At 50.6% G+C, this 62964-nt stretch overlaps 1 protein-coding gene across 1 annotated transcript; it reads right to left on the bottom strand.

Annotated features, from left to right (window-relative positions):
- Positions 1-4349: 4349 nt before the first annotated feature.
- On the bottom strand, positions 4350-60622 carry LOC140424657 (fucolectin-like). Its single transcript, XM_072507902.1, has 5 exons — positions 60545-60622; positions 48613-48791; positions 29670-29731; positions 18176-18455; positions 4350-4493 (listed from the first exon to the last, which is right to left on the bottom strand). The coding sequence occupies exons 2-5, from the start codon at positions 48666-48668 to the stop codon at positions 4352-4354; spliced, it is 540 nt and encodes a 179-aa protein (XP_072364003.1). The 5' UTR covers positions 48669-48791; positions 60545-60622; the 3' UTR covers positions 4350-4351.
- Between the last annotated feature and the right edge of the window lie 2342 nt (positions 60623-62964).

Consider the following 62964-nt stretch of genomic DNA (forward strand, 5'->3'; position numbering starts at 1 on the left):
GTGGAGACAGAGTCACACAGCGAGTGGTTAGGATCCGGAATGTACTGTCTGTGAGTGTGGTGGAGGCAGATTCACACAGCGAGTGGTTAGGATCCGGAATGTTCTGTCTGAGAGTGAGAGAGACAGATTCACACAGCGAGTGGTTAGGATCCGGAATGTTCTGTCTGAGAGTGAGAGAGACAGATTCACACAGCGAGTGGTTAGGATCCGGAATGTTCTGTCTGAGAGTGAGAGACAGATTCACACAGTGAGTGGTTAGGATCCGGAATGTTCTGTCTGAGAGTGAGAGAGACAGATTCACACAGTAAGTGGTTAGGATCCGGAATGTTCTGTCTGAGAGTGAGAGAGACAGATTAACACAGCGAGTGGTTAGGATCTGGAATGTTCTGTCTGAGAGTGAGAGAGACAGATTCACACAGTAAGTGGTTAGGATCCGGAATGTTCTGTCTGAGAGTGAGAGAGACAGATTCACACAGCGAGTGGTTAGGATCTGGAATGTACTGTCTGTGAGTGAGAGAGTCAGATTCACACAGCGAGTGGTTTGGATCCGGAATGTTCTGTCTGAGAGTGAGAGAGACAGATTCACACAGCGAGTGGTTTGGATCCGGAATGTTCTATCTGAGAGTGAGAGAGACAGATTCACACAGCGAGTGGTTAGGATCTGGAATGTACTGTCTGTGAGTGAGAGAGACAGATTCACACAGCGAGTGGTTAGGATCCGGAATGCACTGTCTGAGAGTGTGGTGGAGACAGATTCACACAGCGAGTGGTTAGGATCTGGAATGTTCTGTCTGAGAGAGAGACAGATTCACACAGCGAGTGGTTAGGATCCGGAATGTTCTGTCTGTGAGTGTGGTGGAGACAGATTCACACAGCGAGTGGTTAGGATCTGGAATGTCCTGTCTGTGAGTGTGGTGGAGACAGATTCACACAGCGAGTGGTTAGGATCCGGAATGTTCTGTCTGAGAGTGAGAGAGACAGATTCACACAGCGAGTGGTTCGGATCCGGAATGTACTGTCTGAGAGTGTGGTGGAGACAGATTCACACAGCCAGTGGTTTGGATCCGGAATGTTCTATCTGAGAGTAAGAGAGACAGATTCACACAGCGAGTGGTTAGGATCTGGAATGTACTGTCTGTGAGTGTGGTGGAGGCAGATTCACACAGCGAGTGGTTAGGATCCGGAATGTTCTGTCTGAGAGTGAGACAGATTCACACAGCGAGTGGTTAGGATCTGGAATGTACTGTCTGTGAGTGTGGTGGAGACAGATTCACACAGCGAGTGGTTAGGATCTGGAATGTACTGTCTGAGAGTGTGGTGGAGACGGATTCACACAGCGAGTGGTTAGGATCCGGAATGTACTGTCTGTGAGTGTGGTGGAGACAGATTCACACAGCGAGTGGTTTGGATCCGGAATGTTCTATCTGAGAGTGAGAGAGACAGATTCACACAGCGAGTGGTTAGGATCTGGAATGTACTGTCTGTGAGTGTGGTGGAGACAGATTCACACAGCGAGTGGTTAAGATCCGGAATGTACTGTCTGTGAGTGAGAGAGACAGATTCACACAGCGAGTGGTTAGGATCCGGAATGCACTGTCTGAGAGTGTGGTGGAGACAGATTCACACAGCGAGTGGTTAGGATCTGGAATGCACTGTCTGAGAGTGTGGTGGAGGCAGATTCACACAGCGAGTGGTTAGGATCTGGAATGTTCTGTCTGTGAGTGAGAGAGACAGATTCACACAGCGAGTGGTTAGGATCCGGAATATTCTGTCTGAGAGTGTGGTGGAGACAGATTCACACAGCGAGTGGTTAGGATCCGGAATGTACTGTGTGTGAGTGTGGTGGAGACAGATTCACACAGCGAGTGGTTTGGATCCGGAATGTTCTATCTGAGAGTGAGAGAGACAGATTCACACAGCGAGTGGTTAGGATCTGGAATGTACTGTCTGTGAGTGTGGTGGAGACAGATTCACACAGCGAGTGGTTAGGATCCGGAATGTACTGTCTGTGAGTGTGGTGGAGACAGATTCACACAGCGAGTGGTTTGGATCCGGAATGTTCTATCTGAGAGTGAGAGAGACAGATTCACACAGCGAGTGGTTAGGATCTGGAATGTACTGTCTGTGAGTGTGGTGGAGACAGATTCACACAGCGAGGGGTTAGGATCCGGAATGTTCTGTCTGAGAGTGAGAGAGACAGATCCACACAGCGAGTGGTTGGGATCCGGAATGTACTGTCTGAGAGTGAGAGAGACAGATTCACACAGCGAGTGGTTAGGATCTGGAATGTTCTGTCTGAGAGTGTGGTGGAGACAGATTCACACAGCGAGTGGTTAGGATCTGGAATGTACTGTCTGTGAGTGTGGTGGAGACAGATTCACACAGCGAGTGGTTAGGATCTGGAATGTACTGTCTGAGAGTGTGGCGGAGACAGATTCACACAGCGAGTGGTTAGGATCCGGAATGCACTGTCTGAGAGTGTGGTGGAGGCATATTCACACAGCGAGTGGTTAGGATCCGGAATGTACTGTCTGTGAGTGTGGTGGAGACAGATTCACACAGCGAGTGGTTTGGATCCGGAATGTTCTATCTGAGAGTGAGAGAGACAGATTCACACAGCGAGTGGTTAGGATCTGGAATGTACTGTCTGTGAGTGTGGTGGAGACAGATTCACACAGCGAGTGGTTAAGATCCGGAATGTACTGTCTGTGAGTGTGGTGGAGGCAGATTCACACAGCGAGTGGTTAGGATCTGGAATGTACTGTCTGTGAGTGTGGTGGAGACAGATTCACACAGCGAGTGGTTTGGATCCGGAATGTTCTATCTGAGAGTGAGAGAGACAGATTCACACAGCGAGTGGTTAGGATCTGGAATGTACTGTCTGTGAGTGTGGTGGAGACAGATTCACACAGCGAGGGGTTAGGATCCGGAATGTTCTGTCTGAGAGTGAGAGAGACAGATTCACACAGCGAGTGGTTGGGATCCGGAATGTACTGTCTGTGAGTGTGGTGGAGGCAGATTCACACAGCGAGTGGTTTGGATCCGGAATGTTCTATCTGAGAGTGAGAGAGACAGATTCACACAGCGAGTGGTTAGGATCTGGAATGTCCTGTCTGTGAGTGTGGTGGAGGCAGATTCACACAGCGAGTGGTTAGGATCCGGAATGTACTGTCTGAGAGTGTGGTGGAGACAGATTCACACAGTGAGTGGTTAGGATCCGGAATGTTCTGTCTGAGAGTGAGAGAGACAGATTCACACAGCGAGTGGTTAGGATCTGGAATGTTCTGTCTGTGAGTGTGGTGGAGGCATATTCACACAGCGAGTGGTTAGGATCCGGAATGTTCTGTCTGAGAGTGAGAGAGACAGATTCGCACAGCGAGTGGTTAGGATCCGGAATGTACTGTCTGAGAGTGTGGTGGAGACAGATTCACACAGCGAGTGGTTAGGATCCGGAATGTACTGTCTGAGAGTGTGGTGGAGACAGATTCACACAGCGAGTGGTTAGGATCCGGAATGTTCTGTCTGTGAGTGTGGTGGAGGCAGATTCACACAGCGAGTGGTTAGGATCCGGAATGTTCTGTCTGTGAGTGTGGTGGAGACAGATTCACACAGCGAGTGGTTAGGATCCGGAATGTTCTGTCTGTGAGTGTGGTGGAGGCAGATTCACACAGCGAGTGGTTAGGATCTGGAATGTTCTGTCTGTGAGTGTGGTGGAGGCAGGTTCACACAGCGAGTGGTTAGGATCCGGAATGTTCTGTCTGTGAGTGTGGTGGAGGCAGATTCACACAGCGAGTGGTTAGGATCCGGAATGTTCTGTCTGTGAGTGTGGTGGAGACAGATTCACACAGCGAGTGGTTAGGATCCGGAATGTTCTGTCTGTGAGTGTGGTGGAGGCAGATTCACACAGCGAGTGGTTAGGATCTGGAATGTTCTGTCTGTGAGTGTGGTGGAGGCAGGTTCACACAGCGAGTGGTTAGGATCCGGAATGTTCTGTCTGTGAGTGTGGTGGAGGCAGATTCACACAGCGAGTGGTTAGGATCTGGAATGTACTGTCTGTGAGTGTAGTGGAGACAGGTTCACACAGCGAGTGGTTAGGATCCGGAATGTTCTGTCTGTGAGTGTAGTGGAGACAGATTCACACAGCGAGTGGTTCTGGGTGTTGGAGAGAAGGTGGGATTGCCACTAAGTGAATTGCTGAAAACCATCACAGAAGCGATGGGTGAATGGCCTCCTTCCGATGAGCTTTTGATCAGATTTCTGTCTCTTTAAGTCGCAATTACCACTGCTTCCAATAAGGACCAGGAAGTGAGATCATTGATGCTGATAGTAATTTATTGAAGGTCACAGAATCTCAGAATTTTACATAAACCTCGCACTCGCAGATAGTTAGAATGCCACGGTTCTTCCGCACAATGTTGATGAACCGACCAGTCATTCCGTGACAGTTGAAGATTTTTGTTGCTCCAGCAGCGAGGGATTGAATGGTACCACATCTGGAAGACACAGACATTGTTGTAATAATTAGAAAATTGGATGTAAACAGGAGACAGCTCCCATTGTCTGCACTCCAACTGAGTCAATCTGTCTCCAGGTGATGATGGTGTTGAGATTCAGTCTTGATGAGATTCACAAGTACAATCCTCACCCCTCCCTCCTCCACCTCTTTCTTATTTCATGGGAGACATTTGCCGTACAAACTCATATCCCTTCATATCCCTCACTGATCAAACCACATTTCCACTCACCATGTGTTTGTCCTGCTCCTGTGTCTGTCGACTTTCTCCTGCTGTTTCCTGCCGCTGACTGTGCTCCTTGTTTGCTCAGTAATTGACAATCCCATCAGTATCTTTGCGCTGATGATCCTGGCTTCAATGTTTCGCTTATTTTAATATCTGATTTTTGACTCCTCGCCCCAGGAAGGAGTTGGATTGATTTATATGAAGATCTTTTTTTGGTTGAATGTGTGAAACCGATCCTGTTTTATTGGAATGCAGATTGATATTCAGTCTAGATACTTTCCCAGGCGGCGGTTTATGCATTCAATCAGTGTAGGACCAGCCGGTGTATTGGCTGGCCACCAGGGGTCTTGACTTAATATCCATGGCCTTGACTGACCACCAGGGGCCTTGGCTGACCATCAGGGGCCTTGGCTGACCATCAGGGGCCTTGGCTGACCACCAGGGGTCTTGGCTCACCACCAGGGGTCTTGACTTAATATCCATGGCCTTGACTGACCACCAGGGGCCTTGACTGACCATCAGGGGCCTTGGCTGACCATCAGGGGCCTTGGCTGACCACCAGGGGTCTTGGCTGACCACCAGGGGTCTTGACTTAATATCCATGGCCTTGACTGACCACCAGGGGCCTTGACTGACCACCAGGGGCCTTGGCTGACCATCAGGGGCCTTGGCTGACCATCAGGGGCCTTGGCTGACCATCAGGGGCCTTGACTGACCACCAGGGGCCTTGGCTGACCATCAGGGGCCTTGGCTGACAATCAAGGGCCTTGGCTGCAAATCAGGGACATTGGCTGAATGTCAGGGGCCTTGGCTGACCATCAGAGGCCTTGGTTGACCATCATCATAATAATAATAATGATAACAGTTTCGCTTATTGTCACAAGTAGGCTTCAATGAAGTTACTGAGAAAAGCCCCTATGGGCTTTGGCATTGGGCATCATGGCCATTGGCTGGCTGCCAGGGGCCTTGGCTGAATATTAGGGTCCTTGACTGACCATCAGAGGCCTTGGCCGAACATCATGGGTATTGGTTGGCCGTCAGGGGCCTTGGCAGAATATTAGGAGCCTTGGCTGAATATTAGGAGCCTTGGCTGAATATCATATAGCCTTGGATAAATATTAGGGATTTGGCTGATCATTATGGGCCTTGGCTGAGTATCCGGGCCTTGGCTGACCATCAGGCCTTGGTTAAACAGCAAGGGCCTTGCCCGAAAAGGCCACCTAGGCACCAGGTCGAAGAATTCTGATTCAAGGTGGAGGTTTGACTGGCAGCTCAACAGGCCAATCCAGAGACATGAGAGTGTTACAATCCCAGCTGATGTTAATATTGGACCAATCAGATTCCATTTTTGAAGACATTGTAAATGTAAATTACTGAACAAATTCACAGGAGTCTGCTGGTGAACTTTTCACGCAAAGACCAAAACATTCATTAAAAACAAGAAAAATGACAGACAAGAGATTGGAAAACTCTCAATACAAACACGAGAAAATGATTCCGATGTTTACTATTCTTTCACCCCAGACACTGTGAAAAGCCCCTAGTCGCCACATTCCGGCGCCTGTTCCCGTACCAGCCTCCCCGAACAGGCGCCGGAATGTGGCGACTAGGGGCTTTTCACAGTAACTTCATTTGAAGCCTACTTGTGACAATAAGCGATTTTCATTTCATTTCTAAGCCAGTGAAGAGTTACCACAATCCTGACACAGATTCTTCTCATTCGGAGCTGGCACAATTGGAAAACATTCTCTTCCGGTAAATTCCTGAGCATTCACGTGACATTTTTCACAAAACCAGTATCTCTCCCTGAAACACTCCAACGCACCCTCGAAACACCCTATAGCTTCAACCAGAGAGCAATGAAATTTGTTCCCGAAATTCAGTCTCCCAGTTGCCTTGTAGTATTTCACAAAACCTACATACAGACAAACGTAACAGACTGATCTTTCAGTCAGGAGTCCACCCAGACATCCTGGCACCAAGATTCACAAACAAAACCTAAATGAACTGAACCCATTTTCCCTTTCTTGACACACAACTACACAGATTCAACTGGAAAATTATACGAACAAGCGTGTGGGTCAAAGTTCAGGATACAAATCCGGGAAGTTGGAGAGGAGGCAGGAAGTTGCAGTCGGGAAAGTGAATTGGGTGAAAATCAGAAGCTGGTGCATTTGGTTATTTTTGATGTGATGAGGAGTGATCACAACGTGATTAAATCTCACTGAAAACCATGTTGATTTCAATGGTGTAAAATGAAACACCATGGTTAGGACTTCCTGTCCCTCCCATTGGTCTGACTTTCCAGTGCCCCCCCCCCCCCCCCACCCCACCCCCACCCTCCCAGTATTATTCACCTTCAGCCGGACAGTCTGGAGTTTTGTGGACATTCCGATGTGTATCCACACCGACACTGCATCAGAAAGTTCTCCTGTATCCAATAATTTCACTCGGGGTTGGGGCGGGGGAAGTGGGGGCGGTTGCAAGGCTGCCTGGGGGAGGTGGGGGGTGCGAGGTGGTCTGGGGGGGGGGGGGGGTGCGAGATGGTATGGGGGGTGGGGGGAGATGGGAAGTGTCTTTCCCAGAAATGAGAGAAACCCGAACTTCGCAGGGTGATTTGAATTCCGTGCTGTGTTCAAACAGAGGCAATTTTTAAGAGTGTCGTCCTTTTCCCAAAGTCAGTGGGAATCGGGAAACTCTCCGCTGGTTGGAGTCAGACCCGGCACAAAGGAAGATGGTTGTGGTGGTTGGAGGTCAATCATCTCAGCTCCAGGACATCACTGCAGGAGTTCCTCAGGGTCGTGTCCTCGGCCCAACCATCTTCAGCTGCTTCATCAATGACCTCCCTTCATCAGAAGGTCAGACGTGGGGGTGTTTGCGGATGACTGCACAATGTTCAGCACCATTCGTGACTCCTCAGATAATGAAGCAGACCCTGTCCAAACCAGCAAGACCTGGACAATATCCAGGCTCAGGGCTGACAAGTTGCAAGTTACACTCGCACCACACAAGTGCCAGGCAATGACCATCTCCGACAAGAGAGGATCGAACCACCGCCCCGTGACATTCGATGGCATTACCATCGCTGAATCCCCCACAATCAACATCCTGGGGGTTACCATTGATCAGAAACTGAACTGGACCCAGCCACATTAATACTGTGGCTACCAGGACAGGTCAGAGGCTGGGAATCCTACAGCGAGTAACTCACCTCCTGACCCCCCAAAGCCTGTCCACCATCGACAAGGCACAAGTCAGGAGCGAGGGACCACTCTCCACTTGCCTGGATGAGCAGCTCCAACAACACAAGAAACTCAACACCATCCAGGACAAAGCAGCCGCTTGATTGCTCCCCTTCCACAAACATTCACTCCCTCCCCCACCGACGCACAGTGACAGCCGTGTGTACCATCTACAAGATGCACTGCAGTAACTCACCAAGGCTCCTCAGACAGCACCTTCCAAACCCACGACAACTACCATCCAGAAGGACAAGAGCAGCAGATACCTGGGAACCCCACCACCTGGAGGCTCTCCTCCAAGTCACCCTTCTTCTAAATAATCTCTTAATCTTTTAATTATCTTTATTGTCACAAGTAGGTTTACATTAACACTGCAGTGAAGTTACTGAGAAAAGCCCCTAGTCGCCACATTCCGGCGCCTGTTCGGTACACTGAGGGAGAATTCAGAATGTCCAATTCACCTAACTGTACCAGCCTCCTGGAACAGGTGCCGGAATGTGGCGACGAGGGGCTTTTCACAGTAACTTCATTTGAAGCCTACTTGTGACAATCAGTGATTTTCACAGTATATCTTTCGGGACTTGTGGGAGGAAACCAGAGCACCCGGAGGAAACCCACGCAGACACGGGGAGGATGTGCAGACTCCGCACAGACAGTGACCCAAGCCGGAATCGAACCTGGGACCCTGGAGCTGTGAAGCAACTGTGCTAACCACTGTGCTACCGTGCTGCCGGTAGCACTCACCACCCCGACTTGGAAATACATCGCTGCTCATTCACGGTCTCTGGGACAACATCCTGGAGCTCCCTCCCTAACAGCACAGTGGGTATGCCTACACCTCGGGGACTGCAGCGGTTTAAGAAGGCAGCTCACCCCCACCCTCTGGAGGGCAACAAGGGATGGGCAATAAATGCTGGCCTGACCACCTCCCGTAAATTAATTTTAAAATTCCGATTTCCATATGTGCATCCCTGTTCCTGTGTTGCTCCCGCTGTGAATGGGGATGGATGGGGGGGCTGAGGGGGTGTGAAGGGTGACACCTAGAGGCCTGATCATGAATTGTGGTGGTATTGTGTTATTGTCACTGTCGCTGGATGAGTAATCCCGAGAGCCAGGGTAATGCTCTGGGGACCTGGGTTCCAATCCCACAACTGCAGACGGTGAAATTTGATTTCTTTTAAAAATTGGAATTAAAATTCTGATGATGACCATGAAACCACTGTCGACTGTTGTAAAACCCCACCTGGTTCACTAATTTCCTTCAGGGAAGGAAATCTGCCGTCCTTACCCGGTCTGGCCTACATGGGCAGCACGGTAGCATTGTGGATAGCACAATTGCTTCACAGCTCCAGGGTCCCAGGTTCGATCCCGGCTTGGGTCACTGTCTGTGCGGAGTCTGCACGTCCTCCCCGTGTCTGCGTGGGTTTCCTCCGGGTGCTCCGGTTTCCTCCCACAGTCCAAAGATGTGCAGGTTGGGTGGATTGGCCAATGATAAATTGCCCTTAGTGTCCAAAAATTGCCCTTAGTGTTGGGTGGGGTTACTGGGTTATGGGGCTAGAATGGAGGTGTGGGCTTGGATAGGGTGCTCTTTCCAAGAGCCGGTGCAGACTCGACGGGCCGAATGGCCTCCTTCTGCGCTGTAAATTCTATGAAATGCTCTGTGACTCCAGCAATGTGGTTGACCCCAGCAAAGCCAGTCAGTCCAAGGACAATTAGGGATGGCCATAAATCCTGGCCCTGGTCACAGAAAATAAATATTGTCCCAGGACACACTAAGCATTGGGCAATAGAAGCAAACTCCTGGTTGTAAGGAGTAACTGATGTTACTGAACTTGGAAAATATCTAGAATAATTGCTAGAATGCCTCAGCATTCCCAGGATCTCTCTCATTTCGCATGTTCCTCTGAAATGCCCAGGCTTGCTCATTTTAATCCCATCCTCGCTGTTCATTTTGCCCTCAGTGGCCTGACTGACTGCATCATCTCCTTCCCTCACTTGTCCTTGTACATCCTGTCCCTGTCAAATGTCATAGAATCATAGAATTTACAGTGAAGAAAGAGGCCATTTGGCCCATCGATTCTGCACCGGCCCTTGGAAAGAGCATCCTACTTAAACCCACGCCTCCACCCTATCCCCGGAACACCTAACCTTTTAGGACACCAAGGACAATTTAGCCTGGCCATTCCACCCAACCCAGTGGTTTTCAAACTCTTTTTCCGGGGACCCATTTTTACCAACTAGCCAACCTTAGGAACCCGTACTGGCCGACCTTCGCGACCCACGCCGGCCGACCTTCGCGACCCACGCTGGCCGACCTTCGGGACCCACGCTGGCCGACCTTCGGGAACCTCGCTGGCCGACCTTCGCGACCCACGCCGGCCGACCTTCGCGACCCACGCTGGCCGACCTTCGCGACCCACGCCGGCCGACCTTCGCGACCCACGCTGGCCGACCTTCGGGACCCACGCTGGCCGACCTTCGGGAACCTCGCTGGCCGACCTTCGCGACCCACGCCGGCCGACATTCGCGACCCACGCCGGCCGACCTTCGGAACCCACGCTGGCCGACCTTAAGGACCCACGCTGGCCGACCTTCGGGACCCACGCTGGCCGACTTAGGGGACCCACGCTGGCCGACCTTCGGAACCCACGCCGGCCGACCTTAAGGACCCACGCTGGCCGACCTTCGGGACCCACGCCGGCCGACCTTCCGGATCCACGCTGGCCGACCTTCGGGACCCACGCTGGCCGACTTTGGGGACCCACGCTGGCCGACCTTCGGAACCCACGCCGGCCGACCTTAAGGACCCACGCTGGCTGACCTTCGGGACCCACGCTGGACGACCTTCGGGACCCACGCTGGCCGACCTTCGGAACCCACGCCGGCCGACCTTCCGGATCCGTACTGGCCGACCTTCAGGACCCACGCTGGCCGACCTTCGGGACCCACGCTGGCCGACCTTAAGGACCCACGCTGGCCGACCTTCGGGACCTACGCTGGCCGACCTTCGGGACCCACGCCGGCCGACCTTCGGGACCCACGCTGGCCGACCTTCGGGACCCACGCCGGCCGACCTTCGGGACCCACGCCGGCCGACCTTCGGGACCCACGCTGGCCGACCTTAAGGACCCACGCTGGCCGACCTTCGGGACCCACGCTGGCCGACCTTCGGGACCCACGCTGGCCGACCTTCGGGACTCACGCTGGCCGACCTTCGGGACCCACGCTGGCCGACCACCGGGACCCACGCCGGCCGACCTTCGGGACCCATGCTGGCCGACCTTAAGGACCCACGCTGGCCGACCTTCGGGACCCACGCTGGCCGACCTTCGGGACACACGCTGGCCGACCTTCGGGACCCACGCCGGCCGACCTTCGGGACTCACGCTGGCCGACCTTCGGGACCCACGCTGGCCGACATTCGGGACACACGCCGGCCGACCTTCGGGACTCACGCTGGCCGACCTTCGGGACCCACGCTGGCCGACTTTTGGGACCCACGCTGGCCGACCTTCGGGACCCACGCTGGCCGACCTTCGGGACCCAAGCCGGCCGACCTTCGGGACCCACGCCGGCCGACCTTCGGGACCCACGCTGGCCGACCTTCGGGACCCACGCCGGCCGACCTTCGGGACCCACGCTGGCCGACATTCGCGGCCCACGCCGGCCGACCTTCGGGACCCATGCTGGCCGACTTTTGGGACCCACGCTGGCTGACCTTCGGGACCCACGCTGGCCGACCTTCGGGACCCTCGCTGGCCGACCTTCGGGACCCACGCCGGCCGACCTTCGGGACCCAAGCCGGCCGACCTTCGGGACCCACGCCGGCCGACCTTCGGGACCCTCGCTGGCCGACCTTCGGGACCCACGCCGGCCGACCTTCGGGACCCAAGCCGGCCGACCTTCGGGACCCACGCCGGCCGACCTTCGGGACCCTCGCTGGCCGACCTTCGGGACCCACGCCGGCCGACCTTCGGGACCCAAGCCGGCCGACCTTCGGGACCCACGCCGGCCGACCTTCGGGACCCTCGCTGGCCGACCTTCGGGACCCACGCCGGCCGACCTTCGGGACCCACGCCGGCCGACCTTCGGGACCCACGCCGGCCGACCTTCGGGACCCACGCCGGCCGACCTTCGGGACCCAAGCCGGCCGACCTTCGGGACACACGCCGGCCGACCTTCGGGACCCACGCTGGCCGACTTTTGGGACCCACGCTGGCTGACCTTCGGGACCCACGCAGGCCGAACTTCGGGACCCACGCTGGCCGACCTTCGGGACCCTCGCTGGCCGACCTTCGGGACCCACGCTGGCCGACCTTCGGGACCCACGCCGGCCGAACTTCGGGACTCACGCAGGCCGACCTTCGGGACCCACGCTGGCCGACCTTCGCGGCCCACGCTGGCCGACCTTCGGGACCCACGCTAGCCGACCTTCGCGGCCCACGCTGGCCGACATTCGGGACCCACGCTGGCCGACCTTCGGGACCCACGCTGGCCGACCCTCGGGACCCACGCTGGCCGACCTTCGGGACCCAGGCCGGCCGACCTTCGGGACCCACGCCGGCCGACATTCGGGACCCACGCAGGCCGACCCTCGGGACCCAACCCGACCGACCTTCGGGACCCACGCCGGCCGACCTTCGGGACTCACGCTGGCCGAACTTCGGGACCCACGCTGGCCGACATTCGGGACCCACGCTGGCCGACCCTCGGGACCCAACCCGGCCGACCTTCGGGACCCACGCCGGCCGACCTTCGCGACCCACGCCGGCCGACCTTCGGGACCCACGCCGGCCGACCTTCGGGACCCACGCCGGCCGACCTTCGGGACCCACGCTGGCCGACCTTCGGGACTCACGCTGGCCGACCTTCGGGACTCACGCTGGCCGACCTTCGGGACTCACGCTGGCCGACCTTCGGGACCCACGCTGGCCGACCTTCGGGACCCACGCTGGCCGACCTTCGGGACCCACGCTGGCCGACCTTCGGGACCCAAGCTGGCCGACATTCGGGACCCACGCTGGCCGACCTTCGGGACCCACGCCGGCCGACCTTCGGGACCCACGCTGGCCGACCTTCGGGACCCAAGCTGGCCGACATTCGGGACCCACGCCGGCCGACCTTCGGGACCCACGCTGGCCGACCTTCGGGACCCATGCTGGCCGACCTTCGGGACCCACGCTGGCCGACCTTCGGGACTCACGCTGGCCGACATTCGGGACTCACGCCGGCCGACCTTCACGACCCACGCTGGCTGACATTCGGGACTCACGCTGGCCGACATTCGGGACTCACGCTGGCCGACCTTCGGGACCCACGCTGGCCGACCTTCGGGACCCACGCTGGCCGACCTTCGGGACCCATGCTGGCCGACATTCGGGACCCACGCCGGCCGACCTTCGGGACCCACGCTGGCCGACCTTCGGGACCCACGCTGGCCGACCTTCGGGACCCAACCCGGCCGACCTTCGGGACCCACGCTGGCCGACCTTCGGGACCCATGCTGGCCGACCTTCGGGACCCACGCTGGCCGACATTCGGGACTCACGCTGGCCGACATTCGGGACTCACGCTGGCCGACATTCGGGACTCACGCTGGCCGACCTTCGGGACCCACGCTGGCCGACATTCGGGACTCACGCTGGCCGACATTTGGGACCCACGCTGGCCGACCTTCGGGACCCACGCTGGCCGACATTCGGGACTCACGCTGGCCGACATTCGGGATACACGCTGGCCGACATTCGGGATTCACGCTGGCCGACCTTCGGGACTCACGCTGGCCGACATTCGGGACTCACGCTGGCCGACATTTGGGACTCACGCTGGCCGACATTCGGGATACACGCTGGCCGACATTCGGGACTCACGCTGGCCGACCTTCGGGACTCACGCTGGCCGACCTTCGGGACCCACGCTGGCCGACATTCGGGACTCACGCTGGCCGACCTTCGCGACACACGCTGGCCGACATTCGGGATACACGCTGGCCGACATTCGGGACTCACGCTGGCCGACCTTCGGGACTCACGCTGGCCGACATTCGGGACTCACGCTGGCCGACATTCGGGACTCACGCTGGCCGACATTCGGGACTCACGCTGGCCGACATTCGGGATACACGCTGGCCGACATTCGGGACTCACGCTGGCCGACCTTCGGGACTCACGCTGGCCGACATTCGGGACTCACGCTGGCCGACATTTGGGACTCACGCTGGCCGACATTCGGGATACACGCTGGCCGACATTCGGGACTCACGCTGGCCGACCTTCGGGACTCACGCTGGCCGACCTTCGGGACCCACGCTGGCCGACATTCGGGACTCACGCTGGCCGACATTCGGGATACACGCTGGCCGACATTCGGGACTCACGCTGGCCGACCTTCGGGACCCACGCTGGCCGACCTTCGGGACCCACGCTGGCCGACATTCGGGACTCACGCTGGCCGACATTCGGGACTCACGCTGGCCGACATTCGGGACTCACGCTGGCCGACCTTAGGGACCCACGCTGGCCGACCTTCGCGACCCACGCTGGCCGACCTTCGGGACCCACGCTGGCCGACCTTCGGGACCCATGCTGGCCGACATTCGGGACTCACGCTGGCCGACATTCGGGACTCACGCTGGCCGACATTCGCGACCCACGCTGGCCGACCTTCGCGACCCACGCTGGCCGACCTTCGGGACCCACGCTGGCCGACCTTCGGGACCCATGCTGGCCGACATTCGGGACTCACGCTGGCCGACCTTCGGGACCCACGCTGGCCGACATTCGGGACTCACGCTGGCCGACATTCGGGACTCACGCTGGCCGACCTTCGCGACCCACGCTGGCCGACCTTCGGGACCCACGCTGGCCGACCTTCCGGGCCCTCGATGGCCGACCTTCGGAACTCACGCTGGCCGACCTTCGGGACCCACGCTGGCCGACCTTCGGGACCCACGCTGGCCGACCTTCGGGACCCACGCTGGCCGACCTTCGGGACCCACGCTGGCCGACATTCGGGACCCATGCTGGCCGACCTTCGGGACCCACGCTGGCCGACCTTCGGGACCCACGCTGGCCGACCTTCGGGACCCACGCTGGCCGACATTCGGGACCCATGCTGGCCGACCTTCGGGACCCACGCTGGCCGACCTTCGGGACCCACGCCGGCCGACATTCGGGACCCACGCCGGCCGACCTTCGGGACCCACGCCGGCCGACATTCGGGACTCACGCCGGCCGACCTTCGGGACCCACGCCGGCCGACATTCGGGACTCACGCCGGCCGACATTCGGGACCCACGCTGGCCGACCTTCGGGACTCACGCTGGCCGACCTTCGGGACCCACGCTAGCCGACATTCGGGACCCACGCTGGCCGACCTTCGGGACCCACGCTGGCCGACCTTCGGGACTCACGCTGGCCGACCTTCGGGACCCACGCTGGCCGACCTTCGGGACCCACGCTAGCCGACATTCGGGACCCACGCCGGCCGACCTTCGGGACCCACGCTGGCCGACCTTCGGGACCCACGCTGGCCGACCTTCAGGACCCACGCTAGCCAACATTCGGGACCCACGCTGGCCGACCTTCGGGACCCACCATTTTCTCCTGCTTGTTTGCTGCTGACAAAATGGAGGAATCACAATCGCGCCCAGAGCAGGTCATGGTGACGTTTGGGGGCCGTGACCTGCTCTCTGCCTCCCTCAGGCAGGGAGATGACATAGGAATTTTAAAACAATCTCCTGCGTTTCCGATTGCTCAGATTCGCGGTCTTCAGTCGCAGCAGCCGGCTTTTATATTCAACTTTTATTTATTTTCTGTAAATTGTAAAAATTATGTTCCACGGCACGTTTAATCAAAGAGACCAAAGCCCGTGTCATCGTCAGACTCTCCAGACTCTTCCTGGTTCTCCTCGTTGTTTTTCTCTTCCGCAGCAACAGGGGCAGCGGTGGAAACAACTCCTGCAGCAGCTGGGGCTCGAAGACCAGCGCCAACGGTGCCAACATCGACTGACGTCAATGTGAGCCAGCGCCTTGGCAGACAGACCAGGCCAGAAAGGCTCAATGGTCACACCAGCTGCTTTAATCAGGGCATTGAGTTTGATTTCGGTGACAGTGACCTCGTCGCCGTGCAGGACGAGCGCGCCGTAGATACAGGCGAGGTCCGGGGTGGAGGCCATGGCGCTGGATCTCTGCGGGTGGGTCCCATGGTGCTCGTCGCCAGGGGAAACCGGCCTTAGATTCGTTCAGTAGAACCGAGCACCAGGCAAACCGGGCAGAGCGAGCAGCAGCCGGCTTTTAACTATACCGGCTTCCAGCGGCCTTTTCACACATAAAGAAATTGTGGCCACACTGCGCATGCGCGCCCGCTCAGCGGCTCGCTGACTGGGAGTATCTGGTACAAGAACTAATAAATGCTGTCAACACTGTTACAAAGTGAATGGTAGACCCCTCAGGAGTATTGACCGTCCGAGAGACCTAGGAGTACAGGTCCACAGGTCACTGAAAGGGGCAACACAGGTGGAGAAGGTAGTCAAGAAGGCATACGGCATGCTTGCCTTCATTGGCCGGGGCATTGAGTATAAGAATTGGCAAGTCATGTTGCAGCTGTATAGAACCTTAGTTAGGCCACACTTGGAGTATAGTGTTCAATTCTGGTCGCCACACTACCAGAAGGATGTGGAGGCTTTAGAGAGGGTGCAGAAGAGATTTACCAGAATGTTGCCTGGTATGGAGGGCATTAGCTATGAGGAGCGGTTGAATAAACTCGGTTTGTTCTCACTGGAACGACGGAGGTTGAGGGGCGACCTGATAGAGGTCTACAAAATTATGAGGGGCATAGACAGAGTGGATAGTCAGAGGCTTTTCCCCGGGGTAGAGGGGTCAATTACTAGGGGGCATAGGTTTAAGGTGAGAGGGGCAAGGTTTAGAGTAGATGTACGAGGCAAGTTTTTTACACAGAGGGTAGTGGGTGCCTGGAACTCGCTACCGGAGGAGGTGGTGGAAGCAGGGACGATAGTGACATTTGAGGGGCATCTTGACAAATACATGAATAGGATGGGAATAGAGGGATACGGACCCAGGAAGTGTAGAAGATTGTAGTTTAGTCGGGCAGCATGGTCGGCACGGGCTTGGAGGGCCGAAGGGCCTGTTCCTGTGCTGTACATTTCTTTGTTCTTTGTTCTAATACTCAGCAAGCTGCCTTTGTGGAGAGAAACATCCAGGGGGATTCCCCCCCCGCACAGTGAGTGGGAACCACCCCCCTGCAGTGACCCCCCACAGTGAGTGGGATCTCTCCCCCCCGCAGTAAGGGGATTCCCCCTCTCCCCCCGCAGTGACCCCCCCACAGTGAGTGAGATCTCCCCCCCCGCAGTAAGGGGATTCCCCCCCTCCCCCGCAGTGACCCCCCCGCAGTGAGTGGGATCTCCCCACCCCCCCCCGCAGTAAGGGGATTCCTCCCTCCCCTCGCAGTGACCCCCCCCGCAGTAAGTGGGATCTCCCCCTCCCCCGCAGTGACCCCCCCGCAGTGAGTGGGATCTCCCCCCCCCCGCAGTAAGGGGATTCACCCCCCTGCAGTGACCCCCCCGCAGTGAGTGGGATCTCCCCCCCCCCCGCAGTGACCCCCCCCCGCAGTGAGTGGGATCTCCCCCCCCCACAGTGACCCCCCCGCAGTGAGTGGGATCTCCCCCCCCCCGCAGTAAGGGGATTCCCCCCCCTGCAGTGACCCCCCCGCAGTGAGTGGGATCTCCCCCCCCCCCGCAGTGACCCCCCCCCGCAGTGAGTGGGATCTCCCCCCCGCAGTAAGGGGATTCCCCCCCCCCCCGCAGTGACCCCCCTGCAGTGAGTGGGATCTCCCCCCCCGCAGTAAGGGGATTCCCCCCTCCCCCCGCAGTGACCCCACCCGCAGTGAGTGGGATCTCCTCCCCCCCACAGTAAGGGGATTCCCCCCCCCCCCGCAGTGACCCCCCTGCAGTGAGTGTTGCAGTACCAGAGGACTCCCGCCATTGGCTGGCATTGCCCATTCTTTGGGCTCTCCGCCGCCTGGGAACCGTGAGGCCGGAATTCCCACCAATGGGAATGGCTGCACCAACCCCCCGAGTCTTAACAACCTGCTGCGAATATCCAGCACATCTTGATTTTATTTCAGATTTCCAGTGACCCCAGTATTTCATATTTGTAAGAATGACTGGAATATTTACATTGGGTTGTCGTTGCCATGGTTATGGAAGGAAGTGCCAACACGGACCTCTGCATCATTCAAACGCTCCGCACAGCAGTCCTGCCTGTTGGTGATCTTGACGGACAAAATGGCTTCTTCTCGGAATAGATCGAGACTCCACCAGGGCTTGTCATCTGTGTTGGTGTGAGTGCACGACCAGTTCTTGTAAAACGCATTGAGGTTCCCATCTATTGCTCTGTTTGCTTGCCCACCCCAGTTGGTACTGGACTGTGAGGCATTCCCTCGGAGAGCCACATTGCCTGGAAGTAGAAACAGACCCTGTCAATGATTCCTTCCTGCTGTACTTGTCCTCAGGGGAATAGAACACATGGAATGTGACAACAATGAGTTTAGAAGGTGTAACAAAGAACAAAGAAATGTACAGCACAGGAACAGGCCCTTCGGCCCTCCAAGCCCGTGCCGACCATGCTGCCCGACTAAACTACAATCTTCTACACTTACTGGGTCCGTATCCTTCTATTCCCATCCTATTCATGTATTTGTCAAGATGCCCCTTAAATGTCACTATCGTCCCTGCTTCCACCAACTCCTCCGGTAGCGAGTTCCAGGCACCCACTACCCTCTGCGTAAAAAACTTGCCTCGTACATCTACTCTAAACCTTGCCCCTCTCACCTTAAACCTATGCCCCCTAGTAATTGACCCCTCTACCCCGGGGAAAAGCCTCTGACTATCCACTCTGTCTATGCCCCTCATAATTTTGTTGACCTCTATCAGGTCGCCCCTCAACCTCCTTCGTTCCAGTGAGAACAAACCGAGTTTATTCAACCGCTCCTCATAGCTATTGCCCTCCATACCAGGCAACATCCTGGTAAATCTCTTCTGCACCCTCTCTAAAGCCTCCACATCCTTCTGGTAGTGTGGCGACCAGAATTGAACACTATACTCCAAGTGTGGCCTAACTAAGGTTCTATACAGCTGCAACATGACTTGCCACTTCTTATACTCAATGCTCCGTCCAATGAAGGCAAGCATGCCGTATGCCTTCTTGACTACCTTCTCCACCTGTGTTGCCCCTTTCAGTGACCTGTGGACCTGTACACCTAGATCTCTTTGACTTTCAAAACTCTTGAGGGTTCTTCCATTCACTGTATATTCCCTACCTGCATTAGACCTTCCAAAATGCATTACCTCACATTTGTCCGAATTGAACTCCATCTGCCATCTCTCCGCCCAAGTCTCCAAACGATCTATATTCTGCTGTATCCTCTGACACTCCTCATCGCTATCCGCAATTCCACCAACCTTTGTGTCGTCCGCAAACTTACTAATCAGACCAGTTATATATTTCTCCAAATCATTTTTGATACTTTAAACAGCAGAGGTCCCAACACTGATCCCTGTGGAACACCACTGGTCACAGCTCTCCAATCAGAAAAGCATCCTTCCATTGCTCCTCTCTGCCTTCTATGACCTAGCCAGTTCTGTATCCACCTTGCCAGCTCACCCCTGATCCCGTGTGACTTCACCTTTTGTACTAGTCTACCATGAGGGACCTTGTCAAAGGCCTTACTGAAGTCCATATAGACAACATCTACTGCCCTACCTGCATCAATCATCTTTGTGACCTCTTCGAAAAACTCTATCAAGTTAGTGGTGACACGACCTCCCCTTCACAAAACCACGCTGCCTCTCGCTAATATGTCCATTTGCTTCCAAATGGGAGCAGATCCTGTCTCGAAAGAATTCTCTCCAGTAATTTCCCTACCACTGACGTAAAGCTCACCGGCCTATAGTTCCCTGGATTATCCTTGCTACCCTTCTTAAACAAAGGAACAACATTGGCTATTCTCCAGTCCTCCGGGACATCACCTGAAGACAGTGAGGATCCAAAGATTTCTGTCAAGGCCTCAGCAATTTCCTCTCCAGCCTCCTTCAGTATTCTGGGGTAGATCCCATCAGGCCCTGGGGACTTATCTACCTTAATATTTTTCAAGACGCCCAATACCTCGTCTTTTTGGATCTCAATGTGACCCAGGCTATCTACACACCCTTCTCCAGACTCAGCATCCACCAATTCCTTCTCTTTGGTGAATACTGATGCAAAGTATTCATTTAGTACCTCGCCCATTTCCTCTGGCTCCACACATAGATTCCCTTGCCTATCCTTCAGTGGGCCAACCCTTTCCCTGGCTACCCTCTTGCTTTTTATGTACGTGTAAAAAGCCTTGGGATTTTCCTGAACCCTATTTGCCAATGACTTTTCGTGACCCCTTCTCGCCCTCCTGACTCCTTGCCTAAGTATTGTCCCACTTCCCTTATATTCCTCACGGGCTTCGTCTGTTCCCAGCCTTCTCACTCTCACGTTGTTATATAATTCCAAAAGCATTTGCATCTGTTCAGTCTGATTTCCCCTCCTCCTACAACATTAATTGTTGGAGGCCATGGATGATATCCTATTGACTGTGAGTTGCAAAGTATTCTTCTCAACGGAGGGCTAACTGCACATCACACTGGAAAGTATGAACAAGATGACATCATTCGGCACTAAGCTTGTTGTGCCATCCAAATGGTTAATGGCTATTCTGTACATCAACCCCACTCGCTAATCAATAATCTACCAGCTCGGCCTTAGCAACAGTCAAAGATTCTGCTGCACTGCCCTTTGAGGGAGAAAGTTCCAGAGACTCACCACCCCCCCCCCCCCCCCCCGAGAGAAAAGATTTCTCCTCATCTCTGTTTTAAATGGGTGCCCCCTTAATTTTAAACACTGACCCCCGAGTTCTAGATTCTCCCACACGAGGAAACATCCTCTCCACCCCCACCCCGTCAACACCCCTCAGCATCGGAAAGGTTTCGATCAAGTTGTCTCCTCATTCTGCTCAACTCCAGTGGATACGAACCCAGACTCTCCAACCTTTCTGTCAAAATCTGCACAGGGCATATGGGGTGTGAATGATTGTTTTCCCCATGTCCCTTGCGGAATACAAGCTCCCTCATGAAGGGGTTCGGGGAAACTCAATCTACGCTCTATATAAGGTCGGCAAGTTCAGCACCGACCTGTGAAGACTCGGTTGGGAACCCCCGGGAGCTGTGTGTTTAACCTTGTAAATAAACCTGGAATTCACCTGACCCACAACCTTTACTAGATTGTGGTATGGGGAGCACACGGCCAACTCTACAGGTGTGGGACAGCAGAAATGGATAGGTATTTTTTAAAGCAAAACAATGTTTATTCTATTAACTCAAGTTAACCTTTTAAAAACATACAGTGAACATCTTAGCAACCATCAATTCAAATACAACCCCCAAAGAATACAACACTACGTAATCCTTAAGTTGTCCTTTTAACATCCAGAAGACTTTAAAAAAACCTTTAAACAGAAGCACATCAGGTTAAAGTCACTACTGAGAGCAGTTATTAGTTTTAAATCACCAAAGGACCGATTTACAGTTTTTAGATTACAGAGAGAACAACTAATACCCCTTCTGGCTGTGACTGCAGCTATCCAGCTCTGAAAACGAAACTAAAACACACCCTGCAGCAAACAGCCTGAAACGAAAGTAAAAAGCCAACAGACAGCCCAGCTCCACCCACTCTCTGACATCACTGCAGTAATAAACACCCATTTCTTAAAGGTACTCTCACTAGAGATATTTATATATACGCCCATTTATAAACACCCATTTCTTAAAGGTACTCTCACATGACACCTTCTTTAAATGAGGAAAGCACTTAACCCTCTTTGTCCCCTATTCCTCCATATCCTGATCTCTGTTTTGAATTATTCCAGTCTGACTTTCACCCTGCTCACATCATTCATAAAGTGATAAACAAAACCATTTGCAATTGTGTTTTATCGCTGCTTAATCTTTGACTGGTATTTCACACAATCATTTTCCAAGGGATTTTCTTATGAGGAGAGGTTGAGTAAGTTGGGTCTGTCCTCATTGGAGTTTGGAAGAATGAGAGGTAACCTGATTGAGACATTCGGATTCTCAGGGGGTTTGACAGGGTAAATGATGAGAGGATGTTTCCTCTTGAGGGAGAGTCTGGGACCAGAGAACATAATCTCAGAGTGAGGGGTCGCCCATTTCAGACAGAGAGGAGGAGGAATTTCTTCTCTCAGAGTGAGTCTGTGGAATTCTTTACCGCAGCTGTAGAGACTGGGTCGTTCAGTATGTTCAAGGCTGAGAGAGACAGATTTTTAATCAGTGAGGGAGTCGAGAGTTATGGGAATAATAATAATAATAGTCATTATTATTATTTTTAAAAAAATAATCTTTATTGTCACAAGTAGGCTTACATTAACACTGCAATGAAGTTACTGTGAAAAGCCCCTCGTCGCCACATTCCGGCGCCTGTTTGGGTACAGAGAGGGAGAATTCAGAATGTCCAAATTACCTAACAGCACGTCTTTCGGGACTTGCGGGAGGAAACCGGAGCCCCCGGAGGAAACCCACGCAGACACGGGGAGAATGTGCCCGGGAATCAAAGCTGGGACCCTGGAGCTGTGAAACAACCGTGCTACCGTACGGTGCCCTGGAAAGTGGAAATAAGTCTGGAATTGAGGATTATATTAGGTCAGTCATAATCTCATTGAATAGTGGATCAGACTTGATGGGGCGAATGGCTTATTCCTGCTCCTTTGTCTTGTGGTCTGATGGATCATAGAACATTACAGCACAGTACAGGCCCTTCAGCCCTCGATGTTGCACCGACCTGTGAAACCACTCTAAAGCCCATCTACACTATTCCCTTATCGTCCATATGTCTATCCAATGACCATTTGAATGCCTTTAGTGTTGGCGAGTGCACTGCTGTTACAGGCAGGGCATTCCACACCCTTACTACTCTGAGTAAAGAACCTACCTCTGACATCTGTCTTATATCTATCTCCCCTCAATTTAAAGGTATGTCCCCTCATGCTAGACATCACCATCCGAGGAAAAAGGCTCTCACTGTCCACCCTATCCAATCCTCTGATCATCTTGTATGCCTCAATTAAGTCACCTCTTAACCTTCTTCTCTCTAACGAAAACAGCCTCAAGTCCCTCAGCCTTTCCTCTAAGCTATTCCCTCCATACCAGGCAACATTCTGGTAAATCTCCTCTGCCCCCTTTCCAATGCTTCCACATCCTTCCTATAATGGGGCGACCAGAATTGCACGCAATACTCCAAATGCGGCCGCACCAGAGTTTTGTACAGCTGCAACATGACCTCATGGCTCCGAAACTCAATCCCTCTACCAATAAAAGCTAACACACCGTACGCCTTCTTAACAACCCTCTCAACCTGGGTGGCAACTTTCAGGGATCTATGTACATGGACACCGAGATCTCTCTGCTCATCCACACTGCCAAGAATCTTACCATTAGCCCAGTACTCTGTATTCCTGTTATTCCTTCCAAAATGAATCACCTCACACTTTTCTGCATTAAACTCCATTTGCCATCTCTGAGCCCAGCACTGCAGCTTATCTATGTCCCTCTGTAACTTGTAACATCCTTCCGCACTGTCCACAACTCCACCGACTTTAGTGTCATTTGCAAATTTACTCACCCATCCTTCTACTCCCTCCTCCAGTTCATTTATAAAAATAACAAACAGCAGTGGCCCCAAAACAGACCCTTGTGGTACACCACTAGTAACTGGACTCCAGTCTGAACACTTCCCATCAACCACCACCTTTTGTCTTCTTCCAGCAAGCCAATTTCTGATCCAAACTGCTAAATCACCCTGAATCCCATGCCTTCGTATTTTCTTCAGTAGTCTACCGTGGGGAACCTTATCAAATGCTTTACTGAAATCCATATACACCACATCAACTGCTTTACCCTCATCCACCTGTTTGGTCACCTTCTCAAAGAACTCAATAAGGTTTGTAAGGCACGACCTACCCTTCACAAAACCGTGTTGACTATGTCTAATCAAATTATTCCTTTCCAGATGATTATACATCCCATCTCTTATAAACCTTTCCAAGATTTTGCCCACAACAGAAGTAAGGCTCACTGGTCTATAGTCACCGGGGTTGTCTCTACTCCCCTTCTTGAACAAGGGGACAACATTTGCTATCCTCCAGTCTTCTGGCACTATTCCTGTCGACAAAGATGACTTAAAGATCAAAGCCAAAGGCTCAGCAATCTCCTCCCTAGCTTCCCAGAGAATCCTCGGATAAATCCCATCCGGCCCAGGGACCTTTTCTATTTTCATAATTTCCAGAATTGCTAACATCTCCTCCTTATGAACCTCAAGCCCTACTAGTCTAGTAGCCTGAATCTCAGTATTCTCCTCGACAACATTGTCTTTTTCCTGTGTGAATACTGACGAAAAATATTCATTCAGCACCTCCTATCTCCTCGGACTCCATGCACAACTTCCCACTACTGTCCTTGACTGGCCCTACTCTTACCCTAGTCATTCTTTTATTCCTGACATATCTATAGAAAGCCTTAGGGTTATCCTTGATCCTACCTACCAAAGACTTCTCATGTTCCCTCCTGGCTCTTCTTAGCTCTCTCTTTAGGTCCTTCCTAGCTAACTTGTAACTCTCGAGCGCCCTAACTGAACCTTCATGTCTCATCTTTACATAAGCCTCCTTCTTCCTCTTGACAAGTGTTTCGACTGCTTTAATAAACCATGGTTCCCTTGCTCGACCACTTCCTCCCTGCCTGACAGGTACATACTTATCAAGGACATGCAGTAGCTGTTCCTTGAACAAGCTCCACATTTCCATTGTGCCCATCCCCTGCAGTTTTCCTCTCCATCCGATGCATCCTAAGTCTTGCCTCATCGCATCATAATTGCCTTTCCCCCAGATATAACTCTTGCCCTGCGGTATATACCTATCCCTTTCCATCACTAAAGTAAACATAATCGAATTGTGGTCACTATCACCAAAGTGCTCACCTACCTCCAAATCTAACACCTGTCCTGGTTCATTACCCAGTACCAAATCCAATATGGCCTTGCCTCTCGTTGGCCTATCTACAGACTGTGTCAGGAAACCCTCCTGCATGCATTGGACAAAAACGGACTCATCTAAAGTACTCGAACTGCACCGTTTCCAGTCAATATTTGGAAAGTTAAAGTCCCCCATAACAACTACCCTGTTGCTTTCGCTCCTATCCAGAATCATCTTTGCAATTCTTTCCTCTACATCTCTGGAACTTTTCGGAGGCCTATAGAAAACCCCTAACAGGGTGACCTCTCCTTTCCTGTTTCTAACCTCAGCCCATACTACCTCAGTAGACGAGTCCTCATCAAACGTCCTTTCTGCTACCGTAATACTGTCCTTGACTAACAATGCCACCCCTCCCCCTCTTTTACCACCTTCCCTGAGCTTCCTGAAATATCTAAACCCTGGCACCTGCAACAACCATTCCTGTCCCTGCTCTATCCATGTCTCCGAAATGGCCACAACATTGAAGTCCCAGGTACCAACCCATGCTGCAAGTTCACCCACCTTATTCCGGATGCTCCAGGCATTGAAGAAGACACACTTTAAACCACCTTCCTGCCTGCCGGTAACTTTAAAACCTTACTCATGACTTCTCAACCTCCTGTATACTGGAGCTACAATTCAGGTTCCCAAGCCCCTGCTGAACTAGTTTAAACCCTCCCGAAGAGCATTACCAAATTTCCCCCCCCAGGATATTGGTACCCCTCTGGTCCAGGTGTGGACCTTCCCGTTTGTAGAGGTCCCACCGACCCCAGAATGAGCCCCAATTATCCAGAAATCTGAAACCCTCCCTCCTGCACCATCCCTGTAGCCACATGTTCAACTCCTTTCTCTCCCTATTCCTCATCTCGCTATCACGTGGCACGGGTAACAACCCAGAGATAATAACTCTGTTTGTCCTAGATCTAAGTTTCCACCCCAGCCCCCTGAATTCCTGCCTTACATCCCTATCCCTACCTATCTCGTTGGTACCTATGTGGACCACGACTTGGCGCTGCTCCCCCTCCCCTTAAGGATCCTGAAAACACGATCCGAGACATCACGCACCCTGGCACCTGGGAGGCAACACACCAACCGCGAATCTGTCTCGTTCCCACAGAATCTCCTATCTATCCCCCTAACTATGGAGTCTCCAATGACTAATGCTCTACTCCTCTCCCCCCTTCCCTTCTGAGCAACAGGGACAGACTCTCTGCCAGAGACCTGTACCCCATGTTTATCCCTGGTAAGTCCCCCCCCACCACACAATCTGCGCCAATCCTTTTCCATGTGTCAGTCCCGTCCACATTATTACTGTTACATATCTCATTGTAACAGACAATTCGCAGCAATGTCTTACATCTCCAATTTCATTAGTCACCTCCAGATATCCCCCAAGGAGAATTCTTTGGCCTCTTCTTTCTTACCTAGAAGGACATCTTCTGAGGAAATAGTCCTGTATTCAGCTCCCTGTATCTCCACACTGCCCGAGGATCACCACACCTCGCTCAAGGGGTAAAGTTGAGAAGGTGGATATTCTCCAGGACCCAAACCATCATCTATCCCCCCCACCCTGAGCTTTGCTGTCTTGTCACAGATACCATCTCCCTCTCAGGGAGCTGCCGCACGTCAAAGCAGAACGTTCAATTTCAGACTCCTGTTCAAACCTGAGCTGGCCAGTACAACGCTCCTCAATCATACAGGACATTGTTCCGCTAAATCTTGGGAAATTCCTGCTCAGGCTCTGGTTTTAATTTATGCCCTCAATTCATCTGCCTTGTTCATCAGACTCCTTGCAATAAAATAAATGCCATCCAATCTTGCAAAACACCTTGGTGACATAACTGGTCCAGACACACTCTGCCTCCCTGACTCCCTTGCTGTCTCTAATTCTGCTGTGCATCTATCCCTGCTGGACCTTCTCTCCGGATGCCAGGCCCCTGCCAAGTTAGTTTAAAAAGCACTAGCAAACCTCCCCGCAAGGTCACTGTCCCATTTCAGTTCAGGTACAAACCTGTCCGCCTTGTGCAGGTCCCACCGTCCCCCAAAACAGACCTAATGTCCCAGAAATCTAAATCCCTCCCTCCCGGACCATCTCTCCAGCCACGCATTCATCTGGTGAGAAACAATATTTTTTCCCCAGAGTGGGGTGGGAGTCTGGAACTCGCTGCCTGAAAGGGGGGTGGAGGCAGAGACCCTCAGAACATTTCAGAAGTATTTAGATGGGCGCTTGCGATCCCAGGGCAGACACGGCGATGGGCCGTGCTGGGAAACGGGATTAGAATAGTTAGGTGGTTGTTTTTGATGCGGTGGGCTGAAAGACCTTTTCTGAGCTGTATATCTCTATGATTGGACCTGCCCTTGGCCAAAGAAGGTAAACACTGAATTACATAGGTACAGGTAACTCCCGGTCTGTGCATCCCAAAGAGGAGGGAGGATTCTAAGGGAAGGAAGAACCTACCATGGTCAGCCAAGGAAGTTCAGGCCGGGATTCAGTTGAAAGTGGAAACATATAAGATGTCAAAGGTTAGTGGTAGGCCAGAAGAGTGGGATAGCTTCAGAAAACAGGAACAATGGACGAAAAAAGCATCAGGAAAGAGAAAATAAACTTTAATTCTGGCAGCAGCGGTGTAAGATCCAGCAACCCTTTTCAGAAAACTGCTGGGAAGGTTCTTCAAAAGAGATCCAGCTCACACTCTCTCCAATAAGCCTGGAGGTGCTAGATTCCTGAAAACAGGGCCTGAAGGTGGGCTACGAACTGAGACCAAAGCCTGAAGAAACAGGGACTCTGTTCAACAGGAATATTGTGAGTACAGGCTGCAAAACAAGGACTGTGATTCCCAAGCTTACTCTGGAGAAAGCCTGCAAGGGCCCATTATCTGAAGCAAAGACGCTTTTCTCCTTCATTTACATTTTTTTCACCTCCCCCCCCCAATCAGTGTTTGTGTGTGTGTCGAGGATGGGGGGGGGGGGGGGGGGGAGTAAGTTACAATAGGGGGTTAGATACTTATTTAACCAACCGTAACTGCTGTGAATTTCACCATTAATCTTGCGACAAATAAACAGTAATTGTGTTTCAATTTACAAACCTTGTGACTGTAATTATTGGACAGCCAAGGGCCAAAGGGTTCGGGAATTTTTATAAGAATTATTGGTGAATTCACTTGCGTTGCGAATCTGGGGCATGTGGGGCTGGAATTGACCGTGCCCTAGCCCAGGGTGGCCTAACAACAGGTTTTCGGAAAGATAATGAAATGTTATAATTTATTTGGAGGGGAACAGATTACAAAAGTAGGGAGATTGAGCTTCAGTTGCGCAGGGAGCTGGGGAGACCACATCGAGAGTATTGTGCACAGTATTACTCTCTTTATTTAAGGGAATGTGTAAATGTTGTTCGAAGCAGTTCAGAGAAGGTTTATTAATAATAATAATAATAATAATAATAATGATAATAATAATCTTTATTGTCACAAGTAGGTTTACATTAACACTGCAATAAAGTTACTGTGAAAATCCCCTAGTCGCCACACTCCGGCGCCTGTTCGGGTACACAGAGGGAGAGTTCAGAATGTCAAATTCACCTAACAGCATGTCTTTCGGGACTTGTGGGAGGAAACCGGAGCGCCCAGAGGAAACCCATGCAGACACGAGGAGAACGCGCAGACTCCGCACAGACAGTGACCCAAGCCGGGAAACAAACCTGGGACCCTGGAGCTGTGAAGCCACAGTGCTAACCACTGTGCTACCGTTATGAGACTGTCATGTGAGTGTCCCTTTAAGAAAGGTTTGGTCTCTTATCATGTGACTTGTCGCATGGCTTCAGTGATGTCATTTTGTGGGTGGAGCTGGGCTGTGGCTGTCAGGTGAGAGGGTTTGTTTTGTTTCAGTTTTCGTGTTGTTGCTTTGGACGGCAGAAGGAGAACGAAATGTTTCCCTGTTTTTCTCTGTTTTCATTTTAAAAGCTGATCCAGTGAAAAGGCACATTGGTTGTGGCTAACTGCCTGGGTAACTTTAAAGATAGAGTTGTTTTCCGGAAGGAGCTTTGAATCTGCTGGTTGGAAATGGATCCGAATCTCAGGGAAAGGACCAGTCCCATTCAAGTGAGATTGCAGTGGGCTGGGCCACGCCCTTCAAAAGGGTTTTGGTTTATTGGATTTTGTTATTGAATTGGAACAGTTAAGGAGGGATTCATTAAGTGTTATACATAGATTACTGTGGCAGTTGTGTTGTCCTTATGTTTGTAATTGGTAAAATAAATTCTAGCTGTGTGTTTCTCTATATATGTTAACTACGTTCTTAGAATAAACCTTGTTTTGATTAAAGTGCCTGGGGAGATGAATCACACCTGAAGGGAAGGTTTTTGTGCTCATCCCAGCCAAATTCAACATAAAGGTTATAGGTCAGGTGAACTTCATAATACACTTTGGAGTTTCTAAGCCCTGGCCCGTAACAAGACGAATGCCAGGAATGGGCAGCTTGTGTTATATTGAGAGATTGTACAGTGTGATAGGTGAATCAGGCGCTCAGTACAGGAATGGACTGATTTGGAATGATGAAGATTTTTCTCTTACCACATGCCAGAGTCCCCACTGCACAGCAAGTTGCCAGCACAATCAAAGTCATCATCTTCATCCTGTGGAGACAACAAAACGGGGGGAATTCTCAGCAGATGTCCTCACTCCTGCTACACCCAATTATTTTATAGCATCATCTGATCCAAAATTATTTATTCCACAGTTCAACTGAGTTGGTTGAAGTAAGGGAGATTCCTGTTGAGTGGCTGGTGTGTTGAATTTGAGGATCATTGCAGATTAGGGATCTTCTCTGCATGGTCTGCAATGCTGATATATTTTAAATAAGGAGACCAGAACCGTACAGTGTTCCAGCTGCACCCCCCACCAACACCTTGTACTCTAGCAGCAAGATTTCCTGACCTAAATGCTCCACCCCACCTTGACCTCAAAGAACAATACAGCACAGGAACAGGCCCTTCGGCCCTCTAAACCTGCACCGATCATGAAACCTACATAAACTCAAACCGTCTGCACTGATGGAGTCCGTATTCTTCCATTCCCACCCTATTCAGATATCTGTCTGGATGTCCCTTAAATGCCACTATCGTAACTGCTCCCACTGTTATAAGAACATAAGAACTAGGAGCAGGAGTAGGCCATCTGGCCCCTCGAGCCTGCTCCACCATTCAATGAGATCATGGCTGATCTTTGTGGACTCAGCTCCACTTTCCGGCCCGAACACCATAACCCTTAATCCCTTTATTCTGCAAAAAACTATCTATCTTTATCTTAAAAACATTTAATGAAGGAGCCTCTACTGCTTCACTGGGCAAGGAATTCGATAGATTCACAACCCTTTGGGTGAAGAAGTTCCTCCTAAACTCAGTCCTAAATCTACTTCCCCTTATTTTGAGGCTATGCCCCCTAGTTCTGCTTTCACCCGCCAGTGGAAACAACCTGCCCGCATCTATCCTATCTATTCCCTTCATAATCTTATATGTTTCGATAAGATCCCCCCCGCATCCTTTAAATTTCAACGAGTACAGTCCCAGTCTACTCAACCTCTCGTCATAATCTAATCCCCTCAACTCTGGGATCAACCTAGTGAATCTCCTCTGCACACCCTCCAGTGCCAGTACGTCCTTTCTCAAGTAAGGAGACCAAAACTGAACACAATACTCCAGGTGTGGCCTCACTAACACCTTATACAGTTGCAGCATAACCTCCCTAGTCTTAAACTCCATCCCTCTAGCAATGAAGGACAAAACTCCATTTGCCTTCTTAATCACCTGTTGCACCTGTAAACCAACATTTTGCGACTCATGCACTAGCACACCCAGGTCTCTCTGCACAGCAGCATGTTTTAATATTTTATCATTTAAATAATAATCCCTTTTGCTGTTATTCCTACCAAAATGAATAACGTCACATTTGTCAACATTGTATTCCATCTGCCAGACCCTAGCCCATTAACTTAACCTATCCAAATCCCTCTGCAGACTTCCAGTATCCTCTGCACTTTTTGCTTTACCACTCATCTTAGTGTCGTCTGCAAACTTGGACACATTGCACTTGGTCCCCAACTCCAAATCATCTATGTAAATTGTGAACAGTTGTGGGCTCAGCACTGATCTCTGAGAGACACCACTAATAATAATAATAATCACTTATTGTCACAAGTAGGCTTCAATGAAGTTACTGTGAAAAGCCCCTAGTCGCCACATTCCAGCCCCTGTTCGGGCGAGGCCTGTATGGGAATTGAACCCGCGCTGCTGGCCTTGTTCTGCATTACAAGCCAGCTGTTTAGCCCACTGTGCAAAACCAGCCCCACTAGCTGCTGATTGCCAATGAGCGAAACTCCCATTAATCCCCACTCTTTGCTTTCTATTAATTAACCAATCCTCTATCCATGCTACTACTTTACCCTCATGCATATTTATCTTATGCAGCAACCTTTTGTGTGGCACCTTGTCAAAGGCTTTCTGGAAATCCAGATATACCACATCCATTGGCTCCCCGTTATCTACCGCACTGTTAATGTCCTCAAAAAATTCCACTAAATTAGTTAGGCACGACCTGCCCTTTTAAAAAAATATATTTTTTTTATTCTCCTCCTTTTTCACATTTTCTCCCAAATTTACACCCAACAATAACCTATAATCAGTAACGAATGTAATGTCAATCCCCATATCAATAACAACGACCCCATCCTCCCACAAAACCCCCAAATAGCAGCCCGCATGTTAACATAAACAAATGACAAAGAGGAATCAGGAATCACCCACATTCACCATTAACACACACAGCCCCCCTCCCCCAACCCTCCCAGCCCCCCTCCCCCAACCCTCCCAACCCCCCTCCCCCAACCCTCTCAGTCCCCCTCCCCAACCCTCCCAGCCCCCCTCCCCCAACCCTCCCAGCCCCCCTCCCCCAACCCTCCCAACCCCCCTCCCCCCAACCCTCCCAGCCCCCCTCCCCCAACCCTCCCAACCCCCCTCCCCCAACCCTCCCAACCCCCCTCCCCCAACCCTCCCAACCCCCTCCCCCAACCCTCCCAGCCCCCAACCCTCTCAGCCCCCCTCCCCCAACCCTCTCAGACCCCTCCCCCAACCCTCTCAGCCCCCCTCCCCCAACCCTCCCAGCCCCCCTCCCCCAACCCTCCCAGCCCCCCTCCCCCGAACCCTCTCAGACCCCTCCTCCAACCCTCTCAGCCCCCCTCCCCCAACCCTCCCAGCCCCCCTCCCCAACCCTCCCAACCCCCCTCCCCCAACCCTCCCAACCCCCCTCCCCCAACCCTCCCAACCCCCTCCCCCAACCCTCCCAGCCCCCAACCCTCTCAGCCCCCCTCCCCCAACCCTCTCAGACCCCTCCCCCAACCCTCTCAGCCCCCCTCCCCCAACCCTCCCAGCCCCCCTCCCCCAACCCTCCCAGCCCCCCTCCCCCGAACCCTCTCAGACCCCTCCTCCAACCCTCTCAGCCCCCCTCCCCCAACCCTCCCAGCCCCCCTCCCCCAACCCTCTCAGACCCCTCCCCCAACCCTCTCAGTCCCCCTCCCCCAACCCTCCCAGCCCCCCTCCCCAACCCTCCCAGCCCCCCTCCCCCGAACCCTCTCAGACCCCTCCTCCAACCCTCTCAGCCCCCTTCCCCCAACCCTCCCAGCCCCCCTCCCCCAACCCTCTCAGACCCCTCCCCCAACCCTCTCAGCCCCCCTCCCCCAACCCTCCCAGCCCCCCTCCCCCAACCCTCTCAGCCCCCTCCCCCAACCCTCCCAGCCCCCAACCCCCCTAATGTTCAATGTTATCCAATTCTCTAAAGTGCATGATGAATAACGGCCATGAATTGTAGAACCCTCCATCCTTCCCCTCAGTTCAAACTTAACCTTCTCAAGAGTCAAGAATTCCAGCAGGTCCCCCTGCCACGCCAGGGCACAGGGTGGAGAGGCTGCTCTCCAATCCATCAGGATCCACCTTCAGGCGATCAACCAGGCGAAGACTACAACATCTGCCTCCGCGCCCGTTTCCAACCCCTGCTGATCTGACACACCAAATATGGCCTCCCGAGGGCCCGGGTCCAGTTTCACGTGCACCACTTTAGAGATTACCCTAAAAACCTCCTTCCAGTAATCCTCCAGCTTTGGACAGGACCAAAACATATGAACGTGATTTGCGGGGCCCCTCCCCGCAACGTTCACACATATCTTCTACCCCCTCAAAGAGCTGGCTCGTCCTCACCCTTGTAAGGTGCGCTCTATACACCACCTTCAGCTGTATCAGCCCCTACCTCGCACACGAGGTGGAGGCGTTCACCCTCCAGAGAACCTCACACCAGAACCCGTCCTCCATACCCTCTCCCAACTCTTCCTCCCACTTTGCCTTGATCGCTTCTAGCGGCGCCTTTTCCTCCTCCAAACTAGCCCCGTAAACCGCCGATACTACCCCCTTCAGGCACGACCTGCCCTTTATGAACCCATGCTGCGTCCGTCCAATGGGACAATTTCCATCCAGATGCCTCGCTATTTCTTCCTTGATGATAGATTCCAGCATCTTCCCTACTACCGAAGTTAAGCTAACTGGCCTATAATTACCCGCTTTCTGCCGACCTCCTTTTTTGAACAGTGGTGTCACGTTTGCTAATTTCCAATCCGCCGGGACCACCCCAGAGTCTAGTGAATTTTGGTAAATTATCACTAGTGCATTTGCAATTTCCCTAGCCATCTCTTTTAGCACTCTGGGATGCATCCCATCAGGGCCAGGAGACTTGTCTACCTTTAGCCCCATTAGCTTGCCCATCACTACCTCCTTGGTGATAACAATCCTCTCAAGGTCCTCACCTGTCATAGCCTCATTTCCATCAGTCACTGGCACGTTATTTGTGTCTTCCACTGTGAAGACCGACCCAAAAAACCTGTTCAGTTCCTCAGCCATTTCCTCATCTCCCATTATTAAATCTCCCTTCTCATCCTCTGAAGGACCAATATTTACCTTAGCCACTCTTTTTTGTTTTATGTATTTGTAGAAACTTTTACTACCTGTTTTTATATTCTGAGCAAGTTTACTCTCATAATCTACCTTACTCTTCTTTATAGCTTTTTTAGTAGCTTTCTGTTGCCCCTAAAGATTTCCCAGTCCTCTAGTCTCCCACTGATCTTTGCTACTTTGTATGTTTTTTCCTTCAATTTGATACTCTCCCTTATTTCCTTAGATATCCACGGTCGACTTTCCCTCTTTTTACCGTCCTTCCTTTTTGTTGGTATAAACCTTTGCTGAGCACTGTGAAAAATCACTTGGAAGGTTCTCCACTGTTCCTCAACTGTTTCACCATAAAGTCTTTGCTCCCAGTCTACCTTAGCTAGTTCTTCTCTCATCCCATTGTGTTGTTATGGGTCAGGGTTTAGAAACCTCCAAAGTATATCATGGAGTTCACCTGACCCACAACTGTTTCTAGATTTTGGTTACGGGGAGGACAAGGGCCTACCTTTCAGTTATTATTCAACAGAGGCCTTCAGCACTTGTCATCAAAAACAAAGTTTATTCTATGAATAAACACACACAATAAGTGCGGAAGTGATTGCTGGGAGGTATTCTATGAATAAACACACACATATAAGAGGCTTCCAGCGTCCCGGATGGCTTCATCTGCAGAAAGTGCACCCAACTGGAGCTCCTCACAGACCGCATGGTTCGGTTGGAGCAGCAATTGGATGCACTTAGGAGCATGCAGGTGGCGGAAAGCGTCATAGATCGCAGATATATAAATGTGGTCACACCCAAGGTGCAGGCAGAGAAATGGGTGACCACCAGAAAGGGCAGGCAGTCAGTGCAGGAATCCCCAGTGGTTGTCCCCCTCTCAAACAAATATACCCCTTTGGATACTGTCGGGGGGGATAGCCTATCAGGGGAAAACAGCAGCAGCCAGAGCAGTGGCACCACGGCTGGCTCTGATGTTCAGAAGGGAGGGTCAAAGCGCAGAAGAGTAATAGTAATAGGGGACTCTATAGTCAGGGGCACAGATAGGCGATTCTGTGGACGTGAAAGAGACTCCAGGATGGTATGTTGCCTCCCTGGTGCCAGGGTCCAGGATGTCTCCGAACGGGTAGAGGGCATCCTGAAGGGGGAGGGCAAACAGGCAGAGGTCGTTGTACATATTGGTACTAACGACATAGGCAGGAAGGGGCATGAGGTCCTGCAGCAGGAGTTCAGGGAGCTAGGCAGAAAGTTAAAAGACAGGACCTCGAGGGTTGTAATCTCGGGATTACTCCCTGTGCCACGTGCCAGTGAGGCTAGAAATAGGAAGATAGAGCAGCTAAACACGTGGCTAAACAGCTGGTGTAGGAGGGAGGGTTTCCATTTTCTGGACCACTGGGAGCTCTTCCGGGGCAGGGGTGACCTGTATAAGAAGGACGGGTTGCATCTAAACCGGAGAGGCATAAATATCCTGGCCGCGAGGTTTGCTAGTGTCACACGGGAGGGTTTAAACTAGTATGGCAGAGGGGTGAGCACGGGAGCAATAGGTCAGAAGGTGAGAGCATTGAGGGAGAACTAGGGAATAGGGACAGTGTGGCTCTGAGGCAGAGCAGACAGGGAGAAGTTGCTGAACACAGCGGGTCTGGTGGCCTGAAGTGCATATGTTTTAATGCAAGAAGTATTACGGGTAAGGCAGATGAACTTAGAGCTTGGATTAGTACTTGGAACTATGATGTTGTTGCTATTACAGAGACCTGGTTGAGGGAAGGGCAGGATTGGCAGCTAAACGTTCCAGGATTTAGATGTATCAGGCGGGATAGAGGGGGATGTAAAAGGGGAGGCGGAGTTGCGCTACTGGTTCGGGAGAACATCACAGCTGTACTGCGAGAGGACACCTCAGAGGGCAGTGAGGCTATATGGGTAGAGATCAGGAATAAGAAGGGTGCAGTCACAATGTTGGGGGTTTACTACAGGCCTCCCAACAGCCAGCGGGAGATAGAGGAGCAGATAGGTAGACAGATTTTGGAAAAGAGTAAAAACAACAGGGTTGTGGTGATGGGAGACTTCAACTTCCCCAATATTGACTGGGACTCACTTAGTGCCAGGGGCTTAGACGGGCCGGATTTTGTAAGGAGCATCCAGGAGGGCTTCTTAAAACAATATGTAGACAGCCCAACTAGGGAAGGGGCGGTACTGGACCTGGTATTGGGGAATGAGCCCGGCCAGGTGGTAGATGTTTCAGTAGGGGAGCATTTCGGTAACAGTGACCACAATTCAGTAAGTTTTAAAGTACTGGTGGACAAGGATAAGAGTGGTCCTAGGATGAATGTGCTAAATTGGGGGAAGGCTAATTATAACAATATTAGGCGGGAACTGAAGAACATAGATTGGGGGCGGATGTTTGAGGGCAAATCAACATCTGACATGTGGGAGGCTTTCAAGTGGCAGTTGGAAGGAATTCAGGACCGGCATGTTCCTGTGAGGAAGAAGGATAAATACGGCAATTTTCGGGAACCATGGATGACGAGAGATATTGTAGGCCTCGTCAAAAAGAAAAAGGAGGCATTTGTCAGGGCTAAAAGGCTGGGAACAGACGAAGCCTGTGTGGAATATAAGGAAAGTAGGAAGGAACTTAAGCAAGGAGTCAGGAGGGCTAGAAGGGGTCATGAAAAGTCATTGGCAAATAGGGTGAAAGAAAATCCCAAGGCTTTTTACACGTACATAAAAAGCAAGAGGGTAGCCAGGGAAAGGGTTGGCCCACTGAAGGATAGGCAAGGGAATCTGTGTGTGGAGCCAGAGGAAATGGGCGAGGTACTAAATGAATACTTTGCATCAGTATTCACCAAAGAGAAGAAATTGGTAGATGTTGAGTCTGGAGAAGGGTGTGTAGATAGCCTGGGTCACATTGAGATCCAAAAAGACGAGGTGTTGGGTGTCTTAAAAAATATTAAGGTAGATAAGTCCCCAGGGCCTGATGGAATCTACCCCAGAATACTGAAGGAGGCTGGAGAGGAAATTGCTGAGGCCTTGATAGCAATCTTTGGATCCTCGCTGTCTTCAGGGGATGTCCCGGAGGACTGGAGAATAGCCAATGTTGTTCCTCTGTTTAAGAAGGGTAGCAAGGATAATCCCGGGAACTACAGGCCGGTGAGCCTTACTTCAGTGGTAGGGAAACTACTGGAGAGAATTCTTCGAGACAGGATCTACTCCCATTTGGAAGCAAATGGACGTATTAGTGAGAGGCAGCACGGTTTTGTGAAGGGGAGGTCGTGTCTCACTAACTTGATAGAGTTTTTCGAGGAGGTCACTAAGATGATTGATGCAGGTAGGGCAGTAGATGTTGTCTATATGGACTTCAGTAAGGCCTTTGACAAGGTCCCTCATGGTAGACTAGTACAAAAGGTGAAGTCACACGGGATCAGGGGTGAACTGGCAAGTTGGATACAGAACTGGCTAGGCCATAGAAGGCAGAGGGTAGCAATGGAGGGATGCTTTTCTAATTGGAGGGCTGTGACCAGTGGTGTTCCACAGGGATCAGTGTTGGGACCTTTGCTGTTTGTAGTATATATAAATGATTTGGAGGAAAATGTAACTGGTCTGATTAGTAAGTTTGCAGATGACACAAAGGTTGGTGGAATTGCGGATAGCGATGAGGACTGTCAGAGGATACAGCAGGATTTAGATTGTCTGGAGACTTGGGCGGAGAGATGGCAGATGGAGTTTAATCCGGACAAATGTGAGGTAATGCATTTTGGAAGGTCTAATGCAGGCAGGGAATATACAGTGAATGGTAGAACCCTCAAGAGTATTGAAAGTCAAAGAGATCTAGGAGTACAGGTCCACAGGTCATTGAAAGGGGCAACACAGGTGGAGAAGGTAGTCAAGAAGGCATACGGCATGCATGCCTTCATTGGCCGGGGCATTGAGTATAAGAATTGGCAAGTCATGTTGCAGCTGTATAGAACCTTAGTTAGGCCACACTTGGAGTATAGTGTTCAATTCTGGTCGCCACACTACCAGAAGGATGTGGAGGCTTTAGAGAGGGTGCAGAACAGATTTACCAGAATGTTGCCTGGTATGGAGGGCATAAGCTATGAGGAGCGGTTGAATAAACTCAGTTTGTTCTCACTGGAACGAAGGAGGTTGAGGGGCGACCTGATAGAGGTATACAAAATTATGAGGGGCATAGACAGAGTGGATAGTCAGAGGCTTTTCCCCAGGGTAGAGGGGTCAATTACTAGGGGGCATAGGTTTAAGGTGAGAGGGGCAAGGTTTAGAGTAGATGAACGAGGCAAGTTTTTTACACAGAGGGTAGTGGGTGCCTGGAACTCGCTACCGGAGGAGGTGGTGGAAGCAGGGACGATAGTGACATTTAAGGGGCATCTTGACAAATACATGAATAGGATGGGAATAGAGGGATACGGACCCAGGAAGTGTAGAAGATTGTAGTTTAGTCGGGCAGCATGGTCGGCACGGGCTTGGAGGGCCGAAGGGCCTGTTCCTGTGCTGTACATTTCTTTGTTCTTTGTTCTTATAAGCATTTTTATCAACTGCAAACATAAATACCCCACACAGCTATAGTACTCTATATATAACCTGAATAAAGTGAATAAACTGTTCCAATTTAACAACAAGTTCCCATAAAACAGAAATCTCTTTTACCAAACAGTAGATTTGAATTGTTTCCAGAAAACAGTTATACTTTTAAAATATCAAGTGGTCTGGAGACACCTTTTAAACTGAAGGTGGAGAGAGACTCTTCACAACACTTGTCTGTCTGAATACAGCATCAAAATGTGAAAACAAAAGCAAAACCCAGAGCCACAGCCCAGCTCCACCCACATAATGACATCACTGAGGCCATGTGATAAGACAAAACATTTCTTAAAGGGACACTCACATGGCACCCCCCACCTCCCCAGGCAGCGCGTTCCATATATTTACCACGCTCTGTTTAAAATACTTGCCTCGCACATCTGTTCTAAACTTTTCCCCACATACTTTAAACCTTTGTTCCCCAGTACTTGATTCTCCTAGCCTAGGAAAGAGCATCTGACTATCCACTCTGTCTATGCCACTCATAATCTTGTAGACCTCTATCAGGTCGCCTCTCAACCTCCAGTGAGACCAGACTGTGTTTATCTAACCTCTCCTCACAGCTAATGCCCTCCATACCAGGCAACATCAAAGAATAAAGAACAAAGAAATGTACAGCACAGGAACAGGCCCTTCAGCCCTCCAAGCCCGTGCTGACCATGCTGCCCGACTAAACTACAATCTTCTACACTTCCTGGGTCCGTATCCCTCTATTCCCATCCTATTCATGTATTTGTCAAGATGCCCCTTAAATGTCACTATCGTCCCTGCTTCCACCCCCTCCTCCGGTAGCGAGTTCCAGGCTCCCACTACCCTCTGTGTACAAAATTTGCCTCGTACATCTACTCAGGACCTTGCCCCTCTCACCTTAAACCTATGCCCTAGTAATTGATTCCTCTACCCAGGGAAAAAGCCTCTGACTATCCACTCTGTCTATGCCCCTTATAATTTTGTAGACCTCTATCAGGTCGCTCCTCAACCTCCGTCGTTCCAGTGAGAACAAACCAAGTTTATTCAACCGCCCCTCATAGCTAATGCCCTCCATACCAGGCAACATCCTGGTAAATCTCTTCTGCACCCTCTCTAAAGCCTCCACATCCTTCTGATAGTGTGGCGACCAGAATTGAACACTATACTCCAAGTGCGGCCTAACTAAGGTCCTATACAGCTGCAACATGATTTGCCAATTTTTATACTCAATGCCCCGGCCAATGAAGGCAAGCATGCCGTATGCCTTCTTGACTACCTTCTCCACCTGCGTTGCCCCTTTCAGTGACCTGTGGACCTGTACACCTAGATCTCTCTGACTTTCAATACTCTTGAGGGTTCTACCATTCACTGTATATTCCCTACCTGCATTAGACCTTCCAAAATGCATTACCTCACATTTGTCCAGATTAAACTCAATCTGCCATCTCTCTGCCCAAGTCTCCAAACGATCTAAATCCTGCTGTATCCTCTGACAGTCCTCATCGCTATCCACAATTCCACCAACCTTTGTGTCATCCGCAAACTTACTAATCAGACCAGTTACATTTTCCTCCAAATCATTTCTATATACTACGAACAGCAAAGGTCCCAGCACTGATCCCTGTGGAACACCACTAGTCACAGCTCTCCAATTAGAAAAGCACCCTTCCATTGCTACTCTCTGCCTTCTATGACCTAGCCAGTTCTGTATCCACCTTGCCAGCTCACCCCGTTCCCGTGTGACTTCATCTTTTGTACCAGTCTACCATAAGGGACCTTGTAAAGGCCTTACTGAAGTCCATATAGACAACATCCACTTCCCTACCTGCATCAATCATCTTTGTGACCTCTTCGAAAAACTCTATCAAGTTAGTGAGACACGACCTCCCCTTCACAAAACCGTGCTGCCTCTCACTAATACGTCCATTTGCTTCCAAATGGGAGTAGATCCTGTCTCGAAGAATTCTCTCCAGTAATTTCCCTACCACTGAAGTAAGGCTCACCGGCCTTTAGTTCCCGGGATTATCCTTGCTACCCTTCTTAAACAGAGGAACAACATTGGCTATTCTCCAGTCCTCCAGGACGTCCCCTGAAGACAGTGAGGATCCAAAGATTTCTGTCATGTAGGATGTTTACATCCTAGTAAACCACTTCTGCACCCTCTCCAAAGCCTCCACATCCTTCTGATCGTGTGGCGACCAGAATTGTACACAATATTCCAAATTAGACCTAAGGCCCTGTACAGCTGCAACATGACTTGCCAATTCTTATACTCAATGCCCCGACCGATGAAGGCCAGCATGCCGTATGCCTTCTTGACTACCTTCTCCACCTGTGTTGCCCCTTTCAGTGATCGGTGGACATGCCCAGATCTCTCTGCCCGTCAATACTCGCAAGAGTTCTACCATTTACTCTGTAAATCCGACATGCATTGGACCTTCCAAAGTGCATTACCATAAGACGTAGCAGCAGAATTAGGCCACTCGGCCCATCGAGTCTGCTCCGCCATTCTATCATGGCTGATATTTTCTCAGACCCATTCTCCTGCCTTCTCCCCATAACCCCTGACCCCCTTATTGACCAAGAAAACCTCACACTTGTCCGGATTAAACCCCATCTGCTATTTCTGCACCCAAGACTCCAATCAGTTTATATCCTGCTGTATCCTCTGACAATCCTCTTCACTCTCCGCAACTCCACCAATTTTTGTGCCATCTGTGAATTTAGAACAACAAAGAACAAAGAAAATTACAGCACAGGAACAGGCCCTTCGGCCCTCCCAGCCTGGGCCGATCCAGATCCTTTATCTAAACCTGTCGCCTATTTTCCAAGGATCTACTTCCCTCTGTTCCCCGCCCGTTCATATATCGGTCTAGATACATCTTAAATGATGCTATCGTGCCCGACTCTACCACCTCCGCTGGCAAAGCGTTCCGGGCACCCACCACCCTCTGCGTAAAAAACTTTCCATACACATCTCCCTTAAACTTTCCCCATCTCACCTTGAAATCGTGACCCCTTGTAATTGACACCCGCACTCTTGGAAAAAGCTTGTTGCTATCCACCCTGTCTATACCTCTCATAATTTTGTAGACCTTAATCAGGTCCCCCCTCAACCTCCGTCTTTCCAACGAAAACAATCCTAATCTACTCAACCTTTCTTCATAGCTAGCACCCTCCATACCAGGCAACATCCTGGCGAACCTCCTCTGCACCCTCTCTAAAGTATCCACATCCTTCTGGTACTGTGGCGACCAGAACTGCACGCAGTATTCCAAATGTGGACTAACCAAAGTCCTATACAACTGTAACATGACCTGCCGACTCTTGTACTCAATACCCCGTCCGATGAAGGAAAGCTTGCCCTGTGCCTTCTTGACCACTCTATCGACCTGCGTTGCCACCTTCAGGGTACAATGGACCTGAACTCCCAGATCTCTCTGTTCATCAATTTTCCCCAGGACTCTTCCATTGACCGTATAGTCCGCTCTTGAATTAGATCTTCCAAAATGCATCACCTCGCATTTGTCTGGATTGAACTCCATCTGCCATTTCTCTGCCCAACTCTCCAATCTATCTATATTTTGCTGTATTCTCTGACAGTCCTCCTCGCTATCTGCAACTCCACCAATCTTAGTATCATCTGGAAACTTGCTAATCAGACCACCTATACCTTCGTCCAGATCATTTATGTATATCACAAACAACAGTGGTTCGAGCACGGATCCCTGTGGAACACCACTAGTCACCTTTCTCCATTTTGAGACACTCCCTTCCACCACTACTCTCTGTCTCCTGTTGCCCAGCCAGTTCTTCATCAATCCAGCTAGTGAAAAATGAAAAATGAAATTCGCTTATTGTCACAAGTAGGCTTCAAATGAAGTTACTGTGAAAAGCCCCTAGTTGCCACATTCCGGCGCCTGGAAACAACCCAAACCCCAACCTCTCTCCATAACTGAAATGTTCCATCCCAGCAACATCCTGGTGAATCTCCTCTGCACCCCCTCCAGTGCAATCACATCCTTCCTGTAATGTGGTGACCAGAACTGCACACAGTGCTCCCACTGTGGCCTCACCAACATTCCATAAAACTCCAACAGGACCGCCCTGCTTTTGTAATCTATGCCTCGATTGATAAAAGCGAGTGCTCTATATGCCTTTTTCACCACCCTATTAAAGGAAGAAATCAGTGGACCAATCAGGTGGGCAGAAAGTGAGAAATGGGATTAATCTGCACACTGCATACGAGCCGTGGGGAGAGCACTTGCTGAGTGACACACGGCAAGAGTAAGTGTGAGCCTGGGGAATTCGGTGCACAGAGGGATTTGAATGGGTTACTCTTTCTCTTTAATTTTTGTAAGTTCAGTAGTCCAGTTAAAAGGTTAATACAGAGCTGACCTAGCTGACAGTTAAATCATAGAATTTACAGTGCAGAAGGAGGCCATTCGGCCCATCAAGTCTGCACCGGCTCTTGGAAAGAGCACCCCACCCAAGGTCAACACCTCCACCCTATCCCCATAACCCAGTAACCCCACCCAACATTAAGGGCAATTTTGGACACTAAGGGCAATTTATCATGGCCAATCCACCTAACCTGCACATCTTTGGACTGTGGGAGGAAACCGGAGCACCCAGAGGAAACACACGCACACACGGGGAGAACGTGCAGACTCCGCACAGACAGTGACCCAAGCCAGAATCGAACCTGGGATCCCTGGAGCTGTGAAGCAAATGTGCTAACCACTGTGCTACCGTGCTGCCCTTCAGCTTTTATCACTTATAGTCTGTTGTGTCTTTCGTGCTTTATATTTTGAAAAGACAATATTCTGTAGTAGTAAGGACAAGGGAAAATAGGTTCTAGAAAATTGGATATTGTCTGATATTAAGCTTCTTACAAAGGTTTAATTTAAAGGGGGAAATTATGGCAGGAAATTAAATGAAATGAAATGAAAATCGCTTATTGTCACAAGTAGGCTTCAAATGAAGTTACTGTGAAAAGCCCCTAGTCGCCACATTCCGGCGCCTGTTCGGGGAGGCTGGTACGGGAATCGAACCGTGCTGCTGGCCTGCCTTGGTCTGCTTTAAGAGCCAGCGATTTAGCCCAGTGTGCTAAACCAGCCTCCGAGTTCAAAGACGTGATTTGCTACTCGTGCTCTACGTGGGAACTCTTCGAAGCCTCAGAGCTGGAATGGTAGCTGGGAAACAGTGTGGAGCATGTACAAGGTGGAGAGTATTGTGGATAGCATGTATAGAGAGGTGGCCACACCGCAGGCTCAGACTCCGCAGGCAGGAAAGGAATGGGTGACCACCAGGCAGAGCAAGAGAGCAAGGCAGTGCAGGAATCTCCTGTGACTATTCCCCTGTGGAACAGATATACCGCTTGGGATACTGTTGAGGGGAATGGCCTCTCAGGGGAAAGCAGCAACAGCCAAACTCGTGGCACCGCGGTTGGTTCTGCTGCAGAGGGGAGGGGGGATAAGTGTGGGACTGCAGTAGTTATCGGGGATTCAATTGTAAGGGGAATAGACAGGTGTTTCTGTGGCCGCAAACGAGACTCCAGGATGGTATGTTGCCTCCCTGGTGCTAGGGTCAAGGATGTCTCGGAGCGGGTACAGGACATTCTGGAGGGGGAGGGTGAACAGCCAGTGGTCGTGGTACACATCGGTACAAACGACTTCGGTAAAAAAAGGGATGAGGTCCTAAAAGCAGAATACGGGGAGCTAGGAAGGAAGTTAAGAAATTGGACCTCGAAGGTAGTGATCTCAGGATTACTACCGGTGCCACGTGCTAATCAGAGTAGAAATGACAGGATATATAGGATGAATACGTGGCTGAAGGGATGGTGTCAGGGGGAGGGTTTCAGATTCCTGGGGCATTGGGACCAGTTCTGGGGGAGGTGGGACCTGTACAAACTGGACGGGTTACACCTGGGCAGGACTGGAACTGATGTCCTCGGGGGAGTATTTGCTCGAGCGGTTGAGGAGGGTTTAAACTAGATTGGCAAGGGGGACGGGAACCTACGCAAGGTGGCAAGGGGGATGGGAACCTACGCAAGGTGGCAAAGGGGATGGGAACCTACGCAAGGTGGCAAGGGGGATGGGAACCTACGCAAGGTGGCAAGGGGGATGGGAACCTACGCAAGGTGGCAAGGGGGATGGGAACCTACACAGGGTGGCAAGGGGGATGGGAACCTACAGAGGGTGGCAAGGGGGATGGGAACCTACGCAAGGTGGCAAGGGGATGGGAACCTACACAGGGTAGCAAGGGGATGGGAACCTGCGCAAGGTGGCAAGGGGATGGGAATCTACGCAAGGTGGCAAGGGGGATGGGAACCTACACAGGGTGGCAAGGGGATGGGAACCTGCGCAAGGTGGCAAGGGGATGGGAATCTACGCAAGGTGGCAAGGGGGATGGGAACCTACACAGGGTGGCAAGGGGATGGGAACCTGCGCAAGGTGGCAAGGGGGATGGGAACCTACACATGGTGGCAAGGGGGATGGGAACCTACGCAAGGTGGCAAGGGGGATGGGAACCTACACAGGGTGGCAAGGGGATGGGAACCTACGCAAGGTGGCAAGGGGATGGGAACCTACGCAAGGTGGCAAGGGGATGGGAACCTACACAGGGTGGCAAGGGGGATGGGAACCTACGCAAGGTGGCAAGGGGGATGGGAACCTACACAGGGTGGCAAGGGGATGGGAACCTACGCAAGGTGGCAAGGGAAAGAGAAACAAGGAAATTAATACAGGAAGGAACAATAAAATGCAAACATGGTAGAGGATAATCAAAGGTGAGAGGAAAATAGGGGCACAGTAAAAATAAAGGTCAGGATGATGAAAGTTAGGAAGGTTAAAAATGGCCACTAAAGGTTTTGTACCTTAATGCACAAAGCATTTGGAATAAGGTAGACGAACAAGGTAAATTGATATGATCTCAGCCGTTACGGAGATATGGTTACAAGGAGATCAAACATTCAGGGATATTTGAACTTTTGGAAAGGCGGGAGAAAAGGTGGTGGGGTACCACTGCTAATAAGAGAGAAACTGAGGGACTTCTGGTGACGGCCATGAAGGGAGAGATCGCACATAAGGTGGCTTCAAGCTGAGGATTCAATTTTTGGCCCATTTTGCCCATTTAATGGGTGCTGTGCAGGTGATAAAGTGGGGTTGCACGGTGACACAGTGGGTTAGCACTGCTACCTCACAGCGCCAGGGCGTCATGGTGGCACAGTGGTTAGCACTGCTGCCTCACAACTCCAGGGTCCCGGGTTCAATTCCGGCCTTGGGTGACCGTCTGTGTGGAGTTTTCACGTTCTCCCCGTGTTTACGTGGGTTTCCTCTGGGTGCTCCGGTTTCCTACCACAGCCCAAAGGTGTGCAGGTTAGATACATTTTGCCATGCTAAGTTGCCCCTTAGTGTCTAAAAAGGTAAGGTGGGGGTTACTGGTTTACAGGGATAGGGTGGAGGTGTGGGCTTGGGCAGGGTGCTCTTTCCAAGGGCTGGTGCAGGCTTGATGGGCCGAATGGCCTCCTTCTGCACTGTAAATTCTATGATTCTGTGATTCAATTGCAGCTGCCCGTCAAATTCAAAAGCTCTGTTGTAAACTATTCCGAGTTACTTCTTCCACACCCAGGAAGTTTAACGCTACTGAAAGAGCCACGGTAGCAGTGACTCCCTGCTTAAACTGAAAGAGTACATCACCTGCATGAAAGTGCTGTCTTTAATTTCAATCATCCCAATCCAAACTTTGAAATCCCAGTAAAGATCCCCAACTTGTTCATGATCCCATCCAGATCCCAACGTTTGTTTGGATCCTGGACCAGATCCCAACGTTTGTTCGATCCTGGACCAGATCCCAACATTCGTTAGGATCCCGGACCAGATCCCAACATTCGTTAGGATCCCGGACCAGATCCCAACATTTGTTAGGATCCCGGACCAGATCCCAACATTAGTTCGGATCCCGGACCAGATCCCAACATTAGTTCGGATCCCGGACCAGATCCCAACATTCGTTAGGATCCCGGACCAGGGGCGTCATTCTCCGCCCCCCCGCCGGGTCGGAGAATCGCCGGGGGCTGCCGTGAATCCCGCCCCCGCCGGTTGCCGAACTTTCCTGCACCGGATATTCGGCGGGGGCGGGAATCGGGCCGCGCCGGTTGGCGGGCCCCCCCGCTGGATTCTCCGGCCCGGATGGGCCGAAGTCCCGCCGATAAATTGCCTGTCCTGCCGGCGTGGATTATACCACCTTTCGAACGGCGGGACAAGGCGGCGTGAGCGGGCTCCGGGGTCCTGGGGGGGGGGCGCGGGCCGGTCTGGCCCTGGGGGGTGCCCCCACGGTGGCCTGGCCCGCGATCGGGGCCCACCGATCCGCGGGCGGGCCTGTGCCGTGGGGGCACTCTTTCCCTTCCGCCTCCGCCACGGCCTCCACCATGGCGGAGGCGGAAGAGACTCTCCCCACTGCGCATGCGCGGGAAACTGTCAGCGGCCGCTGACGCTCCCGCGCATGCGCCGCCCGGGGCTGTCATTTCCGCGCCAGCTGGCGGGGCAACAAAGGCCGTTTCCGCCAGCTGGCGGGGCGGAAATTCCTCCGGCGCCGGCCTAGCCCCTCAATGTTGGGACTCGGCCCCCAAAGATGCGGAGCATTCCGCACCTTTGGGGTGGCGCGATGCCCGTCTGATTGGCGCCGTTTTGGGCGCCAGTCGGCGGACATTGCGCCGTTTCGGGAGAAGTTTGACCCAGATCCCAACATTTGTTCAGATCCCGGACCAGATCCCGACATTTCTTGTTTTAATGATTAAAACTGAGGAAAGGAATGATCCCATTGACCAATCGGTATCTTTTATATTAAAACAAACTTTATTCTTAACGTGAGATAAAACATATTAACATCATAGAAAAGGGCAGCACGGTAGCATTGTGGTTAGCACAATTGCTTCACAACTCCAGGGTCCCAGGTTCGATTCCGGCTTGGGTCACTGTCTGTGCAGAGTCTGCACGTCCTCCCCGTGTCTGCGTGGGTTTCCTCCGGGTGCTCCGGTTTCCTCCCACAGTCCAAAGATGTGCAGGTTAGGTGGATTGGCCATGATAAATTGCCCTTAGTGTCCAAAATTGCCCTTAGTGTTGGGTGGGGTTACTGGGTTATGGGGAGAGGGTGGACGTGTGGTCTTGGGTAGGGCGCTCTTTCCGAGAGCCAGTGCAGACTCGATGGGCCGAATGGCCTCCTTCTGCACTGTAAATTATATGAAAATAGCTTTTCAACTAACAGTTAAACAATTCTTAATATAAAAGGAGACCTTTTTTCCGACCAACTTATACCTTCTTTTTTTAATAATCTTTATTCGTGTCACAAGTAGGCTCACATTAACACTGCAATGAAGTTACTGTGAAAATCCTCTAGTCGCCACATTCCGGAGCCTGTTCGGGTACAGAGGGAGAATTCACAATGTCCAATTCACCTAACAGCTTGTCTGTCGGGACTTGTGGGAGGAAACCGGAGCGCCCGGAGGAAACCCACGCAGACACGGGGAGGATGTGCAGACTCCGCACAGACAGTGACCCAACGGGGAATCGAAACTGTGACCCTGGAGATGTGAAGCAACAGTGCTAACCACTGTGCTACCGTGCTGCTCTCTGTACACGTGCATAAAGATTACTTGGAAAGACTGCTTGGAGAGAGACAGAGAGAGACCCTTTCAGGAAACAACCAGCTGACCCTTCTGTCTGTGTCAGACTCCTACTTAACCTGGCAGCATTTGGCAAAAACTACTGCTCAACTTAAAAACCTCTAGGAGACTGTCAAACCCGGATCAAAATGCAAAACTACAGACAGACCTGGCTCCCCCATTAATCACAGCCTCTTTATCCCACTTAGACCCCCTGACCTGCTTGCCTAAATCTAAATACAACAGGTGCGATTCAGTGGACTCAACTTCATTTGCTCTGAAGAAAAATTCTAATTGTTCAACATACCGTACCCAATCTTCAGCAGGGGCATTGAAGGGATGCACTTTACCACACACAGGCATCTCTTCTACTTCACAAGCTTGACTTCGACTGGACCAACTTCAGAGCTGGCGATCTTGCAACTTGCTGCTTCTTTTCACCTCGTCGCCGAATGTAGTAACTTGGTTTCACCAGTTATGAACGAACTAGAAACATTTATTAAAACAACAACCAGTTACCGGGTGATGCAGGTTCAGTTCTTCCAGTCTTGTCTCCAGGATCTAACCGAGGACAAGCCCGCCCTCTGCTTGTGTGATCCCACAAGCTAGTTATCGACGAGCAGGCACATGACCCTTCAGAAGATGGTCCCTTAAAGGGACAGATACTGCCGTGAGTTACACAGATACTGCCGTGAGTTAGACAGATACTGCCGTGAGTTACACAGATACTGCCGTGAGTTACACAGATACTGCCGTGAGTTACACAGATACTGCCGTGAGTTACACAGATACTGCCGTGAGTTACACAGATACTGCCGTGAGTTACACAGATACTGCCGTGAGTTACACAGATACTGCCGTGAGTTAGACAGATTTTTATTGGAGCAGGAAATTGAAGATGATGGAAGAGAGACCGGGACATGGAGATGAAACTACTTTCAGATCAGCCACGCTCTTATTGAATGGCGGATTGGAGGTGACGCGCTTAATGGCTAAATCGGGCTCCTAATTCTGACCATCGTATGAGAAACAAGAAGAGGGAGCGACAACAGAGAGAAAGAGACGAGAAAGCAGCGGAGTCTCCTCAACTCCAATGGATATAATCCGAACCGACTTAGTCTCTCCTCATACGACAGTCCCACCATCCCTGGAATCAGTCTGGTAAACCTTCGCTGCACTCCCTCGAGAGCAAGAACATCCTTCCTCAGAGAAGGAGACCAAAACTTCCCACAATACTCCAGGTGTGGCCTCACCAAGGCCCTGTACAATTGCAGTGAAACATCTCTATTCCAATACTCAAATCCTCTCGCTATGAAGGCCAACATACCATTTGCTTTCTTTACTGCCGTTGTACCTGCCGCTGACTTTCAGCGACTGATGCACGAGGACACCAAGGTCTCACTCTAACTTCTCACAATTTACACCCATTCAAATAATAATCTGTCTTCCTAATTTTGCTACTGAAGTGGATAACCTCACATTTATCCACATTACACTGCATCTGCCGTACATGTGCCCACTCACTCAGCCTGTCCGAATCCCACTGAAGCTTCTCTGTATCCCCCTCACAGCTCACCCTCCCACCCAACTTTGTATCATCTGCAGATGTGGAGATAATACATGTAGCTCACTTGTTCAAATCATTAATATATAATGTGAAGAGTTGGGGTCCGAGCACAGATCCCTGCGGTATCCCACTAGTCACTGCCTGCCAATCAGAAAAAGACCAATTTATTCCAACTTTTTGCTTCCTGTCTGCTAACCAGCTTTCTATCCATCTCAAGATATTACCTGTAATCCCACGCACTTTACATATTAATCTGCTGTGTGAGACCTTCCCTTCTGAAAGTCTAAATAAACCACATCCACCGGTTCTCCCTGGTCAATTCTGCTAGTTACATCTTCAAAGAATTCTGGTGGATTTATCAAGCGTGATTTCCCTTTTGTAAATCCATGCTGAATTTGTCTGATTGACGAATGTGATATAAAATAGTTACTTTCGAGATATTAGTTACTGTAATGTAGAGATAGGCCAGTCTCATTCTGGTGAGTTCACAGACAAAGGATTTCAGACCGCATGGCAAAGCAAGGAGGAGGTGTGTCCACCAAAGGAGGAGAAAAGGATGCTGGGTTATAGGGGCCAGAGGAAGGGATTGGAAGTGAGCCAATCAGAATGTATGACCAGGTCAGGAGGGGTATAGGATGACCTATGGGAATCGTGTATGTGAAACTTGACACCATTTGAATGTATTTGCAGAAATCCCTTTGTCTCCTTCTTCATTCGCTTTCCCGGGGTATAGGAGACTAGTCCTGTGTCCTGTGCCTCTGTGAAATGAATCAGGCTTGCAAGTCAAATAAAATAACTAATGCTGTACCTGCAAATCCATCTCGACTTTTATTGAGGCCAGACTGACGGGTAAAGAAATGTGTATGTTGTCATGATTACACCACTGCTTTCCAAATGCTGTGCTATGAAATCCTTGATAATGGACTCCAGCAACTTCCCCACTACCGATGTTAGGCTCACTGGTCTATAGTTCCCTGTTTTCTCTCTACCTCCCTTTTTGAACAGCAGGGATATATTAGCTACTCTCGAATCTGGAGGAACCATTCTAGAGTCTAAAGAATTTTGGAAAATGACCAATGGATCTACTACTTCTAGGGCAATGTCCTGAAGTACTCTGGGATGAAGATTATCAGGCCCAGGAGATTTGTCTGCCTTCAATCCCATTAATTTCCCCAAAACCCGGGCAGCACGGTGACCTTGTGGTTAGCACTGCTGCCTCACGGCGCTGAGGTCCCAGGTTCGATCCCGGCTCTGGGTCACTGTCTGTGTGGAATTTGCACATTCTCCCCGTGTCTGCGTGGGTTTCGCCCCCACAACCCAAAAATGTGCAGAGTAAGTGGATTGGCCACGCTAAATTGCCCCTTAATTGGAAAAAATAATTGGGTAATCTAAATTAAATTTTTTTCCCCCCCAAAACCATTTCTAATAATCTTTATTGTCACAAGTAGGTTTACATTAACACCGCAATGACGTTACTGTGAAAAGCCCCTCGTCGCCACACTCCGGCGCCTGTTTGGGTACACTGAGGGAGAATTCAGAATGTCCAAATTACCTAACAGCACGTCTTTCGGGACTTGTGGGAGGAAACCGGAGCACCCGGAGGAAACCCACGTAGACACGGGGAGAACGTGCAGACTCCGCACAGTCAGTGACCCAGCGGGGAATCAAACCTGGGGTCCTGGTGCTGTGAAGCAACAGTGCTAACCACTAGGCAATCGTGCTGCCCTTTTTTTTTACTAATTTCTTAACTAATACTAATTTCCTTCAACTCCTCACTAAAACTTGTGATTCTCTGAACTTCTGGTACATTATTCATGTCTTCCTTTGTGAAGACAGGAGCAAAGTACAAATTTAGTTCCTCAGCCATTTCTTTGTTCCCTGTGATGAATTTCCCCGTTTCTGACTGTAAGGGGCCTACATTAGTTTTTATTAATCTTTTTCTCTTTACATACCTACAGAAACTTTTACAGTCAGTTTTTATGTTCCCCGCTAGTTTACTCTCAAATTGTATTTTCCCCTTAATCAATCTCTTGATCTACCTTTGCTGAATTTGAACCTGTTTCCAATCCTCAGGTCTATTGCTTTTTCTTGCTAATTTTATGCCTCTTCTTTGAATCTAATACTGTCTCTAATTTCCCTTGTAAGCCATGGTTTGGCCACAGTTCCCTTTCTACTGTGTCCCGCAGGGATCTGTTCTGGGACCTCTGCTCTTTGTGATTTTAAAAATGACTTGGATGAGGAAGTGGAAGGGTGGGTTAGTACGTTTGCCGATGATACGAAGGTTGGGCGAGTTGTAGATAGTGTTGAGGGTTGTTGCAGGTTACAACAGGACATTGACAGGATGCAGAGCTGGGCTGAGAAGTGGCAGATGGAGTTCAACCTCGATAAATGTGAAGTGATTCATTTTGGAAGGTTGAATTTCAATGCTGAATACAGGGTTAAAGGCAGGATTCTTGGAAGTGTGGAGGAACAGAGAGATCTTGGGGTCCACGTACATAGATCTCTCAAAGTTGCCACCCAAGTTGATAGGGTTGTTAAGAAGGCGTATGGTGAGTTGGCTTTCATTAACAGGGGGATTGAGTTTAAGAGCCGCGAGGTTTTGCTGCAGCTTTATAAAACCCTGGTTAGACCACACTTGGAATATTGTGTCCAGTTCTGGTCTCCTCATTATAGGAAGGATGTGGATGCTTTGGAGAGGGTGCAGAGGAGATTTACCAGGATGCTGCCTGGACTGGAGGGCATGTCTTATGAAGAAAGGTTGAGGGAGCTGGGACCTTTCTCACTGGAGCGAAGAAGGCAGAGAGGTGACGTGATAGAGGTGTACAAGGTGATGAGAGGCATGGATAGAGTGGATAGCCAGAGACTTTTCCCCAGGGCAGAAATGGCTGTCACGAGGGGACATAATTTTAAGGTGATTGGCGGAAGGTATAGGGGAGATGTCAGAGGTTCTTTACACAGAGAGTGGTGGGTGTGTGGAATCACTGTCAGCAGAGGTGGTGGAGTCAGAGTCATTCGGGACATTTAAGCGACTCTTGGACAGGCACATGGACAGCAGTAAGTTGAAGGGGTGTAGGTTAGGTTCATCTTAGATTAGAATAAATGGTCGGCACAACACCGTGGGCTGAGGGGCCTGTACTGTGCTGGACTGTTCTATGTTCTATGATTTACTCTTGCACAAAATAGGAATATTCTAAGGGTGGCGCGGTGGCGCAGTGGTTAGCACTGTAGCCTATGGCGCTGAGGACCCGGGTTCGAATCCCAGCTTTGGGTCACTGTCCGTGTGGAGTTTGCACATTCTCCCCGTATCTGCATGGGTTTCACCCCCACAACCCAAAGATGTGTAGGTTAGGTAGATTGGCCACGCGAAATTGCCTCTTAATTGGGAAAAAATAATTTGGTACTCTAGATTAAAATAAAATATAGGAATGTTCGTCCCTGCTGTTACCAGACTCCTAAACAACCCTCTTATGGACTAATCTGATTAATATTACACTCCTGTATGCTTCACCCGATGCCGGTGTCTATGTATTTACACTGTGTAACTTGTATTGCCTTATTATTTATTCATGCACTAAATGATCTGTCTGAGCTGCACGCAGAAAAATACTTTTCACTGAACCTCAGTACAGGTGACAATAAACAAATCCAATCAAATAAACAACTTTTGGAATTCACCTATTCGTTCCGTGAATGCTGCCATTGCCTGCCCGCTGTCCTTCCTTTCAGTAATGTTTCCCAGTCCGTCACAGCCAGCTCATGCCTCATACCATCATAGTTACCTTTACTGAGGTTCAGGACCCTAGTCTCAGAATCAACTACCTCACTATTCACCTTGATAAAGAATTCTACCATATTATGGTCACTCATCCCCAAGGATTCTCTCACAACTAGATTGCCAACTGATACTTCATCATTCGGGAGAGATGTTGGGAAGAACATCTTCACTCAAAGGGTGGTAGAGGTTTAGAATTCTCTCCCACCATCAGCAGTTGAAGCTGGATCAGTTAATTTTAAATCTGAGATAGATTTTTGTTAAGCAAAGATATTAAGGGATGTGGGCCAAAGGCAGGTGTACAGGTCGCTGGTCAGCCAGGATCTCATTGCCAGGCTTGAGGGGCTGAATGGCCTCCTCCTGTTACTATGTTACTGTTCTCACAGGTAGAGAGGAGAGGACAGAAGAGATTGAGAGTGGAGGTAGAGAGAAAGGAGAGGATAATAGAGGTAGAGAGTTGAGAGAGAGAGGAGAGGGGAGAGGAGTTAGTTGAGAGAGAGGCGAGGGTAGTGAAGATAAAGAGAGAGAGAAAGAGAAGGGGAGGGAGAGGAGAGGGCAGCAGAGTTAGTGGAGAGAAAGACGAGGGTAGTGGAGACAGAGGGTGGTGAGAGAGAAAGTGGAGAGAGAGTGGAAAGAGGGAGTAGAGAGAGAGAGGGCGAGAGAGAGAGGAGGGGACAGCAGAGTTTGAGGGTGAAAAGAGAGAGAAAAATAGGTCAGAGGACAGTGCAGATCGAGAGTGGAGTGAGTGTGGAGATTGTCTCTCTCCACTCTCTATCCCAACTTCCCTCTTCTCCCTCTCTCTCCACTCTCTATCTCTGCTGTCACCTCCTCTTTCAATCTCCACTATCTCCACTCTCTAGCTCCGCTGCACTCTCCTCTTCCTCGATCCTCTTTCCAGGCTTTCTCTCTCCACTCTCTATCCCAAGTGCCCTCACCTCTCACTCTCCCTCTCAATCTCTGCTGTCCTCTCCTTTCTCTTCATCTCCTCTGCCCTCTCCTATCCAACTATTCTCTCTGTCTTTCACTCTCCCTCTCCACTCTCTATCTCCTCAGGCCTCTCCTCTCTCTCGCTCCTCACCACATCTGCTGTCTCTCTCTCTCTTTCTCTCTCGACTGCCCTCTCCACACTCTACCTCCACACTCTCTCTGCACTCTCTATCTCCACTGTCCTCTCCTCCCTCGCCCTCCTCCCTCGCTCTTTTCTCTCTTTCTCTCACTCCACTCCCTATCTCCACTGCCCTCTTCCCTTTCTATCTCGAGGATCGAGGAAGAGGAGAGTGCAGTGGAGCTAGGGAGTGGAGATAGTGGAGGTTGAAAGAGGAGAGAAAGAGGAGATGACAGCAGAGATAGAGGGAGAGAGGAGAGGGCAGCAGAGATAGAGAGTGGAGGTCGAGAGAAAGAAAGAGCGAGGAAAGAGTGGAGAGAAAGAGAAAGACCAAAAACTGACAATTCAAGAGTAGGCCTTTGTTACGGGGCCTGTTGAGAGTCAGAGTTTGAGAGGAATTGGTTGATCTGACAGAGTGTGAAGTAACGTATGAGCAGGAAAAGTCAATGAGGCGGAAAGCGAGAGAGCATGAAGCTATCGGAAAACATTCCACCCATGTCATCCAATCGAACGAAGAACATTGCTAAAGATTGTCTCCTGAAATATCGTCTCTCCTACTCTGCCACTACGCTGTCTCTGACAATAACCTTCAATCATCCACTTGAAAATGACAGGTGTACATTCAATCTCAGAGTATACCAGTAAGCGGGATCAGGAAATGTTGCTCACCTTCCCCAGGGCGTTCTCAGGAGCAGAGAATCTCGGTTTGAGGGGATTTTATACATTGGAGTTTTGGACATAGGTCACGGAACTGTTGGTCACATGCTCATATTTGTAGAATCCTGTTGGCCAAACGTTTGTTTACGTTTTGACCCAGGTTTGGATTGAATGAGGAGGTGGAGCAGGGGCCAATATTGTCGATATCATTGCTGGATTGGCAATTAGCACTGGTGCCAACCCCCCCCCCCGCCAGCAGTAATTCCACATCCTCCGCAAGTGAGTTATTAGTGGCATGTTAACACTAAACCAACACGAACATTGCAACATGAATCTACTCCATGTCGATGATTATCTATTCTATGTCTGATGTTAATGTCCTGTCTGCAATGGTCATGCTCCCATTGATCAGGAGGAGGTCAGACTCCATTCTGGTTGCTGCAGGAATCGGTTTCAGTGGAGAGAGGGGTGAAGTCAGGAAACTTTGTCCCTCTTTCATTTCCCAGTGATTAATTTTGGATTGCTGCTGTGCCAACACCTGGAGCGGGTTTGCACGGTGATGCTGTCACAGTTGATGAGCCTGTCACACGCCATCTGGCTTCACACGAGAAGAACCAGCCAATTAGATAAAGCATTCGGGACTTGTGAACCATACAAATTGGCACATTTAGGAGGGAGTAGATTTCGTGAAACAAACACTGAAGGTTGTGATGTCCAACAAGAACAATTGTTGACTTTTGGTTTGTCCTGAGACTAAACGCTTCACTTGTGAAAAACAATTTCTTCCCAGTATTGGGGTGAAGTGAGCAGTGTGGCTGCCACTTTGTGAGGCAACAATTAGTCACAGAATCACCCACACAGAATAAGGAGTTAATGATCCATTACTGGGCCATGAGAGTGGAGCGTGAGAAACACCATTAGGATTGGATTTGTTTATTGTCACGTGTACCGAGGTTCAGTGAAAAGTATTTTTCTGCGAGCAGCTCAACAGATCATTAAGTACATGGGAAGAAAAGGGAATAAAAGAAAATACATAATAGGGCAACACAACATATACAATGTAACTACATAAGCACTGGCATCGGATGAAGCATACAGGGTGTAGTGTTAATGAGGTCAGTCCATAAGACGGTCATTTAGGAGTCTGGTAACAGTGGGGAAGAAGCTGTTTTTGAGTCTGTTCGTGCGTGTTCTCAGACTCCTGTATCTCCTGCCCGATGGAAGCAGTTGGAAGAGTGAGTAAGCCGGGTGGGAGGGGTCTTTGATTATGATGCCCGCTTTCCCCAGGCAGCGGGAGGTGTAGATGGAGTCAATGGATGGGAGGCAGGTTCGTGTGATGGACTGGGCGGTGTTCACGACTCTCTGAAGTTTCTTGCGGTCCTGGGCAGTTGCCATACCAGACTGTGATGCAGCCCGATAGGATGCTTTCTATGGTGCATCTGTAAAAGTTGGTAAGGGTTAATGTGGACATGCCGAATTTCCTTAGTTTTCTGAGGAAGTATAGGCGCTGTTGTGCTTTCTTGGTGGTAGCGTCGACGTGGGTGGACCAGGGATAAGCAGAGAGAGAAAGAGGGACAAGGGAGGGGGACAGGGAGAAAGAGAGAGATAGAGGCACGATTTACAACCGCGTCCCACTGGAATCGGGACGGGATGCAGCTGGTAGATCCCGGGAGAGGCTCTTCCGGGATCTCCGGCTGTTGTTACGCCTTGCGAGATCCAACGAGACCTCGCAAGATGTCACAATCTGGATACCGCCCACTATAGGCGAGACCCAGACTTAGAAACATAGAAGATGGAGAGGATGTTTGCACTTGTCGGAAAAACTAGAAGCAGAGGACACCATCTCAGACTAAAGGGACGACCCTTTAAAACAGAGATGAGGAGGAATTTCTTCAGCCAGAGGGTGGTGAATCTGTGGAACTCTTTGCCGCAGAAGGCTGTGGAGGCCAAATCACTGAGTGTCTTTAAGACAGAGATGGATAGGCTCTTGATTAATGAGGGGATCAGAGGTTATGGGGAGAAGGCAGGAGAATGGGGATGAGAAAATATCAGCCATGATTGAATGGCGGAGCAGACTCGATGGGCCGAGTGGCCTAATTCTGCTCCTATGTCTTATGGTCTTATAGAAGCAGGAGGAGGCCGTTCGAGCATGCTCTGCCATTCATTAATAATAATAACAATAATCTTTCTTAGTGTCACAAGTAGACTTCCATTAACACAGCAATGCCATTACTGTGAAAATCCATTCTCTGGATCCCGCCTTCCCCCCATATCCCTCGATCCCTTTAGCCCCAAGAGCTGTATCGAATTCCTTCTTGAAATTACACAGCGTTTTCACCTCAACTACTTTCTGTGGGAGTGAATTCCACAGATTCCCCACTCTCTGGGTGAAGAAATTTCTCCTCACCTCAGTCCTAAAAGGTTTACCCCTTATCCTCAAACTATGTTCATAGAATCATAGAATCTGTGGCATGGAGACAGGCCTTTGGACCGAAACTGCTCCATGCCAACCAAAAGGCCCATCTCAGCTACCCTCATTTGCCCCATATCCCTCTGAACCTTTCCTATTCATGTATCTGTCCAAATGTCTCTTAAATGTTGTCAATGTCCTAGCTCTCGATTCCACAACCCTGGGAAAAGGAGTGAGTGCATTCACCCTATCCACGCCTCTCCTGATCTTATTCCCCTCTATAAATCACCCCTCAGTCTCCTACGCTCCAAAGAAAAGTCCCAGCCTGTCCAATCTCTCCCTGTAACTCAGTCCCTCGAGTCCTGGCAACATCCCTGTAAATCCCTTCCGCACTCTCTCCAGTTTAATAACATCTTTCCCGTAGCAAGGAGACCAAAACTGAACACAATACTCCAGGTGCGGCCTCACCAACATCCTGTACAACTGCAACATAACCTCCCAACTTCTATTCTGGACTCCCCCACCATCGGGAACATTCTTTCTGAATCTACCCTGTCTAATCCACTTAGAATTTTATAGTCTCTCTGAGATCCTCCCTCATTCTTCTGAACTCCAGCGAGAACAATCCCAACCTAGTCAATCTCTCCTCATATGACAGTCCCGCCATCCCTGGAATCAGTCTGGTAAACCTTCGCTGCTCTCCCTCGAGAGCAAGAACATCCTTCCTCAGAGAAGGAGACCAAAACTGCCCACAATACTCCAGGTGTGGCCTCACCAAGGCCCTGTACAATTGCAGTGAAACATCTCTATTCCTAGACTCAAATCCTCTCGCTATGAAGGCCAACACACCATTTGCCTTCTTTACTGCCGCTGTACCTGCGCGCTGACTTTCAGCGACTGATGCACGAGGACACCAAGGTCTCGCTGAGTATCCGCCTCTCTCAATTTACACCCATTCAAATAATAATCTGCCTGCCTATTTTTGCTACTGAAGTGGATAATCTCACATTTATCCACATTATACTGCATCTGCCATGCATGTGCCAACTCACTCAGCCTGTCCAAATCCCGCTGAAGCATCTCTGCATCCCCCTCACAGCTCACCCTCCCACCCAGCTTTGTGTCATCTGCAAATGTGGAGATAATACATTTAGTTCCCTCGTCCAAATCATTAATATATAATGTGAAGAGTTGGTGTCCGAGCACAGATCCCTGCGGTACCCCACTAGTCACTGCCTGCCAATCAGAAAAATAACCATTTATTCCAACTTTTTGCTTCCTGTCTGCTAACCAGCTTTCTATCCATCTCGAGATATTACCTGTAATCCCACGCACTTTACATATTAATCTGCTGTGTGAGACCTTCCCTTCTGAAAGTCTAAATAAACCACATCCACCGGTTCTCCCAGGTCAACTCTACTCGGTACTATTCTGGTAGATTTGTCAAGCATGAAGTTAAGTTTAAAAGTTCACTGCCGAGGCCAGGTGGAACCGGTTCTCGGGATCTACCAGCCTCACTGAGGAGAGCCCAGTGGGCGCCATTCAATACTGCTCCCCACACACGGGGAGCAGGCAGAATGATGCTTGGGATCTCCCGGGTGATCAGAGGCCCCGGGTGGGCTGACATCTGGGTCAGCTTGGCTCTGCCAGGGTGCCCAGGTGGCACCTCCAGGTTGGTAGGGGCACTGCCAGGCTGCCCAGGTGGCACTGCTAGGTTGGTAGGGTCACTGCCAGGGTGCCAGGCTGGCAGTGCTGAGGTGGCATTTGCCCATGCGGAGGATCGGGAATGAGGGTGTCCTGCCTGTGAGAGATGTGCTGCCTCTTATAAGTGAGTTGGGGTGATGGGGCATCCAGGCATTGCATCTGGAACTGGAGAGACCGGGGCAGCATTTAGAAATGGCGCCCAATCCCTTTGTGTAAGGAGGGTTTCCGTTCTAATCCTGTCCAGAACAGATTCTGGTTTGTTTTATTGGATTGTGCCCAGAGGGAGACAGGAGGGGGGAGAGAGAGAAAGTGTGTGAATCCTACGATGAGTTTGGAGGTGGGAATGGGATTTAATTCAGTGGGATGGTGGCTGTTTAAGTATCAGAGAATACATTCCTATTGGTTCAGCATGTTGTGTTATACTTCTTTGTGTAGCATAAGCTGCTTTCTTGATGTATTTTGACAAAGGAAGGTCCAGACTTTGTAATGAGCTCAATATGTTTATTGAACTATTAACACAGTTCTTAAATGAGTTCGACTCTCCTGCTAATCTATCTGCAGTAACTCAGTCTCACTAAACTAGTCTGCTCTAAGCCACGTGCTGGGTGTGAGGCTTCTGATCAACCCTGATGTACTCTCCAGTTGTGCGTCTGTGGAAAGAGGCAGAGCATGTGTGCCCTGTCCTTTTATATGGGTTGTGAAGTGCCCCCTTGTGGTAATGCCACCTCTGGGTGTCCTAATTACCCATTGGTTGTGTCCTGTTCGAATGACCCATTGGTTGCGTGTCTGCATCTCATGACATCTCTGGTGCTCCCTCTAGTAGTTACTTAGTCGTAGTGTATTTACATTAACCCCTTGTGTATATACGGTGATGGATAGCACCACACAGCAACACACGATGTGTAGTGACATCAGCAAAGTGTGCGCGGGCTTTCGGCAGGTCACCATCTTGATTGTGTTGGCAACACCTTCACTAACCCTCTCATTGTGTTTTACAAGAATCCAGAGTGTGGAAACCTCCTACCTTAACTTTTTACGGCTGCAATAAATCACTTCACCCGTGTCCGCTCGGCACCTGGAACTCCCTAACCAAACTCCACACAGACAGTCACCCAGAGCCGGGATTACATCCGGGTCCCTGGTGCTGTGAGGCACTGTGACACTGCGACATAAATATTATTGAAATGGAGAAAGGCTGCGTAGAGCTGCAGCACGGGGGATTTGGGAGTCCTTGTGCATAAATCGCACAAAGCGAGCATTAAAATTCAACAGGTAATCGTGAAGGTGAATAGAATGTTGGCCTTTATTTCAAAGGGAATGGAGTACTAAAATCGGGAAAACTTGCTAAAACTATACCAGGCACAAGTTAGAGCACGATAGAATACTGAGAACAGTTTTAGTCCCCTTATCTAAGGAAAGATACACTGGCATTGGAGACAGTCCAGAGAAGGTTCACTGGGTTGATCCCAGGTAGGGAGGGATTTTCTTATGAGGAGAGGTTGAGTAGGTTGGGTCTGTCCTCATTGGAGTTTAGAAGAATGAGAGGCGACCTCATTGAGACATTCGGATTCTCACGGGTTTTGACAGGGTCGATGCTGAGAGGATGTTTCCTCTTGTGGGAGAGACTAGGACCAGAGGGAAGAATCTCAGAGTGAGGGGACACTCATTTCAGAAAGAGAGGAGGAGGAATTCTCTTCTCTCAGAGAATTCTGTGGAATTCTTTACCGCAGAGAGCTGTCGAGACTGGGTCGTTCAGTATGTTCAGGGCTGAGAGAGACAGATTTTAACCAGGGAGGGAATCGAGGGTTACGGGGATAAGGCGGGAAAGTGGAGTTGAGAATGATCTCAGATCAGATCAGTTAGGATCTGATTGAATGGTGGCGCAGACTCGATGGGCCGAATAGCCCATTTCTGCTCTCTGTTTTATGGTCCGCTCTGGCCAATGGTATTTGCCCTAATCATTGGAACTTGGGTGTTTCAGTTTGGGTAATGTCAGCAGCAGTCCAGTTGTTTGGAGTCACTCAGAGAAGTGAGTAGATGCCCTGGACACACCTTCCTCCCATGTTGAAGCGAACAACGTGCCCACAGCTCCCTCAGTTGGTGTGTCTGCTGGAGGCTGAATGCAGAGACCTACCCTGAGGCCTGGGGTTGTAATCACCTTGTCGGGGTGAATAAACACATGAAACTTTGTCCGACCCTGATTTTCACTGCCACACCTGTTGCTGCCATTGGCTGTAATTCTGACCCTGGGCTGTTTTGTCTGAGAGCAAGTATTCCTCCTGTCACCCTCCAGAATTAGTCCTCCCTCTTCAACCTCCTGGCCTCCAGCATCAACCCTTGGTCATTGTCAGAAGATTCAGGATTGCTGCACCCTGGGTTATAGGACTGGAGCTGGAGAGATGTGGAGATACAGCCTGAAACCCAGTGAGAATCTTCTCTCTTCACATTGTGCAGTGGAACAGTAACCATAGCAATGGGTCTGCACTTCAGTTGTCTTTACCACCATTTCCTCCACACAGCTCCAATCTATCTTGTGGTGAATGTAGGAAATTGTTATATATTATATATTTTTGTTGTCGTAATCTTGTTAAAAACCTCTGGGTTCAAATAATGGAGGAATTTCTACTGAAGGTGATTTACTACTAAAGGTGTAATTAAGGTCGTAAAAGGCCAGGTATTCATTGATTTTTAACCATGTATTTGTTTACAGAGAGATGACTAAGGGAACATTGTTTTGATTGCTGGAGGATCCCTAGGGTGTCGATAATTTGAGGGATTGTGTTTAGTCCTAGCTAAGCAGGTCACGGGACATCTTAATTGGGTACAGTTGATGTAATAAATGGGAGGAGTTAGGTCTGCCTGTAGTTTAGGCAGTTTGCTACAGGACTGGAGTCGGACGAGACCGAGGTTGCCACTGGGAGACCAGATTGGCAGTGGCAGTGGTCGAGGTGATCCCTGCTGAGATGGCAGTAACTTGCAGAGGGGTGAGGGGTCGCAGAGATGAGATACATTTTAAAATTTACCATACCAGGGCCAAAGAGACCCAGGTAGTTTGGAGGAGGTGACTTCAAGTGACAGTGCCATCTTTATTCCTGGGGTGCGGGCATCGCTTTTTGCCCATCCCTAATTGCCCTTGAACTGCATGGCTTGCTCGGTCATTTAAGAGGGCAGTTAATTGTCAACTGCATTAATGTGCACCTGGAGTCACGTGATGATAAATTTCCTTCCCTAAAGGAGATTTTTACAACACTCAATGATAGTTTCCCCCAATGTGAGGTGGCTGGCACGTTGCCAGTTGTTATGGGCCAGGGTTTAGAGAATCCCAAAGTGTCTCATGGAGTTCACCTGACCCATAATGTTTAATAGATTGTGGTATGGGGAGCACACGGCCCACTCTACAGGTGTGGTACAGCAGAAAATGGGCCAGTGGTGTTTAAAACAAAA

This window comes from Scyliorhinus torazame, chromosome 6 (genome assembly GCF_047496885.1).
Source record: "Scyliorhinus torazame isolate Kashiwa2021f chromosome 6, sScyTor2.1, whole genome shotgun sequence".
In the NCBI taxonomy this organism is placed as follows: domain Eukaryota; kingdom Metazoa; phylum Chordata; class Chondrichthyes; order Carcharhiniformes; family Scyliorhinidae; genus Scyliorhinus; species Scyliorhinus torazame.

What these genes read in the sequence shown, in the direction of transcription:
- LOC140424657 (XM_072507902.1), bottom strand. Translation starts at nt 48,668, where the DNA reads ATGCCTGTGTGTGGTAAAGTGCATCCCTTCAATGCCCCTGCTGAAGAT. An exon ending in AGTGGGGACTCTGGCATGTG is followed by an intron (nt 18,456 to 29,669) that starts GTAAGAGAAAAA and finishes TTCTACTTCCAG; the next exon opens with GCAATGTGGCTCTCCGAGGG. An exon ending in CATGGCAACGACAACCCAAT is followed by an intron (nt 4,494 to 18,175) that starts GTAAATATTCCA and finishes TGTGTCTTCCAG; the next exon opens with ATGTGGTACCATTCAATCCC.